Source organism: Trachurus japonicus, chromosome 4 (genome assembly GCF_045865225.1).
Source record: "Trachurus japonicus isolate A0001 chromosome 4, Traja_1.0".
NCBI classification, from domain to species: Eukaryota; Metazoa; Chordata; class Actinopteri; order Carangiformes; family Carangidae; genus Trachurus; species Trachurus japonicus.
Window position 1 is genome coordinate 28,259,192 of NC_140910.1, and position 60,948 is coordinate 28,320,139.

At 41.9% G+C, this 60,948-nt stretch overlaps 1 protein-coding gene across 1 annotated transcript; it reads left to right on the plus strand.

Moving 5' to 3' along the window:
* Positions 1–9,288: 9,288 nt before the first annotated feature.
* Positions 9,289–58,220, plus strand: exoc2 (exocyst complex component 2). Its single transcript, XM_085775084.1, has 28 exons — positions 9,289–9,336; positions 19,378–19,544; positions 21,617–21,793; positions 22,874–23,000; positions 25,533–25,646; positions 26,944–27,068; positions 33,202–33,282; positions 34,946–35,091; positions 36,747–36,828; positions 36,937–37,039; positions 40,434–40,552; positions 45,390–45,503; positions 45,894–46,018; positions 47,029–47,097; positions 47,238–47,395; positions 47,512–47,633; positions 48,852–48,913; positions 49,223–49,303; positions 49,905–49,964; positions 50,909–50,970; positions 51,096–51,165; positions 52,008–52,124; positions 54,377–54,518; positions 56,523–56,578; positions 56,682–56,804; positions 57,069–57,130; positions 57,490–57,549; positions 57,663–58,220. The coding sequence occupies exons 2-28, from the start codon at positions 19,427–19,429 to the stop codon at positions 57,754–57,756; spliced, it is 2,769 nt and encodes a 922-aa protein (XP_085631210.1). The 5' UTR covers positions 9,289–9,336; positions 19,378–19,426; the 3' UTR covers positions 57,757–58,220.
* Positions 58,221–60,948: the final 2,728 nt, after the last annotated feature.

Here is a 60,948-nt window from a genome sequence, read left to right on the forward strand (position 1 = left end):
GATCTGTTGGCTGCCTCTCCGATCATCCGATGATCATAGGAGCTGAAGGGAATTTAAACAACGTCATCTGTTTCTTCGCTTCCACTTTGCAGCTTTCACCTCGGCACCACCCACTGTCCTAAATGTGACTATTCTGTCTTACATTTGTAGGGTTATATATATATACCATATTTAATAATGGCAGAGTCAAGATTAAAACTTTAAGCATGTAAAGCTTTTACTTTATTGTCTTTTTTCTGTTGCCTCCCCTGGTCGATCTGCAGTACGTAGGGTGGGTCTGATCTGAACCAGCACATGATAGATGTTTAAAAATTGAGCATTTGTGGGGATTTTTTTTTCTTTTTGCCTTTGTTGTCTTCTCCAAATAAGTTTGGCTGACCTGGTGTTAACCTGTTTAATCACGCTGCTGCTCCTTTTGCCCTATCGCACCTTCCCAGAAATCACTATGGTGAACAAAACTGTTGTCGAAACAGAAATAAAGATGAAGAGATGAAAACATAACACTGACAAGTTGTAGTAACTTTAACTTTTCCTGTAATTGACATATCAATCAACCTGAATCTTTCCCCTTACACTGAAAAAATCCACTCATATTTCCCGTCAGTGTGTTAGTTACAATATGAAGACACACTGGTGTGGTGACGCAGTGAGTCAAGCCCAAACATAATCCCATTAATTATTATTTGATCACGGGCACGCTGATTGACATGAACTTGTAACCTTTTGCACCAGGTTGCACATGTACAATACACAAGGAGGCCACACACACACACACACACACACACACACATGCACACTGTACCAGCTCTACCAGATCGCTCCAGGCTTCTGGTCCCGGTGTGTGTGACAGGTCGTGGGAGGATCAAAGTTCAGATTTTGAATGCACCGTAACGGAAAACAACAGGATAGAGGGAGTCAGGGAAGAGCAGATAGAGAGACAAAGCATTGATAAAGCTCATCAGGATTTATATTAGCAGGAAAGAAAAGGAGGGGGGGGTGAGAGAGGGAGGGAGGGAGAGGGTGACGGTTTAGAGAGCGGCGTGGGCGAGGTTGTGGCCAGAGGAGAAGCGAGACAGATGAAAATCAGAGATTATCGGTGTAATAGAGGAAACAGTTTGTGCCGTATCAAACCATATTTGTCAGGTAGAACCCTGAACCCCCCCTCACAATAACCCCCCCCTCCTCCCATCCTCCCACCTCCTCCTCCCACCTCCTCAGTGAGGGAAGCAGGATGTCTTTCATCCAGTTCAGCTGAGGGATCAAAGCTAAAAGGCTACTCGGCTGAAACTGACCTCAATTTGCACCGCTGCGCTCTCCGCACCTCTCCAACATACACAATCCTATAGTTTTCCTTACAATCCCCCCCCCCCCACCATAACCCCCCAACACCACCACCTCCACCACCACCCACTGAACCCACACACATGCTATTCCCCTTCCTGTATGCCACGCTACCTCATCCCACTTAACACGGGAAATCTCTCAGCGCCTTCACCCCATTAATGGCACAATTTATATATTACCCCCACCCCACCCCCCCCCCCCCACCCCCTCTCAAAAAACACACAACCCCCAGCCCCACATTACCTTTGCTCTGCTTTATTTATGCAGTACTTTAGCATAGATCACACACTATCAGACGTGATTATCAGATATGTGCTGTGCTAACACGGGACCGGTGTTTGTGCTGGTTAAGTAACCTGTTCACAATAGCTTCACCCTGCTCTGCACTTCAAAGAGCAGCCTGTGTTTAGCTTCCTCTCTGTGTCTTCTTTCTTACTGTTTTCACTACAAACAGCCTCTCTGCTTCAACTCCCCACCCACACACACACACACACACACTGTAATGTATACACACATGTTGTATTTGTGTACACATATACACACACACACACACACGCTCTTAACAGTATATTTGTGTGGCTCCTAAATTAAGTCAGCTGTCTCTTCTTTTTTAATCTAAAGCAAAGTGGTCGGTTGTGAAACCAAATATGAAATCAAAACAACTATTTCTGACAAATTACATTTTAAATTATTAATGCTAAGGATGGACAAAGAAGTTTTGTCGTAAATACGACCTCTTTAAAGCTTAAGATTAAATCTGAATCAGGTGTTTACTTTAGTTTTTTTAAATATATTTTATTGAAGTGATCTCATTCATCATTTTTATGTCTCTGTGTCTAATTTTATTGTTTTGTCTGTTTTCTTTTTCAATTTCAGACTTTAAGTTTTTCTATAGTGTATTATAGATATCTATTATCCACTGTATTATATCTTTGTAACTGGCCATTATTGGACTTTTATGGGACATTATTTTCCCTTCTGTTGGAGTTTATTCTCCTGTAGCTAAAGTCCTTCACAAATAAAACTGTGATGATCTGTATCATTACTGTGGCTCAATATATTTACATTCGGTGTACATTACAGTAACTCATGCGACAGTAGATATTATATACAGTATCTATTAAATAAGTGCATCTATCAAAACTGTGCCTGGATTCCCAAAGCTGTTGTTGTACGTATGTCTTGTCGTAATTTTCCCAATTTTAATCTTTTTTTCTCCTCAATTTCCAATAATTTTATTTAGTTTTTGGACAGGTTCTTGTATTACGAAAATATATAACACACATAATTAGATCTATGGTGTAGTGTCATAATCACATATCTGTAAGAATTTTTGAATATTTATAACAATGTATTTTCTCTTTTTTTTAAATTAATTTATACATACTTATTGATAATTTTCTGATCCAGTTGTTATGCCTTGCATTATTAATCCAGTCATCTAACATGGAAAAGAGGATATTCTGGGATAGCAGTATACGTCGACCCTGCAGTCACTGAACCTCTCACTACTATTTTCCCACCTTTAAACTTCTGTACAAAGGTTTCACCTCTGAACATCTCTTCCTCTCCTCCTCCTCCTCTGCAAACCAGCCCTCAGTGGAGAGGCCAAGTTCAGAAATGACATTCTTGGGCGCCCCCTTCTGGGCTGCAGCCACATCTGACTTTTCTGGAGGTCTTTGGACTGCAGCAGAGAGAGAGGAGAGAGAAATCCTGCTGAGGACAGAGTGAGGGCCGCCTGCCAGCCAAGGCCTGGACCCTCACTGTCATTGATTTAACAAAGGAAATGAAGACATATTATGAAATCATACTTGAGAGCGACTCTGCTGCACATTAAGTCCAGTTAATATTCACTGAGGCCGATTGAGTGTGTCAAATCCTTACAGGCAAATCCATGGGATAGAAATCCCATGTCTTGCATTGGAGGGCTCGTACAAGTTAAGACTCTCTTCCTTTCACACAGTGGAAAGTAACATTTTGATTTGATTTTCTGTTTGCGTGATTTGGTATTTTTTTAATCCTTTAATCCCTTAATTTCTTTAATACCTTTAAATAGGCCCCCTGTTGTTCCAATTACTGTGTGGCATTACGTCTCCTGCCTTTAAAAAAAAAAAAGTTATTAAAATATAAACCACTTACATTCAGTTCAAATAAAACAAGTTTTTTTTAAGTATTTGCAGAAAATTTTAGCAAAAAAACAAACATTTGTTTTGTTTATTTGTTGGTTTTGTATAATAAGCTATTACTTTGCAGTTAAATTAAATTAAGTGATGTATCTACAGTAGGAATGTCTCAGAGAAGGATATAATCTTCCCAATAAAAATATGGCAGCATTATGCCAATGAAAAAACTGAAAACATCTGATCAATGACGACAGACAACAGAGCCTGAGTGGAGTGTATAACATCAGCCGGCCGAGTGTATGATTTTATTATGCTCTCCTCACTGATTGCAATTGGCCCAGGCCCACTGCAGAGTACAAATAACCCCCAGCTGTAACCAAGTCCACCTGTTTATAAACACAAACAGTTATGAACACAGTTATGAACACACTCCGACCTGTCACATCTCATCAAAGACAGAACACACACCGCAGCACGCATCGATGGCTTCAGCTGGCCCCTGTGGATGAAAGCTGTTTCCTCTCAAAAGTCGTGTTACTCATTCAAGGAGGGATGAAGGTATCACAGTAAAAAAAAAAAAAAAAAAAAAATGTCAGGAGGTATTATTACACAACAAAGCTTTTTGGAAGACAATGTGTGTCATGAGGAACTTGTCCCGGCTCTATTTTAACCTCCTCAGCACCATCTTTTTTTTTCTTTCTTTTTTTTCCTTATTATTTCACTTTCTAGACTTTTTCCCAGAGTGTGTTTCAGTCTCCACAGTGCTCAGGGTCGATCCTGATCCTGACTGTGCCTCCTGAGACACAGTAGCCTGTTGTCTAGCCTGGGGGGTCGAGGGGTGGGGGGCCGGAGGAATGGTGTTATGAGAAGGCAAAAGAACATGTTATGTTAACCTGGGTGGTAAAAGCCTGAACATATTTGGGAAAATGCTCCTTTATACCCTCTCACACCCACTCCTTTTCTCCAGATTCTTCCTGCTAACTGCTGTAATTCTCCCATCTTCTCTATGGTTTCATACTTAAAGGGCTGTTTCACTCAAATTACCTTGAGTGGAAGCTATACCCACCCCCACAGAAAGTCTTTTGTTTAACTGGTCCAGCTGGGAGGATGTAATGTAATTTCTCTCATGGAGCTAAAAGCATTTCAAAATGTTTAGTGTCTGAGTTACTCTACATGCAGCAGGTCTGTAGATAGCCTACAATTTTAGAAACTCTGTGTCATGCTTCCTTCATTACAACCTCACTGCATATAATTTTCCTAATATCTCCTTATATTCTATATATTAATTTAACTCATAGATTATCCTGTCCTCTAAATTCATCCCTGATGCACAACAGTGTAATGCTGGTTTCAAGGCCTGCAACATATTGGTATAATTTAACTGGGTGGAGAAAAACAAAATATCTTTCATCTTTATTAATTTTGTTGTCAAAGTTGATTACGCTGATTTGGCAAATATGTGAACAATTAATGACTTAACACAGTGAGCAGAGCAGTGTTTTATTATTTGTCTGTCTGCTGTTTGATGCTGGGCAGATTTTGCACACATTGTTTTTGGAGGAGCTAAAACTTTGGCCTTTGAGTCATGTTACTTCTGCAGGTCATATTGGAGGCTAAAGTAAGTTGCTATCAGAAAGTAACAGGGCTTTGTGGTTAGCATGCTAACTTCCATAGAAGAGAAGACTGCAGGTGAGTAAGGGAATGAAATCTGATGCTCAACTTGTCGCATTTTGTCTCAACTGGTAGCTTAAGTAAACAGCTGTTAATGCTAACACTGGCTGGAGCAATAGCAAAGCTTGTAAAGTCATGGAAACCAGCCACCTGCCTACATTTAATGAGAGTGGTAAGATGTTCACAGACCATGAAACCAAAACAACAAATTAAAAGTTGTAAAAAAAAAAATAAAAAAAAAACATTAAAAAAATAAAGCAGTCCACAGAACTGACGGTAACTGCCTGGTGGTAATTCTCTGAGGGACTTTTCACAGTGTACATAGTAAGTTTGATCCATTGTTAATATAGCAGTTTAAACAATGGGTAGTTTATGTGTAAAGGGAGAATATAAACTTCTCTGCACGTCATGAAAGCCCTCAAAGCCCTAGTGACAATACAGAGCGTGTGTCCGTGGTGACGAATAGAGGTGGCAGTAGCTGAGGTGGTAGCAGATCATCCATTAACCAGAGGATCTGCAGCCTGGTACTCAGCTCCTGGCTTTGTTTGGAGGTGTCAGTGGGGAACATAGATAATGAATAATAATAATAAATTAAATTGCCTCTTCTGTGTGTGGCAGTGTAAGTAAGAAATAAAAAGACTCAAATGTAGTTGATAAGACCAGAAAAATGTAAGTGCAGTTGTTTTACTGCCTTTATCAACCGATCTTGTTCCTGTGAAGTCTATCTGTGTGACTTTCCTATGGAAAAAGAATCTGCTGTTAATATTTCAGTGTCTTACGTCAACGCTGTGTGCAGCACATGAAATTTTATTAATCTCTGTTGTATTGCCATGTCAGCAGTTATCTTGAAACCTGAGCCTGTTAAAACCTAAACTATACCTGTAAAGCCAGATATGTCCGGGTGTAACGAAACAAGATCATAAAGGAGATATTATTATTACAGGTGCATTTCTTTTTCTTTTTCTTGCCACCTTGTTGTAAAATCATTCCTGTGCCTTTCATCTGTTACAGTATGTTATCCAGCCACTGTGTCGAGTAATGTGTCAGCACTCAGACTGAAAGGCTCACTGTTCCCCTTAACTCTCCCGCTTCCATTGTGTTCATCTGGATGCTTTTCCAAGCTAAGCCTGGCACAGGCCTGGATTTCCGGAGCCCAAAATGTGAGCCCAGGGAACCGGACTCCTCCGGGAAAGTGGGAGCAGCGGGAGACGGAGCGCCACTCAGAAGCAAAACAAACCCAAATATCAGGGGGTTTATTTAAAATCTCCTTGTCTTATATTAACAGCAGCGCTACAGGCTAGTGATTAGCCACTCATGGGTCAGGGGTTCCTAAGCCTCACTTAATTTCCCCTGGAATCCATATTTTGTGTGTTTTATGAGACACAAAATAAAGGCAGGGTCTGAAATTCATGCCGAGTCATTAAAAACACATCATTGCTTATGGAAACTGACCAATCATGTGTGAGATAGGTAAAGTAACTGAAGCAAAAAGCAGCGTGTGAAGATAAATTGCAACTTTTTATTGACACATGAAGCCACATATATAGATATTACACTATCTGATGTTGCTTCACAAAGAGCAGAGACCTGCCCAGGTTATCGTAATGTCAACACTGTCCACATGATCTCACTGCAGCGATCTTTTGACATTGAGGGATTCATACTTGTTTGATGTCTTACAGTTGAAATGCCCTGTGCAGGAAGGAAGTGCTCACCCACTGGTCGCCTGTTCCATCTTCAGGAGCTCTATGGGAGGGAGGGAGGATTTCAGTGCAATATTTACAGTGACCTTTTCCTCTCACTGGCCAGGGGCCCATGGGAAAAAACTGGAGAAGACAAACAATGAACAATAGGGTTCAGGGGATGAGCAATGGTGCCAGCGCAGCATGTGCCATTACGGGATGTGGATTACATAGGCCTAGGGGTTGTGGGGGGTCACAGTAAGGATCAAGGCACCAGCACTGTCGCTCAGGAGCACACCTGGGACACCTGCTCAGAAATCCTGTTCTATTTAAAAACACAACTTCTTTGAGAAATGAAAATACCGTCTGTAGACAATGCGGTGGTGGAAAAGCGGGGTGCAACAATTTGGTTAATGTGCATTTTTTTTGAGCCGAGCTAGATGAGGAGATTGATACCATCCCCACGTTTAGGCTACCTCCAGAAAACAGTTATCTCAGCTTGGCCAAAAAAAACTGGAAACAGCAACAGCCACAACTGCACTCCACTCTGCTGCCAAGGAAATTGTGCAGAACAAGATCCCACATAAAGCCACAGCTTTTTTTTTTATGTATCAGTTTTTGGTAGAGATTAAGCAAATGAGACATAATGCATTAATTAGTGAGCTTTAGTGTGGGTTACCCCTGGACAAAACCAGGCTGAGTGTTTCCCCCCCTCCATTTCCGGTCTTTAAGCTAAGCTAAGCTAAACAGCTCCTGGCATCACCTTCACACTCAATAGCCAAATATGAGAGTGGTATTGATCTTCTCATGTAAATCTTTGGCAACAAAGCATAAAAGTGTTTCCAAAGTGTTGAAATAGCCCATTAACAAAAGGCTCCCATATGTGGCTCTTGTTGTTCTGCACTGTAAAATGTCAAAAAGCCAAATAAATGTCATATGAATGTGCACAAATAAATAAATAACAAATGATTCCCATAAATTACATCATATTATCTCAAAACATGACACGTATAATGAACCAAATTGCTTGCTGATTTGCAGATTCCACAGTTGGTGTGATATGCCACTGATGTTCTCATTCATTGGCAGAAAGGCTGGACCGAAGAGACCAAGACCCAGATTGAAATCTTCCAGCGTCATTGCTTTAAGTTGATGTTTACATAGACAAACAGCCCCTGTGTTGCATCAGCATCTGTGCAAACTCCCAAGTCACAGTTTGATCCCTCAATTATCAGATTACCCTCATCTAATTGGACAATATGGTGTCCCCGGGGATTGGGCCTTGCCTTATCACAGAAATTCTTTCTGCCCTGCACAATTTGGTGAGATAAATGTAATGGTATCGGCGTTCTAGTGTGTGCCTGGGTGGTCTCTGTTGCATTTCTAATGATGCTGCGCCTTTCCCAGAACAAGTGGAAATACCTCAGTGATGCACCGTGAAAAGAGAAACGAAGAAAGAAGCGGAGCTCCCACTGGGCATCACAATTCTCACATAAGGACATCCAATACTTCAGAGGGCCATGCATGCATTCTGATCATGCTGCTCTGCTGCATTTAGTCTTAAGATCTAAGCACGATTATGACAAATGCATAGAAGAAACTGCTCTTTTGATGAATCTCAGAAGTGATCCTCATGTGCAGAAATTCAACAACCTGCAAAATCAAAAAAGTGAAATTCGAATATAGGGAAAATCAGATAAATCTGTCCAGATCACAGGTCTCTCTGTTCAGGCAGATACTGTTATGTAAGAGCAGGATGTTAGCAGTGCTGCAGTAGAAATATTCAGATCCTGTAAATAAGCAAAACTAGAAGTAAAAATACTTGTTGTGCATATAATGTGACACTCAAGTATAAATTGGAACAAAGAAATGAGTTTACTAAACTACTGTAGACTTTGATGCATTAACATGTAATGCATTATTGCTGATCTGTAGTGGAGTAAATGTGCTTTGCAGTGACAATGAAAATATTCAAATATACTGTTCCACGAAACTGTAATTAAGTACATAGAAGTAAATACTGTATATTTGGTTACCTCTACTGACCCACCACCAGCTGTATCCTCAACAAAGTAAAAGCAGAAAAAAGTGGAAAAAAAAGTACCACTCTGGGAGTTTAAAATTCAATATGACACTCTTTTATAAACAAATATTGCTATGATAACAAGTAGCCTTATTCATTAGGAAAAATGTGACACACACCACATGCAAAAATTGTATTAGCCTACTGTCTAAATTAAATTGCATAATAATAAACTGTCAATTTAATGAATATTGTTAAAAGATACTCACTTTATAAGTGTAGGTGTTTTTTTATTATTATTAATATTATTATTATTATTCAAATTTTCAATCAAATTTTATTCTATTTTATTTTTATATAGGATAATTTTTTTTTACAGTCTATGAGGATAACATGCATACATGTCGTTTTATTTTGAAGGGGCGGCTGCGGGCGGAGAACCGGAAGTCAGAGGATACAGGAAACGGTCGCTGCAGACAAGCTGCTACAAACAGTAAGTGACCCCCTTTTTATTAGATATCTTGCTCTTAAGACACTCCGTTTAGAGTCGAAGTGATAATAGCACATTTGCTTGATATTTAAGCCACTTGTATGTTGACAGTAAACGCAGCGTTAGTGACCGTTAGCCCTTCCGGCATACGACGAATGAGCTTGCTAGCGAGCGGAGGCTAACCGAAGCTAATGTCAAATTTTGTCAACAAAGCAGATATCGCTTCCTCTATGATCACTTATAGATGGATCGATAGGTTCAACCGGGTGTCTTTGACGTATCTGTGGTAGTTAATGTCAGCAGAAACGACTGTCAGCCCCGCCTAATCACTGTCTAACCGACTGAATCAGCAGACGAAGCAACATTTTAGTGTAGTTTTTAACTAACCATCATCGTCTCTTAGTAACGCGTTTGCACATTAGTAACGTACTTACCTACTTACCAACCTACTGTTTTATACAGCTGCCACTGTTTTATTTACTGATGCATTGTAGGAGGTGTCCCTCAGTCTCTCAATCTTTTTTCTACTTCCCTCTTTCTTTTGCTTTTGTCCAAATTGAATCATATGGATGCAAGAAAGTAATGTCATAAAGATCCATTGCATCATTGTTTATTGTTTATTTTGGATCCCCATTAGTCTTCATTGAGATGAAGACTGTTCTTCCTGGGGTGCACATTAAATCCAACAGAGACAATGAAAAGCATTACAGCATATTCACCAAAAGAAAATCCATAAATTCATTCATTTTCAAAGTCCCAGAATGAATAAAAAAAAGAAGAAAATACGCACCTAACTAACTTAGCAACGGTATTTTTTCTACTACAACTAGATCTGCATCCTTTTAAGATATAAACAAAAACAAATTGCAGATCATTGTTTAGTTATAGATTAAAATTACTTCTCACTCACCATCAAATTGTATTTCTCAAAGTCTCATTAATCAGGAGGATAATCCACTGATAGTTTTTGTATTGGCATGTGGTATGTAAACAATAACATCTCTTTTTTTTCCACCCTCACAAACCCTCTTTTACCCCTCCAACTCATTCTGCAGCTTGTGCGCTTAAATCTTCTTTTGTGTGAGAGATCTAAGTAATGATTAACCACAACGCAGGTAGAGTAGAGTGTGTTTTGTTAATGTTAAAGTTACTCAGGTGGTGACATGGTTTCTCTCCTGACCTCTTTGAACACGGTGCATTGCATGTTTGCGTGACTGTAACAATATTACGAAACCTCAGTTTAACATAGAAATAATGAAGTATCGAGCGCCTTGTTTATACTTGAACAACCCGTAATGTGTTCGTAATGGGGCCGAGCTAAACAAAAATAAAACGATCACGCTACATCACAACTCTGCTGTTTGTCGATCACAATTGTATGAATTTAAAATCCTACCACCCATTAGGCAGCTCTATTGTAAATAAAACAGTTTCCAGCATCTTGGTATGACATTATTAGATTACAGCAGCAGAGCAGCAGCTTGGAAAATAACTGAGAAGTCAACATGTTGTCTGAATTGACTGTGGCTCAGTCATCATTACAGATTTGTTCCATTGTTTGGGAACAGAAACAGAAAAATATCTCAACAAGAACAAGTTATTTGGGAACATGGCTCTGCTAAAACACCATATATATAATCCAAGAGAGGAGCAAGGAGAGGAGCAAACAGATTAAATTCCGACGCTATAGGCAGAGCTCAAATGTGAAGTGATAACGTTGTAAACATGCTAATTAGCCTCATCTTGTTATTTTTTCCAACACTTTTACGCCCTCAATTCTGCACATTTCACCATCCGGTTCTGCCATATTCAGGGTTTTGACCTGTTTTTTTTGTGTGTGAAATTCTCACAACTTGGACCTGAGTGTTTTTGCTTTAACTCACTTAGAAATTGCAACAACATGATCTCTGACTAGAGAGCGCATCATGTTGTCATTAAGTTTAATAACTTGAGTTATGAAAACTGCACATAAGGTTCAGATAGAATAACTGTATGTTTCTATTTCCTTCTGATATGAAATATGCTTGTGAGTGTTTGTGATGTGTGAGCGCCAGGTGTATATATGCACATGTGTGTGAATGTTTGGTCTGTTATGTAAGTTGACAATTTTTATCTCTTTATTGTTCTTACGGATGGAAAGTAGCTAGTAAGATAAAACCGGTACAAAGCATCTTCTCTCATCTCAAGACTAAAATTTGGTGCACTGTCCCTGATACAAATAAACTTATTATACTAAACTATGAATTAAATGAAAGAGCTCTTGTTGTGGTGTAAACGCCTCCTAAAAGCCTGCTTTTATCAAATGTTTCAACAAACTTTATTTAAATAGGCCTCTTCCAGGGAAACTAGACCTTTATTATGTGTGTAATGTATGTCCAGGTAATGAAGCACTGAATGAGACCAATAGATTGACAGGTAGATATAGCGGCCGGGCGGCCGGGCATGCAGGCGCCACATCCCAGGGATCAGTTGTCATGGAGCTCCTCCATCATTTGACTTGACAACCGTGTTAACAAGTCCTCGGCCTCTCAGTCAGAGTCTCCACAGCTCCGTGTCTCACCTCTCCTTCCTTCTGCTCCCCAAAGTCAGCACAGCTTGGCCGAGGGGAAAGTGGTGGTGGGGGTGGTGGGGGGGGGGCAAGGCTACACTGATCCATTTCCTGCCCCCTCCCTCTCTCCTCCCTCCCTCCCAGGGCTCTAATTGAAAAATTTGGGTGGCCTTGCTTGTTTGTTTTGGTGGAATGTGGTGGGTAGTGTTTTTTTGAGGCTTTTCCTCGACTGCCGTTGCAGCGCGGACCTTTGGGGTGAATCGAGCAACGGGGGTCAGGCCGAGCCTTGTTTACGAAGCGCCGCGTTTCTCTCACCCCTGTCTGCTCTCCACAGTCGGCCCCACCTGGTAGCCCCCACCCCTTTACCCCTTTACCCCCCCACCTCCTCCCGCTGACAGGCTCGCTGGGGCCACTGGTTTTCACAGTATGGTTTCTGTGACCCAGTCAGACCTGGACTAGACAGACAAGAGGAGCTGTGGGTTGGGAAACAGACCACAAGAGTCAGACTCAGTACTAGTGGAGTCAGCTTATGTAATGTAGACCATAACAAGATTCTGATTTATTGTCATTTATTGATAATTCATTTAATTTTTTTAAAGGTATTTCTTTAAATTGCATATTTTGAGATTTTTGTAATGTTTGACTTATTTATTTATTAGTTAATGTCAGTTTTGGTGAATGTTGAGTTGAGATGAAATTACTTTATTTATCCCATTACATTAGGCCAATTCTGTTTCTACAGTTGACCATTGCACCACATTCATTTACACGAGCATACAAGTGAGGAGGAAAGTGCAAGACAGTGCAAATTAAGATCGGGTAAGATAAAAAGTACAATAAGTAGGACAATAAATACATAAATAGCGCAATATACATATATGTCTCCTGAGTCAGGTCACCATTTGTGGCATTTTGCTGCGGTAACGTTGTAATTTCCTGCAAAAGTATCTTTAACTTAACTTTAACTTGTAGCTTAAACGATTAATCAGAAAATAATCAACGGGTAGATCGACAAATTTGATAGTTTTTCAGTTCCCAATCAACAATCGCTGTAATAAATAGTTTGAAACAGTTTGAAAATGTCACTTTGGTCCCTGGGAACTCACGGTTTGTTATTTTTTCTTATTTTTATATTTCAGAGAGAATGGAGACGTGATTATTAAAAAATAATTGATGTAATACTCTTAAGTTGTGACCCCTGAATGGAAGCTGGGATGTTTTTATAATTTATATTTGTATGTCACCGTGGAAGGTTCTCACGCTGGTGAAGTGTTTTTCCTTTATGTAAAGCAGCCGGGGCAGCAGAGTTACAGCCTCCCTCCCTCATGAAGGTTCAAATCTCTCCATTTTCACCATGTCATCGGGCAGAGCTGCCTGTCTCCAGCCTCTTAATCCTCTGAAAACATCTTCCTGCATTTGCAGACCCATACTTTATATTTCTGTTTATTGTTGCAGGGTTTTTATATGGGAAATTGGGGACTCCACTTGGTTATAGGCCTGACTCTGAAAAAGCACTGGAGAGTCTGACAAACAAACAAACAGAAAAGCCCTAAAGATAACAAACCTCCGTGGGCAGAGCGTCGCGATGGCAGGATAGCGAGCCAGAGGCGTACATCTGATCACTCGCTCCGTCTCTTCTCTCTGTCACGAAAAGACTCTCCGTCTCCGTGAGCCCTGCATGGGACTAAACTGTTTGCAGAGGAGGAGAGATGCTGACTCATTGTGGAAGAACTCAGCGACTGGCCAAGTGGCCGCAGCATCTGTTTCCAAACACACAACCTGCACAGTGCATGTTGATATGATTCGCTGCTTATTTCGAAATATGATACGACTGACACACATTATTATACGGTCAGTTTTTGGCTATCGGCGGCATCTTAGAGGCATGTGGTGCCCAGGGTGTGTGTGTGTGTGTGTGTGTGTGTGTGTGAACACTGAGGAGGATTGTTTCAGGCTCCACCCAGCCTGTGTGATCAGGCCAGTCATCTCAGGCTGGGTCATGTTTGGCCGGCTCTGTGCATTCAGCGGAGATCTTTGATGGAATTTGGTGTTTGTGTAATGTTGGGGAGCACGGACTGAAATGGTGTTAGTGGTGGTGTCGGTAGGGGAGGGGGGGGGGGGGGTTATAGCCTCTCTGATGGGCGACGGAGGGGGGTTGTGGGTGATGAGCTGTCTAAATGGGTCCCTTTGTGCCCCCCTAAACCCATCATCTCTTCTACACACACACACACACACACACACACACTTGCCAATCACTGCCATATGTGAGTCACCTTTGAGCTCAGAGCAGCGGTATATGAACGCCTTATTCATGAGATAGTGTGTGCGTGTGTTGATGTGGCGGGCAGGTTAAATAGATTACCATGTCTTGTCTGTTGTGATGCAGAGAGTTTTCATGTTTTGAAGTTGTTGGAGTAAAAAAAGCTGGAGGTGTGTTGAATCCTCACTTTAACCCGGAGAGAGACAGACAGGGATGACGACGTGACACAAATGAGACTTGCATCTTGTATGACGTACAATTAACAATGATTTTTTTTTTTTTAATTTATCTTTTTAAGTTATACATTTTATTTACAAAATGTTACAAAGTTTTTCAGAACTGAAAGTGATGAGCTCAGATTTTTGTCTGAAACCCCCCCAAATCCTCAATTTACAACGGTAATGGCTTTTTTTTTTTGTAATTTTGCCCCATTTTTTATTGATTTTATTTTCTATTTAACCTTTATTTAACCATGTAAGTCAATGAGGAACCAGTTCTCATTTGCAATGAGAGGCAATAATAATAACATACAATAATACATGGACACATAAAAAGCATGAGCAAAATTAATGAATGTATCTGGCAAATAATAACAATAATAGATTTATTTAGTAAGTTGTTCCAGCTCTGGGTAAATCAATATTAGTCTAAATAGACTTGTAGTGTAATCATGTCTTGCTGATAAGATTGTTGTTTTTGCAATGAAAGATTCCAAGCAAATTATAATTAAACCCTGAAAAATTATTTTAGAGCTTTATTTTGTTGACAACCGTGAGACACAATAGGTTGCTATAAAGTAATAATTATTATTGTTATTATTCTAAATGTGTCATTATATATTGATGTGCAGCACAGCTCCGTTAGAGTTGAATATATCGTTGCATTGAAAAAGCAGACATTCTTGCTGTCTAAATAATGGTTATCCAGTATTGTGTGTGTGTACGTGTGCGTGTGCGTTGTGATTTGTTTTAAAAGCGTCTTTTATCCAAAGTCAGTCAGTCTTCTGTTTTGCATGAAAAAAACAAATCTATCGCTTCCATCTTAGTCCCAAAACCCCGTGTAATGCAGCAGTTCTTGGAGCGTGGTATGTGAAAATGAAACGGTTTCGTGTGGCAAAAAAGATTTGTTTGGAGCTTTTAATGAAAAGTCTTTTTTTTTTTTTTGCTTTTCTGTCTGGATCCTGGAGGAAGAGAGCTGAGGAAGAGGGCTGTCCCGTCGCGTTAGCAGCGCTGCAAGAGGATCCCAAGCCTCAGACCTCCACAGCTACCACACCGATTAGAGCCAGCCCTGCTGTTTGTTAGTCAGCCTCCAAGGAAAACAAACGTGCCTTTTTAGCCCTGTTACTAGAGGGAGAGAGAGAGAGAGAGAGAGGGAGAGGTTGGGGTTGGGGGGGCTCTAGCAGCATCATAGAGCGAAGAGAAAAGGAGGCTCAGTCTGCTTCTGTGTTGTCAGTGATTTAATTTAACCTGCGCGCTACAACACGGCTTAACACATGATGGAGGAGAATCTGGGAATCCTCTGATGCCCCCTAGAGGTTAATACCTTTATCCCACCACCCCCCACCCACCCTATTTGTGGAAAACGCTACCTACCTCATAAGTTTCCAGCTTTTTTTTTTTTTTTTAGTGTGTTTTCCTCTTCATGCTACTTTAAGGAAAAACCCATTCACAGTGTAAAGCTGTAGTTTCTATTACCTAGTTTGCAGGGTATTTGTGATTGTGCGTGACATGAGACTTGTGTCTCCGTCGTTTTTCTGTGTGACTTTCTGTGAGTTTCCGTGCGCTTTTGTGTGTGTGTATATGTGTGTGTTTGTGCACGTGCGTGTGCGTGCACGCTGGTGTTATAGAGAGGGGTCTGGGCAGTGTTCCCGTGTCCATGCACAGCCCCCAGAGTAAAGTAAACACAGCGGCTCTTTTCTCATCCCAGCCGTCAGCAGGCTCTCCCCAGGCCCGCGCCAGAGACCACACACCCAGACCACACACGCACATATACACACACTAACACACACACACACACATATACACACATACACACTGCCCAGACCTCTCCGCAGATCCTTCCACATACTCGCATACACACAGACCACACAACACCAGCTCGGGCCCCTCGCACGCAACGTAGCTGAGCTGTCATTCTGCCCAGCGTGTATGTGTGTGTGTGTATGAGTGTGTGTATGTGTGTGCGGGATATCTGTGTGTTTGTGCACGTGTATTTCCAAGATGAGGAAAGGGGGGCAGGGGGCGGCGGAGGGGAGGGGGGGTTAGGATAGAAACACTCCTGGAAGCAGAATCAGAATTATACAAAATAAAGAGGCCAGTCCTCTTGGCCCTCCGCGCTCCCACTCTAAACATGTGGGATTGATGAAGGGATACACCGAGCTCTTGTTTTAGGCCTGTTAACCTCTTATCTTCTTCATGTCAGATCCATAGCCCCCTCCATTTCCTCTGACAAGCACAGGGGCAGCAGCAACAACACGGGGGTAAATCCCGCCGGAGTTTTCTTGTTAACTCTGGGATGTCTGGGCAGTGGAGGTTTGGGTATGGGTGGGGTGGGGTATGGAGAATGGGGTAGAAAGGTTTCCGAGAAAGGTTGGCGGTGGAGCTTTTATAGGTGGGTTGATGCGTGAGCCGTAGTCCCATTGCTGCTAATTTGTTGTGCCATGCGTCAAAGTTTTCCCTCCATAAAATTCCCACATTTTCAAAACTGTTAATGGGCACTGGAGTGAAAATCCCAATCCTGTCATGTTGATTTAGTGCCACAGGCCAAATCCTGCAGCAGCTGATGAGTTGTGGACTGGTTTAGGTCTGAAATGATTCATCTGTCATTCAGTCAAATATATTGACAGATTAATTGATTTTTTTTATAGCTTTGGAGACTTAATCTCCAACCGAGATGTGTTTTGATATGTTTTTTTGATTTTGGAGGGAAACACTTGACATTATGCTGCTCCAGTGTCCTGAAGCAACGAGATGTTGACACCGCTGTTTATTTGAACTCAGCGTGTCTAACCAATGTCTAATGAGATGGGACAGAGCCGGGCTTCACAAAATGTAGACAACTGTGCTGAGTGACAGGTTGCACTGTTGTCCTGGGAACGTTTTAGATTGATTAATCTGCTGATTGTTTTCTCAGATTAAATTTGATTGTTTTAAACCATAAAATATAAGATCGTATAATAGACGATAAAAGATTTCTGACACGTTTTCAAAACTTAAATATAATGTACCAAGACAGGAAATGACTTACTTAAAGAATTATTCAATTAACCGACTGTCAGAATAGTTTCTGATAAATTTTGTGGAGGCCAGTCATTTCAGGATAAAGGGCCATGCAACATTTTTAAAAAACTGATAATAAAAAAAGACTTGACACTTTTCAAAAACACTTTTTTCATTGGGATCTTTTCTCAGACAAACCCATTGCATCCTGACAGGATTGGAAACGGTTTGCTCCATTTATTGAACTTGTTTGTTGTTCTGCATTTTTATGTTGATTTGAAATCTCTTGGCTTCGGACAGTTGGCTGAACTCAGACACATCCCCCTTGGCCTCTTGGAAATTCTAATTGGCATTTTTTTTCCACCAGTGCCTTTGCATATGCCATAGACTAAACAATTCATTGATTAATCAAAATGAGATTCTCAGATTCATCAATGATGGACAATAATCTGAAGTTTCCTCCCTGATCATGGTTTTTTTTTTTTTATATTCAGCACTTGACCGACGTGTTGCCTCTCTTCAATCTCGTGACTTCCTCATCACAGGAAAGTCTCTTTAACAAGTAGACAAATCCGTGTTGCGCTCTGTCAGTTTAGATTTCCTTTGATAATGGAGCTCCCGTTGACTCTTGGAAGTGTTATTACACCCCAGTCGTGCACCTACACCTAATTAGTGAGCATATAACTGTGTAAAGGGTTACCGCCGCGAGCTTCGGCGCAGGTCCGGTCCGTGTGAACTCCGCTGCATTGTTTGTGGAGAACGTGTTTTGGCTGCAGAGCAAAAGGGCGGAAGCCTCCTTCAAGCTGCGTTCAGAGAGTCCAGATCGGTCAGCCAGCCTCCTTGAGACCTGGCAGTAATTTATTAGCAAACATCTGTGCTGCTGAAATACATCCTTTCAATTTCTCCTCATTTTGGACTCTTTCCCTCTCTTCCTTTTTACACATGCAGCCTGAACATGAACTGATTTCCATGGGTGCTCCTTTTTGCTCTGGTACCATAATCTGTACTGTATTGTGTGGGCTTATGTGGAATGATTGGGGAGGCCAGGTTTATTTATCCTTCGCTGTGAGGTTTACATTCTTCCTTTCCTCCCTGCTCTCTGTCTGCTCCTTCATTCTTGGCTCCCCTCTCTATTTTTCCTATTATCTGAGAGATAACTGCTGCAATGCATACGTTGTTTGGAGACCTACAGGGTGGGAAATTAACACGGACTGCCATCCAAATTCTGATCGTACTTTTGCTGTCCCCGGTCCGTTCAAAAAAACAAAACAAAAAAAAACAGAAAAACAACAGAAAAGCATGTGGCTGCCTGGTGATTCAGTAAAAGCGGCTGGCGGAAAGAAGAAGAAAAAGAAGAAGGAATTCACTGCATTTATGATTATTTATATATAGAGGGATGTACTGTAGGATCACCAGCTTTGGTTCCATGTTCACTCAACGTTGTTTTTTTTTATTATTACTATTACAACAAACAGGTATTGTTTATCGCATGCACTTTTGTTAGGCGGCTTGTAGTTACAGATAGGAGGAGCGTTTTTGTGTCTGACGTGCAGGAAATTATAGCTTTATGAGTTATGTCAGCTTATAGAGCTGAAATGATTATTTTACAATTTTTTTTGTTAAACAATTAGTAAATATTTTTCTTTAAAAGGCCCAAATTATTATGTAATTGGGCCGATAAACACATAATTAAAGGTAGTAGTTTTGCAATGATAAAGCAAAGTCATGCAGGCAAATATACAAATCTGACAATCTGTGTGATTTTACTTTACTTTATTAACTCTACTTTTATTATTTGCACAATTATAACCAAAACTCTCATTTTATTTTTTTCCTCAGTAGACCAATATATTGATTACCTGATCACTTTGTCTCTGGTGGCTTCATGTCTGGAGGTTTCATGTCTGTGTTAATTGAACTGTCAGTGCTCGGGAGGTTTGTTGAGTTCTGTTACCCACCATGTCCTCATCTTCTTCCTCTGCCTCCCTCTCTCTCTCTCTCCGCCTGCTCTCCTCCAGGTGCTGATCGATTCCTCGCGTTCCCGTCCGCCCGCCTCAGGCCACCGCCATGTCTCGCGCCCGACAGCCCCCGCTCGTCACGGGCATCTCACCCAAAGAGGGTGCGGCCTGGACCAAAGTCACCATCCGTGGAGAGAACCTGGGCACGGGCCCAGCTGACCTCATAGGTAATGCATTTTTAAAAAACCACATAGTTAACGACACACGCGGCGCAGGGCCAAGTGTTGTAGTTTCTATGTTTGTTTAATTTTTGAAAATAAATTTCCCCTCAGAAATATTTGGGGAATAAAAGGCATTCATATCATTCTGGTAGTGTTTTACATACTTTGCATTAATATTTTTCTTCCTTGTTAAAATATGTATATATTCACGTGCATGAATATGTGAAGATAAATATACAGTGTTTGGATTATTACACAGATGTGTTGAAAAATGTCAACACATTATGTAATAAACATTTATTTGTTTTACCATAAATAATAATTCCTAGGTGATGATTTTGATGGTTTATTTCTCTGTTGGTTTTGCTGAAGGAGGGAGACACTGATGCTCACTAAATGTAGCTGATTTATTTTTTTGTCATTTAATTTCTGCTCCGATATGTCGAGTATTTTGTAACTGAAGTTGTATTAACTTGATTTTATTAACCTATACATCAACAAACCACAGCGGCCTCTTTTTTAAACAGGCGGGTTTAAAGTTTGGTTTTGTTTATATGATCTGTAAGTGGACAGGACAATTTGTTCTTTGTTCCCCTGTGAATAAGGATTTCATCACTTTTTCATTATTTAGGTTTTATTTTTCCAGGCAAGTTAAATAAGGTAATAAGTCATAATGAGCAGGTTAAGTTCTAATCATACATTAATATGTTGAAAATACGTTTTTAATTGTTTTGTTTTAGACAATTCAGCAGAGATGAACTATTAATTTTAACAGGTTTAATGCATGAATTTTAAATTGGTGTTGAATTGAAACAGATGTTTTCAGATGAAGGAAATTTGGTTTCACAAAGCAAAATGAAATATTATTAAGTTACCATTTAATTCTATTATTATAAATTCACACATATTCTTTGTATGTATAAAATATTTAACGTTGGAAGTGGTCTTGAAAGTTCTCACACCAGCTTATGAGTTTAAGAAAAAAAAAAACATCAACAAAAAGAAAAATGGCAGCCCAGACTTACCAAACCAAATACTCTGATATTTTTGTTTTTGTATAATTCAACCTCATCTGCAACACACGAAAAGCATTTTTTTTGTTTTGTGTAAATATTTAGATTACCGTATGCCTTGTTGGAGAAACTCTAGAGCTTATCAACATGAATTAATGTGCAAATATTTTTTTTTTTTCCATTTACCACACAGATGGACTAGCCTCCTCCATCTTGTTCCCATTATGAGTTGGTCACACTTTTTCTATGCTGATATTTTTTCCCTCTTGTTCTCCAATTCCCCGTCTAACCCGGCTTCTTTCAGGTTTTATTGGAGGTGGGACACAGGACTCACACACAACCACACAACCACACACACACACACACACACACACACTGCTCCATTTGCTTGGCAAGCTGTGCTTTGGCCAGTGATACAGGTCTATTTCTGACCATGAATGTCCCTGGGGCCTGGAATTAGATAATTAGATATGCACAAATGTGTGTGAGTGCTTGTGTATTCAAACAAAGTGGCCAGCGAAAGAACAGAGGCAGGAAATTTGACTCTAATGGGCATATTATTCACGGTTTTATGGGCTATTTGTTGATCAGCTTTTATAATGTTTGATTATACACATGTGAAGCTTTTCGGACTCCCCTCAGCTGTAATCCCTGCGTCTGTCTTCTAGTGTCCAAATAGTTTTCAAGAGGGTCTTAAAAAAGAGGGCGACAGATGCAGCGGCCAAGTGCACACACATATACACACATTGTGCCAGTAATGAGCCACTTAGCACTGAAGTGACACACGTTAGTTTAAAGGAGCTGAGTGAGAGGAAGGAAGGTCACGGCCACCCACGCCCACCGCGACCCCAACTTCAACTTTGACCCCTGGTGACAGTTTTCACTAAACTCGCTGAGAGATGCCAATTTCTGCCTGAGTGCTGCACCTCTCGTTGTAGATCATCCATGTGTGTGTGTGTGTGTCGGTGCTTCAGTTTGTTTATTTTTGCTGTCACTGTGTGTCTGTATCTCTCACCCTTCTCACCCTCTTTCTTTCTCTCTCTCTCCCTTTCTCTTCCGCCTCAGGTCTGTCGATCTGCGGCCATAACTGCCTGCTGACAGCCGAGTGGATGTCGGCCAGTAAGATAGTGTGCCGCGTGGGTCCCGCCAAAGACGACAAGGGAGAGATCATCGTCACCACCAAGTCTGGAGGCCTCGGCACCTCCACCGTCTCCTTCAAGCTGCTCAGACCCGAGAGGATCGGTGAGACTCAGAGGGCAGAATAAGAGACATTACATTAGCAGTTCATTTCTTTATTGAAGAATCGGTTTATTATTGAGCTGATGAAATGTCGGAAAATAGTAAAAAAAGTGGCCGTCACATCTTCAAAGTAAAAACATCACTTCATCTTCTCCCTTTAATTTGTATAATATAGTTAATTCCCCCCTCATTCACAAGTTTGTCTCAAAAGACTCTTTGACTCTGTGCCGACCTTCGTATGCATCATTTTTTTCAGAAAAGCCAATTTTATCAGGATAAAAACATGGGAGGACCCTCTCCTCTCCCCTCCACCCATCCCCGCGGTCGGCGAGGGAGCTCCACGCTCTGCAACTTTTAAATACACAAAACATAAACAAAAAAAATGTGTTTATCACTTTGACAAATTGCAAACTGCAAATAAATAAAACACGAGAAGGAAAAAAAAAAAAAAATCACAATAACTAGAGCACATGGACTGTAGATGTCTGGAAGCTTGACCACACGGACAATCAGCCGACAGTGTTTATTTTTGTTTTAACAATACACTGTATGATTCAAGTATCACTAGAGATATTGACTACCGGCGTGTTTATAAAGAAACGTCTGCCGCTATATACAACTTCATGCTGCATGTATGTTTTCAGCGTTTTATTTGCATTGCATAATTAAATGCAACATCAGGATAATGAATGACGATGTTTTCTGCATTAGTTTATGTCTTGTTCACTCACATCTTTAAAGTCCAGTTGTGTCCAGTTGTGAGACAAACTGTTTGTAAAAACGGGCTATACAAATAAAATTGCCTTGCCTTGCCTTGCCTTACAGACAAACATAATTACAATATCAAGGATTTAAAAAAATGAATAAAATAAAATAGGTACAGATAATGTAATGTTAAAATGTAACAAGTTAAAGCGTGTAAGGCCACAACTGCTTCCTACATTTTATTGCGTATATTGAACGTTCATGTTTGCATGTGGGTAGTTAGAGAGAAACTGTGTGTGTGTGTGTGCAAGCGAACATCTGGGTTGTGTTGCAGAGCTGCAGTGACGTGTGTCTCCTCTGTCCTGCCCTGTCCTGCAGGTATCCTGGACCAGTCTGCCGTGTGGGTGGATGAGATGAACTACTACGACATGAGGACCGACCGCAACAAAGGCATCTCCCCCCTCTCGCTGCGCCCCAGCAATCCACTGGGCATCGACATAGACAAGTACAGAACCTACCAACACACACACACACACACACAAAACAGAAAATCGCGCAGCACAATCACGCCGCCATAAACACACACGCTCTAGTCATTGAGTCATGGTTTACATCCCTAAGCAGAAACAAACTCTCCCCATATGCAGGCGTTTGAAATATTATGCCAACGCAGCAATGGCTGAACAGCCTCTAACCACTGCACGGAGGGATTGGAAACAGAATCATTGTGCACAAAAAAAAAAAGCAGAGCGGACAACGACAGAAAGGGATTTGGAAAGAGCTAAAGCAGTGACCCATTACAAGATGTACGTAGACCGCCTCGGAGGCAGCGTGGCGCGGTGCTCGCCTCCCACGCGCCTGGCAGGGAGCGCAGGAGTTGTAATGTATAGTTTGTGTTGTCAGATTCTGGCATTTCTGGGTTAGTGTTTGTTTGGTTTAGAGGGGCCGGGGGCAAGTGACCGCTCGTGACCAGAGACGAGACCCCCTCATAAACAGGCTGTACCATTCACTCACCTCCCGAAAAGAAGGGGTTGCGTAAAACATCCCAGCAGCAGCAGCAGCAGCAGAGTCTGCACGATTCCCCTCTGACAGCAACACATGGAATCAGCAGCAGTCGATCCGTTACATGAGGACGTTCAACAACAGAAGAGGAGTGTTGTTTGTTTGTCTGCTCTATCTACGTGGTTGTGTACATCTTTGTGTAGTGATGTCACTGGAGGGTTATTTAGCTGTAGCTGTTTGCGCCAGCTGTCCGGTCCGTAGCGTCATACTTGGCCCAGTTCTAAAACAAGTGTGTAACAAGTGGAGACCGATCAATTACTAGATTAAAATGGGGGTGAACTACACAAAGTAGCGTTTAGTTGACACCAACTTGTAACAGAAAACACAATATGTATATAATAGGAGTCCCAGTAAGTCACACAATATATTTGACCAGTCACTCAGATGGAAATAATGTTTTTAATGGTGTAAACTAGAGATAAAATTAACAGGCTCCTCTCAACAAACGAGTGTCAGTGAGAAAACTATTAGTTATCATCCATGTGCACATAATATAAACAGTATAACCAGGTAATAATAATAATCTCTGCAGGTAGGTCACATGTTACTTGTTATAAACTAAGCTGCGGTGTCTTTTGAATTTACTTTACTGTTTGCTGCACTACAGATGTTTCCTGCAACCGATTTCCACATGACGAAGCGCTTCTCTTCTTAAGACTTTCTCTCTGTTTGAACAGTCCAATATACTTAAGTGAAACAACAGTTTGAAACGCATTTGAAGGTCTTAGTTCAGGACTTTGACAAAGTAAAAGAAATATACTTATAGATATACGATAGACAGGACGTCAAGCACAAGAAGTAGTTAGCCCCATCAGCAGCTCGTTGTCGGGCTTTGCTATAATTAGTGTCAGAGGTGTAATGCTGAAACTATAATATAGCACAATAACTAACATCTACTGAACATGCAGAACCTGTAGTGATGAACCTGTTTGTGCACTGTGCACTTTCTGCAAGCAGACTATAGATGATTGATAGAGATTGACTGATGGTGTGTCAGTTATTGAAACTTAATTATTTAGAAGAACATGCTGCTAAGAACCCCAGTTGTTATTATTGAATGTAAAATTATCGAGTGGGGTTTGTTAAAATATCCTGTTGTTTTGTTTGGTGTCTTTTGGGTTAAACTGAAAACAACAAGCGCCACAGAGGGAATTAGACAGGCTACATTTTGTGTTTACTTCAAATACATACACACTTGTAAGACTTGTAAAAATTTTTCTTGAACATAAATTTCACCACACTGAAAAAAAAGTTTAAAAATAAAGTTAATTTCAGTGTAAATTTATACATCCCAAAATATAACATATTGTGATGGTTAAGATATTTGAAACTTGCACTTTCATGTCTTTAACATTGCAATTGTTTCTACCTTTTTAAATAATATTTCATGTTCCAAATATTTGTAGATGTAATATCTTTATTTTTGTCTATATGCATCAGTCAATGTGTGTGTGTATGTGTGTGTGCGTGTGTGTTTGACCTCACATCTACAACATGTGCTCTGTGTGCAGTGTGTGTATTCCTATGTATGGATATTCAGTTTGACCGACTTGAACACTGTACAGTTGGGGTGTGTTGGTTTTTCTACATGTGTGTGTGTGTGTGTGTGTGTGTGTGTGTAGCTGCAGAGTGGGTGGTGATGGTGGTGGTGGGGGTTTGGTTTGTGTAGACCACGGGTCATTAGTAGAGATCAAGACTCCCTAATGAGCACTGGGTCCTCCAGGGGCACCCAGGCGTCACACACTGCACTTCCCACGCCAAGCTCTCCCAGCCTGGGTAGTTCCTGGCTGCACACTGCCCCCTGCTGGAAACGCATTCACCAGCATCACATGAAATAAATAATCTCACTATTGACACAGTTCTTTTGCCATATTCAGTCACAGCTTGTCATTAATGTATAAATCATATCAATCATACTTTCCTACATGTAACTAACTGTGCATCTTTTCATCTTTGTTTATTTGTCTTCTGCCAGAGGCAAAATCCCCCAGAGTGACATGGAGATGACGTTTCCAGGAATGAGTGGAGACTTCACTAGTGAGAACTTCTCTGCCACCTGGTACCTCATAGAAAACCATGCAGGATCCAGGTACGCACTTTGTAAACCACTTATTTTCTTAAGTCACCATCCTTCATAAATAATAACAAACTAAGGCAAAGGGGAAAGGACAACATCTGTTTCTGACTGAAGCTGCCTGGAAAGAAGTATGCACCATACTTTCCTGGAAGTGTCAGCTTTTTTTTGTTCTCAACTGAGATCAACTAAGCAAGAGATAGAAGAGTCGGGAAAATACCAATGGATGTAAAGGCAAAACCTGAGGTTCAATTCCCTCTGGCCTGATCAGTTAATCAACAAAAAATGAATAAATTGCTGATTTTTCAAGCCTCCAGTTTCTTATATTTGAATAGGTTCATTTTTCTTCCATGATACTAAAGCAAATATGTTTTGGTTCTGTACTGTTGTTCAAGCAAAACAAGTAAATTGATTCAAGGTTTGATCAAAGGATTAACGGGTTAACTAATTAATCTAACAAAAGATTGATAGAATAATTGCTGTTTTCATCAATCAATCAATCAATCAATGAAATTTTATTTATGTAGCACCTTTCAAAGCAAATAAATGCCGTTCAAAGTGCTTTACATTTTGATTGAAAAAGTATATATATATATAAGAAGTGAAACAAGAAGAATGACATGGAGACTAATGCGTGGAGGTGACTGAATTGAAAAGAAAATGAGAGAACTCTCTGACTTTAATTTTGATTTATCCACACACTTGTCAGCTGGTCACTGTCAGAGCAGCGAGGTATGTAGACGAGGCCGCCTGCTGACCCAGGAGCCCTGACTCCAGTCGACTGTCATGTCAGGGCAGAGGAGAGTTATTTTGGACTCTCCTGGCTTCCTCTCCCCCTGCTTAGCCTCCCAGTAACCCAGACCCCAGGATCCAGCATGACCAGGGGCCTCTGTTTGGACCTCGCTGGGTGACTGTTTCTTCCTGCGGAGGAAACCTCACTCAAGACTCTTGACACAGACACACACACACACACACACACACATGCACTTACACTTGGCTACAGATGTGTGTGTCCAGCAATCATGTGTCTCCGCACAGACACACAGCGCACACAAGAGTTGTGTAGTTAATCATTCTCAGACAACAAAATTGTAGAATAATATTAGGGTGTCATACAGCTGAGATTTGTAGTTCTCTGGTTTTTGAATCATTTGTACGATCCAGTGTATTTGGGTTTTGGACCGTGCACAAAATAAGCTCTCTGAAATACTCACCTCGGCTCTTGGGGAAAAAAAAAACAAAAACGGAGTGTGCTGAAAAAGCAAAACTAATCATTAACGACTTGGAAATATTGTTTTTGTTGTTTCCTCAGTTTCGAGAATCTGAAGGCTGCAGCCATGAACCTGAAGAAACAGGCCACGAAGAAGAACGAGGGGAGTCTGGCCTACGTGAAAGGAGGCCTCAGCACGTTCTTTGAGGCCCAGGACGCTCTAGCAGGTGAGAGGGATTAACACATTTTTGTCTGCTGTGGAACCGCACCAAATGGTCTGCAATGAATACACAAACTTGCAAATCATCACTCTTCATCTCTGCTCAGAAAGGAACTCTTGATTTTCTTTTTTTTTTTTTGGAGAAAAGTAGGCATGTGTCTCGGGAATTTTTTTTTTTCTCTCTCTCCCCTCACTTGCGGTTTAGCAGCGGTTGATTAAAGAGGCTCATTTGGACGCCGTGTGAACACCCTCCACTTTGTACAACTGTTACACCAGCCAACCACAACACGGCTAATTCACCTTCATCAAAATGAGATCAGCTCTCACCTGTCACACACAGTTTCGCTTGAGTCTCCCTAGAGCCAGGAAGTGGACACACATATATACACACACACATACTCACACACTAAGCCTCTACTGCCAGAAAGATTTCAAGGTAGCAGAGACTGACTGCTGTCGCTCTGCCAGGTACCTCAAATCAATTGTTCGCCTCATCATTCATACTTTTGTCTGTTTACTCTCTGCTCCCGCCGTAGCCGCTCAGTTACTTCCGCTTACTATTTATACGTACACTTTTTCTGCCTCCATCATTATTATTATTGCTTTCCGTATGTTTGTGCCCCGATTGGGACAGAGGCAATGTTTTCATTGTTAGTGGCTGAATCTAAATAAACGGAGCAGCCCAACACAATGCAGGCCAGAGTATTAGGACTGATAGTGCTGATAACAGACCCAATATGACCAATGGGAACAATGCACAGTCATTCTCACGTTCAGACTGAGCGTGCCTACTGTGTGCCCACTGCCCCAATGGGAAATGTACAGTCTCCACACACGGAGGAAGCAGCGCACACCATGGGTGGACTCGAGTGACCTGTGAACCGAGGGCTGGTGGTGATGCTTTATGACCTGTGTGACAGGATGTAAGTAACTGCATGGGTCTGAATGTGAGACACAACCCTGATGATGAGACTCTCTGCTTTATGTATTAGACTTTGGGGAAGATTTTGAACATTTTAGATAGATGTGGCAATAAATATTTTTTAATTAAAGGAACAGTTCAACATTTTGGCAAGTTCGCCTATTGCCATAATCCCTATAGTCATAGCAGTAGGTTCATTACCTTTAATTATTGGTGCATGTTGTTTTGAGATCCGCGGGGCAGAGACGCAGAGAGCTGCTCAGCGAAAACAATGGAGGTGAACGGTACAGGTCCCCTGTCCCTCATCAAACTTGCGTCTCTGCCCCGCAGATCTCAAAACTCCTTTGACTATAGGGAATATGGCAATAGGAATAGGAATAGGAATGGAACTATCCCTTTAAATAACCAACGGACATAGTATTTTTAATTTCTGTTGTATCATTTCAACTTTAACCAGTGAATGAAGACTCTAGTGCAGTGTTTTTCAACCTTGGGGGCGAGACCCCATGTGAGGTCACTTGGAATTCAAATGGGGTCGCCTGAAATGGCTAGTAATTGATATTAAAAAATTACTGATAAAAATATTTTTTCAACTAATTATTATTCTTTTCATAATTATGATTAAAAACACCACACACAATCTTAAACAACTGTATTCTATACTTTCACTTTGTGAAATATAAATTGAGCATCTTGATTGACGGGGTCGCCAGAAATTTGTGATGTCAAAATGAGGTCACGAGCCAAAAAAGGTTAGGAACCACTGCTCTAGTGATTCTCAAAGATTTTCCTTTAGTCATAGCGATGATGTTTTTCAGTGTTGGTTAAAGTGGCCAGAGACATTAATGTCAACAGTGCTGTGTGTCTGTCTGCTCGATGTGTAAACAGGCAAATATTTGCCGCAACAACTTTATGAAAGCTACAAACGGTCACAAAATGTGACACTGCTTTATATAAATTGAATGACATCAGAGCAACAACTCACTTTGCCAGAGTTACTGTATGAATACATAAATGTCTATTCCCCAGATATCGTACACCTCCAGCTCATCAAATGCCAGTCCCCCCCCCGCCACCCAAAAAAAACACAGTCTTCTCATTACGGCACTGCTACATCCTCTCTTCACCAATTCTTGGCTCTTTGTCATAAAAAAAATGAAGTGGTGGCCCCAGGGTGGATAGCTCAAGTGGAGAGATATTCTGTATACTAGGTACGCTCAGCCAAACCGACATACCAGCTGGCACGCTGCTAACAGCCAGCCAGCTCCACGGCTCTGCTGTAGCTCACTCTGCCAGGTCCAGTAAGCACAGCTGTTTGAGCAACTGTGAATCCTTTCTTTGTCTCCTGGCAGTGTTTGGCATCTCGCTGTTGTTCCGAGTCAGTCCAAATGAACCACACCTGAGATGGAGCTGTGAAAATTTAAAAAGAAATTAACAGTGAGAGAGAAGAGAGAGAAAAAAGAGAAGACGAAGAAATTAACAGGGAGTGCTGTGTGTTTTCCTTGCTCTCAGTGTGCTGTGTTTGAGGTTGCTGTAGTGCTGCTCACAGACCTCTCAGTTCACCGGCAAGACGTTTTCGCCTCCTCTCTTGTTTATTTTCAGTTCTGCTCGCATGTGAGATTTTTACTGATGACTTTAATAGAAGTCTGGAGTTATTTTTTAATACAAGTGCACTGCTGCTGGCAAGGTGGAAACAAGGAGGAGAAGCCAAATCTGGAAAGAGAAATGAGGCGGATAGAAAATATTTAGAGCAAACAGCCGGACTCTGACTTTAATATCCGCAGGGTTTCTCTCCCTCCCTCTCTTTTTTCTTCTCCCCACTAATTGCCTCTTAATTGCTCTGTAGTAAAACTAACCATCCTCTTACAGAAATAGCAAAACAAAATCCCATGTCTTTCTTTTTAATGAACTATGAACTCTATGCTTAAGCACACAGTTTGGACTTTTACTTCCACAAATCACAAATCTTGTTAATTACAAGGCTGTTTGGGTTAGTTAGCTAATGTAGGCTTATGACAAATGGAGAAATGAGAGTGGAAGCTGCAGCTGGCAGCAGCATCCATACGTTTACATTTGTAATTTCAGTTTTCCCAACACGTTTATCAAAATAACACTGTAAATGTGTTTAGAAAATAGAGTCAAAGGAGCTGATCCTGACGCCTGGATCGGGTGATAATGACCTTTTTTAGCAGACATGTTATCGAACACATTGGCCAAACCACATGTAGTACAATTTCCATCAAATTAAGTTTTTTAATTTATAATACTTAAAGGGGAACTATGCAAGTCCGGTTGCTTTTCCTCTGTGTTGCTAACCCTCCACTTGGCCATGTGCATTTGTTTACAACGAAGCCAGCGAAAAATCAGTACATGGAGCGGTGGATAACTTTATATAAAACATACGATGTTACCACGTGTGTATTTGTGTAGTCTTAACTGTCATAAGCAAGAGATTACTGGTTTTCCGAGCGCGTTTGTGTCGAGGTGCACAGAGATGAGAGCTGGGACACCAGGGCGGCGGCCAAGTACTACACTGATGTTGCAAGGTTGGTTTTCTGCTGTGAGACGCCAGGTTGACGGCAGAGAGCCTCCGTTCTCACTTGTAACAAGTCACAAGTCATGTAGTTAACGATCACAATTACTCCTGAGCTTTTTAATTAAGGTAAAAATGTAGCATAGCCACTGGAAAATCCTGCTTACTGTAGTTCCTGTTGAAGTATCACAGTTATATCTGGACACATGTTAGGATGATGCTGGGAAAACAGACCTTTCCTATTGGAAAGATAAATTGTGTTGACTAATATCTATAGCCTGGGTGCTGGGATTAATAGCAGGAGCTTTGCTACATGTGCAGACTTAGTGACAAGAAAAAAAAGTCTATATATGCAAAAAAAAGAGAGAAAACTTGCACTTATAGAGGAGAGAGGACAGCCTGAGACATGAATAACAACTCTGACCGACACAGAAGTTTGTCAGTGTCACTCACACACGGTCTCGGGGTCAAAACAAGTCACAGGTTAGATCCTGCAGGTGTTCAATGTTTTTTGGTTTTTTTTTTACCTTTGTCAGTTGGCCTAGTTTCTGGGTGGGAGCAATAATGTGAAGCTAAATGTGCATTTAATCAGATAATATAGTAAGCACCCCCGTGTGTTCTGGAGTATTTTTGTTTTTTTTGCTGGTTTAAAAAAATGTCTTCATCATCTTCCGCCTCCCTCATGGGCAGAGGCATTTTGTTTGATACAGTGTTTTATGTTTGAATGTTTTTTTTTCCTCAGTGGTTGTGTAAACACTCTGTGTGAACCACCACAGACTGGTGAAAGATATGGAAGGTTTCTGGGCCATGGCGACTGTTTTAGTTGTGCAGCCCCTTCTCTCAGTGACATATTTGAGGAGACGGGAGACACTCCAGCTGATTGACGGACTGACAGTCTGTCTGTCTGTCTGTCTGTCTGTCGGTGGAGTCCAGTCCAGGGTTGTTTGCTGCTAAAATGTTGAAAATTCAGAGGTTTTTTCATTGTTGTGTGAAAAGGAAGTCTCCCAGTGACGCAGGAAACGGAACGGCTACCGTGGTCCAAAAATGCCAGATTCCCAGGGCCTATTCCCCGAGCCCCCCAGCCCCCAGCAGGAGTCAAAACATCTCCAGCTTTAGAATCCAGGGACACTGTATTTTTATTCTTATTCATTTTTTTTTCTCTCCTCCTCAATGGTTCCAGGAAGTGAAGCGGGAGCTGCGGCTCTTCCTCAGGTCCCGTCTGCGTGTGTTATCCGGACCCTGACCTGATGTTTAGGTTAGCTGTGACGTCATCGGCCCTTCACTGTGTGACAGACGCAGAGGACATACAGCTGGTTACAGGGCAATAGGGGGGAGGAGGGGTGGAGATGTGAAGCAGACCTGTAGTGTGTGTGTGTGTGTGTGTGTGTACTCTCTTGTATACACTCCCACGTCTACGTGCTTTTGTCCCAACCTGCATCTGGCTCTATTTTCTGCCGGCGGAGCGAGAGGTCCGCGAAAGGGCGAGCGACGTCTGCACTGATTAGGCAATGGCATGTTTGAACAGCGTGTTTTAGGAATACCTCGGTCTCTGCCTTGAGGCTTCTGTCTGTCAGAATGGACCCACATATTTATTTACAGAACACCCCCCCCCGCTTCACTTTTGCCTCCCGCTCCCTCTGCTGTGTCCAAAAGCTCTGCTAACAGCCTGTATTTGTAGTGGAGCAACCGTGGAAGAAGAAGAAGAAGAATAAAGGAAGGAAGGCAAGTGGAGAGAGGAGGAATGAGAGGAGGGGATCGCTATCCCTTCTTTTTTTTCATATTTCTGTCTCTTTGCTTCATTCTTGAGATGTCTGCCTGTTGCATATTTGAATCTGCCCACAAGTATGTACGAGAAGGTCTCCTAAACCTTCTCCACCTCTCCTCCACTTTGTCAATAAACCCACACTGCAGCTCTCACCACCCAGCTGCCCGCTGCTGCACACCATTTATTTATTCACCAGGGTAGCCGCTGCACCGCTCTCTCTCTCTCTCTCTCTCTCTCTGTTTTCTCCCCCCGTCGCTTTCCCCTCTTTTTTTGAAAATTCCCTCTCCCGCGTAAAAGCTCTTCATGCTAAGTGATGGATACAAGCCATAGGAGAGTCCCCCTCCTCCTCCTCCTCCTCCTCTGCAGGAGTCGTTTTTGGCGTACAGACCTCCAGCTCTGCGCTCCCAAATGTTATTTTTCAGATGGTTGAAACATTTTAGATTCACATTACCTCCAAGGTCAAAGGGTTCCAAATGTCCCAAGACCACAAAACTGTGCTATTAACTGCTCTGGTTAGGTGAATTGATCCGGTACAGTCACCGCTGAGACGCGGACAGGTCCCACTCCCTTCTGTTGCGTGGGAACAGGCACGAAGCAGGAGCGGGTTCAACAGCAGCATCTGTGGGCGGAGGGCCGGCCGGCCGGGGTTATCTCCCGTCTATCACCGGGGCTGGAGCCTGTTTATTGTTTTACCTTCGGTTCCTGAAATTGAAAATGTTCCTGTCTCCAGAGAGTTACATGTTGGTTACACTGCAGGACAGGGAACCTACAATTATTTTCAGTTTTTTTTGTTTGTTTTTCTTGTTCCCACATTTCTTACCAAGCGCTTCATTCATGCAAACACTTACTGTCCCTCTGATTTCATTTCATTGTTTTTTGTTTCTTTATCATATGAATTAATTACTGACTCTGTGTTGCAGCGATCCACCAGAGACTGGAGTCTGATGGGACAGAGAGAGTGGAGGGATCAATGACCCAGCGACTAGAGAAGATCCTCAACAGTAAGCACCCTGTTTTTAATCCAACTTCAGAAGACACGGCGATCAAATTCAGTTCAAATTTCCCCCACATTTATGTTTAACATATAAATGTTCATTTAAATGTGTCATTTCACACATGGTCTGTGAATTCTGTCTCACGCTGGTTGGAGAAGTCAAATAGTTTTTCAGTCTTTTCCAGCAGAGACAATCAACATCATTCAATATAGAAAAGATAATATTTATCTAAACTAATGGTATAATTAGCAAAGTAAGTATTTGTATAGCACATCAAAGCACGTCAAACACAGAGGCCGTTCAGTGGGCTTCACGGAAATAAAAGAAGAATAAAATAGACGTAAAAAGCACAAGAGGAAAACATGTATACTAACTAATTAGAGTTTAAAGGCAGAGTTTATCACAAGTAAATTGGTTTGGTGCTGAAATACAGAATGGGCTGATATGTTTTCATGAAGGTTTACATTGATTTTATTCATTTTTACATCTCTGAATCTTTCAGTTCATAAATTCAAACCTCACAGATCCATTCACTTCACATCATCTGATCTGTATTTTCTTAATTATCTTCTTGGCATATGTCAATTTTCCACAAGATTTTTTCTCATTAATCTTTGTTACATATCTTTTAAAAATATATTCTAATGTGTATTTTTCCACATTGGGGATATTGCTTTGTGTAATTTAGATGTGATGACTCATTCCTTTTTGTGCTTTTTCTACCCCCTGTATTTCACTGTATATTGTTATTTGTATGTACCCTGTTTTTGATTTGAAGCAGGTTTAGATAAAAGTCGAACTCTGAGAGCAAAAGAAGTCAAAGGGAAGAATACAGGGGAAAATATAACTTCATTGCATTCAGCACTCGTCACACGCTGATATTTTCCATGCAGACCAAACACATGTAACTGTGTGTACACTGAGTCACCTTTGTGGGTCTTGGTCTCTGCAGCGAGCAGATCCCTCAGCAGATCCCACGTTCCCACCCTCTCATCTCCTACTTGATAATGTGACTGCGCTAATGGAGGGTCAATAAGCAGGTCCTTTTCCCGGGGTCTAGAGTAAATATGCCTCCCAGCCGGACGTAGCTTTCATCCTCACAACCTCAAACTCAAGGTCCCACAGCCTCAACGGGGCCGGGGCCACTGTTCACTCCCCTACTACACCCCACCCCCCAAAAAAAAGAAAAAACCCAACGCGTCAAACACACCGCACCAATCACCAAATCACAAAACAGGAATGTCAGCTTCATGGCAACTCAGATTGGTGAGTGAAGAATGTGAAATATTCCTCTGCTGTTTCCCCTTCAGGGATTTTGTTTTTTAGCAGGGGGGGGGGGGGTTGTTTTGATTAGACAAACTTGGGCTTTTCTATGTGACGGCACATCCGAGGCCACCCACGAAGCCGGCTAGTTGTGCAAAGGTTCCACTGAGCCGTCTGATGAAGAGATAGCTGTCACTTTCTCCTTAGCCTCCTCGGCCTCCGCTCCGGGCTCGCCTCTCCGTCGGATCATACTCGGAGCAGGAGGAAAACCAGAGGTCGACAAAAGGAGGGAAATGTGGTGTCTGCATTTATTTTTGTAGTATCCCAGTTTCTCGTTTTTTTGTGCCCCGGTTCTTTCTTTCGCTCTCACTCACTCTTCCTCTCTCCGTCTCTCTCTCTCTCGTAGGAGCGAGCGATACCGCAGACACTCTTTTCCAGGAGGTCTTGGGGCGGAAAGACAAAGCCGACTCCACACGCAACGCGCTCAACGTGCTGCAGCGCTTCAAGTTCCTCTTCAACCTGCCACTCAACATTGAGCGCAATATCCAAAAGGTAGAATAACACAAACCAAGTCCGTATAAAAAAAAACTGACACAAAGCTCATTTAATATGTAAATATCAACCACCTGCTTCACACAGAATGAATTCAACTCCATGTTTTCATTCAGAGCAGCTTCAGTCCAACTGTGTGTAACGAGATATTAGATCTTTCATCCAGAGAGGAAAGCTCCCATCGCTCTGAGTGATGGAGGTTGTAAAAATCTTTTCTACAGTCCGCACTCGAGGGACTTCCCTGATCACACAGTGTTTAGATCAGATTATTTGCGATGCCATTGTGTTCACCCTGGTGTTAATGAGACAACTCCTGAGTTAATTTACTTGTCATAACAGGACATTGTTGTCTAAAAAATATGACAACAGAGAAATAATGCGTTCACTGTACAGACCACCAAGTCCTTGGCCTTAATATTCCTTGGTTATTGTAAAAACAAGCAATCATGAAACCTAATGGCTCCCAGGAGAAACTTCCCATGCAATTACAAACCCAGCCCCCATGCGTAACCTCACCTCACTCCACTTAACTTAATTTTATTGTCATTTTGTGGTAAACTGCTCTTTTAGCAGCCATTAAAAACACAACAGAAGATACACGGTGCATAAATACATGAACACATACAGTATACATGTAAACACAACCCAAACCATTAAAAAATAAATAAACCAATGACCTGGCTACCACCGCTCAACAAATACAGAAACCCAATACATTGAGTTTAATAGTTTTTATATCCGATGCTGGTTACACAGACTTTAAAAGGTGGCAATGCTGCACCAGTTTTCCAAACCTCTTGTTATGTAGATGTTTTTGTTTAAACAGAGGTGTTGATTAAAACTGATCGTTGAGGCTGTAGATTTTCATATTACCGTATGTCCATATCTGTCAATGGAAGTAAACTTAAACTTATAAATATTTTCCTGACCAGTTTTTACATGTTGACAGTTATTGTCATGATTTTAAGGCAATGCACATTCAATATTTTCATTCACACATTCATATATTTTTTGGAACATGTAGTTTCCTAATGGTCCTGTATTTTGCACCTGTCCTGTGTTTGATTTAATTTAAATGTTGAGCTTTAAGAGGATACATTTGTGGTTTAAAGAACCAACAACTATCTCAGTGTAGTTTTACATCTCCTCCCTCAGTCTTCTCTCTGAAGCCGTTTTCTAGGTGATTAAGTAAAATATAGCAGCGCTCAGGTAAACATCCAAAGAAAATGGGACATGGCTGAGAGCGCTGACTGCTTTGTTGTGACATCACAAAGTTACAGAAGTCCTGACGGCTTGTTTTAATGCTCAGTTTCTGAATACAGGCTGTGTGCTTCTCTCTGTGGGCTGAGACTTTGATACTTTCTCAATATTAATATAGAACCTAGAGCTGCTTTATAATAAACTATATACACATCTACCTTTATACAATATGGAGCTTTAAGCTACTTTTGGCCTTTAAAGATAAAGCACAGTGAGCGCAGTCCTTTACACTCATTAATTCTTACTTAAAAGTTAACGTGCTGTTTCGTTCCTGTTTCTCCAGTGTGCACTGTGTATTTGTTTTGGCTGCGATCCAGAGGGTGGAGCCAGAGAGGCTTAAATACACAGTGCGGGTCATGATTGATAAATTCAACTGCACTGATTTGTCTTTCCAGGGGGATTATGATGTGGTGATCAATGACTATGAGAAAGCCAAATCTCTTTTTGGCACTACCGAGGTCCCCGTTTTCAAAAAAGGTAAACAGATTTTTTTTTCTTCCCTTAAGCAAATGAATGAAATGAGTTCCTTAGCCTTGTTAAATATGACTGTTGTCGTTATTCTGACATTATTCTCCTCCTGCGTAGTGTACGCTGAGGTTGAGACGAGGATCGGAGCCCTGAGGAGTCTCCTGTTGGAGAAACTACTGCAGACGCCGTCGACGCTGCACGACCAGAAGCGATACATCAGGTCTCTTTATATATTTCTCTATTCCTGTGACAGCTCTTTCAAATCATCAGCCTGTATTATTCTCTGATCTTCATACACTGATTTGTTTCTACGCAACAGTAATGACTTAATTTTCTACACTGTCTTCATCTTTGACGTGTTTTACAGACTGTATGTTGCATACAGTCTGTAAACAACAAAGAGAGAGTCATAACATATCTCTTGTACCCTATCATTTGGTTTGGTTTGGTTTCTTTGATGTCTTTCTGTCATGTCTGTGTCATCGTTTACCAGAACTTCATCCTACATCTACTTTCTTCTGTCTGCCTCTCACTTTTCCTCGAACGCTCTTAACCTTCTCGTCTTTCTGTTGTCCCCCCCCCTCTCTCTCTCTCGTTTCTGTTTCTCTTTTTCTCTCTCCCTCGCCTTTATTCCCTTCTTTTTTCTACCCCCTCCTTCATCCGTGTGTCCATTCATACTTGTGGTCTCTCCCGATTTATTATTGTTAAGACCGACCTGTCAGGATCACAGAGACCAGTTCTCAACCACACGGCAACATCTTTCATCCTGCTGCATTAGGCACAGCTCTGAACGCCCACTCAGCTCCTGTTTACTCTTGCTGTGGATGGTGGGAGCCCTGTGTGTGTGTGTGTGTGTGTGTGTGTGTGTCTGTGTGTGTGTGTCTGTGTGTGTGTGTCTGTGTGTGTGTGTGTGTGTGTGTGTGTGTGTGTGTGTGTGTGTGTGTGTGTGTGTGTGTGTGTGTCATGTTCAAACTTTTGAAAGATGCCACCTAATGAGAAACAAACGAGTGGCTGGCTCAGAGGTTGACAGTGGAGGCAGCCAGGCCACAGCCCAGAGTGACTCATCTGAGAACCCACAGGTCACTGAGTGATGTCCAGGACATAAACATCTGGGAGACGGATCATGACGGATGGGGGGGGGCGTGAGAGGACGAAGTGTTAATAGATTTCACGGGCATTGAAAATTCATTTCTTTTACTTCCTACTCTACAATACCAAATATTTTAGTTTTTTGCAGATGAATTTGTATATTTTCATGTTATTTTCACAACCATTTTGTTCTCTCTCAATTTTTTTTCGTTCCTAATTACACATTAACTTAAAGCCACTATGTGCAGATTTTTCATGTGATGTGATGTGATGTGAACATCTTCCAAATTATCCTGATTGAAGCCCTGGCAGCACTGTATATTTAAAGCCAGTGCCAAAAACAGCAGATACTGACATATTAACCAGCATCTTACAGTAGCTTCCACTGGAGGGTGCCAAATTTGGACATTTTCAAACTCTACACAGTGACTTGAGAGTGTATTTATGAGTAATATTTGCTCAATAATATGAAATAATGTATGATAATATCTTTTCTATAGTTTTATTGTTTCATTTAATAGTAAGCATCCTCATGTTTTTATACTGTACTTCCCTATTCTGTCTTTCATTGTACGTAGAATGTGGCCATATGGATTCTGGCTTGATTCACTTTTTCTTCTATTAACTTTTCATAGGGGAGTAGCTGAGTGTATCAGAAAATCGTCCATAAAAAAGCAGAGAAACATGAATAATATGTTGTAGCCTCATCACTAGATCTTAACTCAGTTGGACACCTATGGGAGATTTTGCTCTCTTCACGTAACTTATCCGTATCAACCAACCAGATGTGTTGTGTTCAGAGTGTGTAGCGCCCTCCTCCATCTTGCAAGAGCCGGCAGCACGTCACGAGAACAGATGTGTAGTTTGCTTTTCCTTGGACGGGCAATTTTTCACACATGTATGTTTAAAAAAAAAAAATAATAATCAGATTTTATTTTATCAAGTTCAAGTTCAAGTTTAAATGTATTATCCTCACTGAGGAAATTCATGTGGTCATTGCACAGCCCATGTCAGGTAGATAAAAAAGAAATAGGGATAAATACATACATACATACATACATACATACATACATACATACATACATACAAGCATTAAAAAGGTAGGATACATACAAACAGGCATACATAAGGATATCAGCAGGTCAATTCAATATTATCTGCTGTTGAGTTCTGAATTTACATATCAACAATGCTAAAAATGCTCAACTAAGCATACATCATTAAAGCAGAAGTAAGTGATATATTTGTGTTAATATAAGTCTTAAATAGTTATATCTTCCGACAGCAATCACTTCCAGTTTTTCCCATTAATTAAAGAGACTGTGGCGGGCCGCCACAGTCTCGTTAGGGCCCGCCACAGTCTCTCACAAATTTTTTTTTTTCTCACGTGTGTCTACGTGCGGTGCGCCCGCACGCGAGCGAGGCGACAGTTTGAGAGGCTGACTGGCAGAGATGAGAGCTGGTGAAACGCTAGCATGGTTATTTAAAACACCATCTCTGATCTCTGCCTGCACATAGATACACAGACACGGGCGCACGCTAAATGCGCTATATCGCGCTAATTGCTCAGCTGCGGCGCTATATCGCCCCCCCCCCCCACCGTCGGACCAACGACTCATCATCACCCCCCCCCCCCGTCGGACCAACGACTCATCAAACCCCCCCCCCCCCCCCCCCGTCGCGCCATGGTCTCCTGAAATCCTGTGGGAAACACTGACTTCTATAGAGTGTTTGGACTGAAACACGGGTCTCTCAGTCACTCTGCTCTGCTCTGAGCCGAGGAGAAAACATTTATCGTATCCTACAGTTTTTATCCAATGAGGAGAGAGAACGGCATGCAGGGCTGTGTGTGCAGCCAAGGAACGCCGTGAATGTGGTGACGTAGGGATGAGGACTGTTATGGTGCGTTCAAGGAAACTCGTAACTCGTGTTTTTCCGACCTGTGAAGTCATACCAGTTCGATCTGGTACGAGTTCACGGGTCGGAAGTTACGAGTGGCAGTTATAGTGACTTTCACAGGTAAAACAGGTCGGAAAAACACGAGTGGGTTGCCTGGAACGCTACAAAATCGTAAGTTGTGACTTGAAGCTGTAATTTACGGTTTCAAAAGCCTGCCTGGAACGCAGCATTAGCCAAAACGACCGGATCGCTTACTTCTGCTTTAAGTAGTGGTCTGAGCTAGGGGAGAAAATGAATAAGCAAAATTCAAATAAAGTAGAATATGAAAGAAAAGAATAAAACAAGATTTAAAAAAAAAAGAACAACAACAAAACAAGAAAAATATGTGTCCTTGTATCCATTAGGAAATATTTCTTATCACCGGTCGGTCAGCTCAGTTTCACTTAGATCCTTAGGCAGGTAATCCATTAGGGGCCACCATACAGTATGTCCGTAAAGGTGTCATCATTTCCTTTTAATTTGGCACTTTCACACAAATGTCTTTGTACCACTGAGTTACAGTGGGCGGTTTCTCACTAATCCAACACACCTGTATGTTTATGTCTAATGTGCACGTTGTCCTGTAGGTACCTGTCGGACCTGCACGCTCCAGGAGACCCGGCGTGGCAGTGCATCTACGCTCAGCACAAGTGGATCCTGCAGCTGATGCAGAACTGCAGAGATGAGTTCATCAGTGGCCAGAGAGGTGACTAACACACACACACTCGTGTCTGAGCTGACACACAAGGTGAAAAGCCCCTATTTAGCATTTCCAATAGAGAGGGGAGTGGGGTGGGGTGGGAGTGGGAAATGAATGTGAAGGTAGCTGAGGAAAGAGAAAGCCAGCTGCCTCTCTGTAGTATCAGCTCTCTGCCTGTATCCCCCCCCTCTCCGTCATCACCCCCCACCTCCCCACTCCACCTCCCCCCGCCTCCCGCCTATCGGACTCGAGGCCCGCGTGTTTATTTTTTCATGAATATATGAATAAGATGAAAGCGAGGGTGCGCTGGCTCTGGATTTGGGTTTCAGGGCTTTGACATGTTACTGTGCACACAAACTCACACACAGCGTCACAGATGGATTGGAACAATTAACCCCAATTAAGCTGTTCCTCTGTTAAATCAGCCGGCAGAAAAATGTGGATGTGAAACCGTCCGCTCAGGAAAGAACAGCGATTCGCCAACCACACTCAGACACACACACACACACACACACACACACACACACACACACACACACACACACACACACACACACACACACACACACACACACACTCCACCCACTACACCCATACTTACACAAAAACACCCACACAAATACATTGCAAGTGGGTGGCTGCCTCACATAGCACAGCTGGAAGATAAACATGTCTAATGCTAAGTGTAACAGTGGTTTCCGGGGCTCAGGCTTGATGGATCTGGGGGTTGGTTTGCTCCCTGCCTCCCCACAGTTAAATATCAAGTTGATTATCATGTCAGGGATGGCCCCTTTTCACTCCACACATACATTCCTTCAGCAGAGAGAAGCATGTGGCGGGAGTGAATCTGAAATCACATGCAAATCACAGGCAGCCCAGCCACTCAAATTGCTGGTTTTGCCAAAAAAAGAGAAAAAAACACTTTTACTCATCAGAGCAAAACCTTCATATCTAAAACACACACCAAAAAGGAAATTTGTCAAAAGCATTTCAAAGTTAATGTTACAAGCCTTATTGACCAGCTTTGTAGTAGCGGTCCAGTTGAAATGACTTGTTTAAAGATATAGACAATAATTTGAATGCAGACTGGACTGGTTCCAGAAGGCGGGACCTGAGCTACAGTTTCCATTGATGCTGCGATGAATAATGTCTCCACCTACCTCCACCATCGTCATCGAGACAGGACAGCCATTATTCACAACAACCACATGAGACGTTGTTTTAAAGGAGTCGTCTCATAAATAAACACGACTCTGTTTACACTCAGCGTCTCTAAAAGCTGAATTTTTGAATAATGTCAAACCTGGTGCTGGTGATGTCCGTGCCAGTCGTACTCTTCACTCTTCCCACTTTTGCCTGTTGTTGGTATCTTGTTGAGTTTTGTGGTTTATTGCTGCCAAACTGCCACATGAAACATTTTTGTGTGTGCTCATAAACATCTTCTTTTTCAGACAAGTAACGCACTTGCTTTGCTTTAATTTCTATTACTCTCTTCTTCTGCAAAGGGTTAGCATGGTTAGCCTGTTAGTACCAGCCTGATCGGCTTGTCCCGTCACTTTCTGATGTAGCGTTGAGTCTGCCAAGGAGCTGCTTTAAAGGGATAGTTCAGCATTTTTGCAAATTGGCCCATTGCCATAATCCCTATAGTTTTAGGAGTAGGTTTGTTACCTTTAATTGTCGGTGCAAGCTATTTTTAGAATGGCGGAGCAGAGCCGCGAGCTGCTCAGAGCTACGCTACGGAGGTTCATGGGATTTCTTGGTTTCCCTCATCAAACTCATCAAATACACAATCCAACAACTCCAAAATGCTCTCGTGGACAAGTTGTGACCTGCACATTCACCACACTATGAGATAATAACAGAACGTTACCAGACAAAGTTGTTTTAGAGGTAAATTCATGCAAAACCGCAGATGCGCGTTCCTTTTGGGGGCAGTTTTTCAGCAAGTAGTCTCTGCATTTGCCTCGAAAACAACTCTGTCTCGTAACGTTCTGTTATTATCTCATAGCGTGGTGAATGTGCAGGTCAAACCAAGAAATCCCATGAGCCTCCGTAGTGTAGCTCTGAGCAGCTCACGGTTCTGCTCCGCCGTTCTAAAAATAGCTTGCACAGACAATTAAAGGTAACAAACCTACTCCTAAAACTATAGGGATTATGACAATGGGCCAATTTTCCAAAAATGTTGAACTATCCCTTTAAGTCAGTGGTTTGTTACTGGATGTTTGGCTCAGGTGCTACTACAGTAGTCAAGGACAGAATACAATAAAACACCACCACACTACACTGAGTGTTGAGTAGCACTATAATTTTTTATCTAGACACTTACAGACGGGTGCACACAGTCCCTCTGTCATCTGCTGTAATAGTTGGTTACAGACAGCTGTCTCCTGTACCCTCTGCTGCCGTCACACCCTGCACATCTTCCCCTCACACTCACACACACACACACACCTGGTAGCTATTTACCATGCCCAGTCTTCGCCGCTCACCTCTCGCGAAACCCGCGAAAAGTACGAAACCCGTGCCTCCTGAAACATCCCTCCACCCGGGCAGCCTTCATACAGCCATGATCACAAAACCACATCCACTCCATTGCCCCAACCCCGCTCTTCCTCCCCCTTTCCCCTTCCCTCCCTCCCACTCTCACCCCTCCTCTCATATAACCAGGATCCCCCCCTTACTGGTACCTCACAGCCAGCTCCTCCACCGGCGGCCTCTTCTTCCTCCTCGTATCACATATACCAGCTCTGTGTATTCATACACCGCCTATTATGCCATTGTCAGCATCACACGTTGCAGGAATTACTCCTCTCTGTGATGGATCGGCCGTGTCTGCGGTAACTGATGTCATTTTCTCTGTCTCCTGTGTTTCCCGGCCAGGAATATGAGGCCAAAGGCCGTTCTGGTGTCGATATGATTCTATTAATTACCCTATAAATTGCCTCAAACCTGAAATAAACCCATCCATCTTTGTTGGAACAAAAGGCCCCGAAAAACCAGAGTTTTCTTGTGAAGGAAGCGTAGCGGCGCAAGTTGCTTCCGTATGTCTAAACATACTCATCGTGCCTCGGTGCCGCAATTTGACTCTGCTCATTTCAATTATAAACTGCAGTCCTCTTACTTCCTGAACAGCGCTTCTTCTGCCAACGTCAATACAATTAGCAGGAAATTTTGTTCGTAGGAAAATAGATTTGTCAGTGAATAATTGGAGGGATTCTGGTGTTCACGCGTTGGACTGGGAAAACATGCGGTTGTGATTTGAGTCCGGCAGAAATGTGTTAATTATTACACTTCAATTAGCACGTTAATCAAATAGCTGTTTACATGTGTGTCGTTGCCGGGCTGCGTAGTCTTAAGAGTCGTTGGTGAAATCCCCCTGACATGATCTGTTTATTTGTATCGTTGTCGTTTGTTTATTCCGGAGAAAGCGTTGAAAATTCAGATTTACTGTTACAGTACGTGCTTTAATGACTCAGCTGAAAATCCAACTTTAAAGATGAGTTTGTAGGTCAAATGCATGTGTGTTTACGCGGAGAGCAGGCGTGTGTGTGGTCAGGGTCAGGACCTCTTGGGGGGAACAGGAACTCATCGGAGCTGCAGAGACGCCTCAGACCTGATGAGGAAGTGATCGGCGGTGACACGCCTCGTCTCAGTGTCCTCAACCAGGCAAACACACACACACACACACACACACCAGGTTCCCACATTTTCAACCTTCAAACTCTCTGCAAGTCGCAGAATGAATAAGTTCGAACACGCAACACAGCCTGGCTGCACACACCTCAACTGTCAGACACACACACACACACACAGACTTGTGCATTCTGAGGACTCCGGGGGTTCAGCCGACACCTGGATCAACAGCAGCTCTCATCCCTGTAAAAAGAGAGGAAAACATCACAGGGAAAGACCGCACAGCTCCATATGGGCTGTTTGTGTGTGTGTGTGTGTGCGTGCATGAGACAGAGATGTGACTGCTTACAGATAATCTGACTCAATTGAGAATTTCCTTACATTTTCTAGACTGGATGGCTGCTCTCTTGCTCCTCTGCTTGGGGATTTCTCAATACTTGCTTACACTCCACATTCAGCCTGTGACTCACCAGAACACTTTTCTCTGTGTGTGTCAGACACATGTTTTGGAAATGTGACCATCCGTCTCTCTTTCTTTCTTTCTCTCCGTTCAGACATATACTACATGTAGGCGTACTGCAGCGTTGCACAAGCCTGTTTCATTTTCATTGTAGTAAGTTCGATCCCCTCTCAGCACTTGCGGTGTTTCACTTTCGTTCTTGTTTGTTAACTTTCACCCCCTTTCTTCTCTTATCCTTAAGTAAATCTCACAGATTCATTGCACTAAAAACTTATCTCACGGGGCCCGAGATAGCAGAGCCGAGATAGTGTAGGTGGTTGCAGGGAGGGAGGGAGGGACCTTCTCACTCACTCGTCGCTGCAGCGCGGCTCCCTGCTGCCATCTAGGGGGAGCTCGGCCCCCAAACCGAGCCCAGTGTGGCCCGACGACGTAAACCCACTTCACCCCGGCGCTCACAAAGCCCACAGCTCTGTTTCCTCATCCTGGAAACAACAGGACATTCTCTCAGCTGTGGGCCGGGGCAGAGATGGATCAGAACACAAATAAAGAAAGGCCGAGAGGGCCCGGGGAGGATTGTTTGGTGTGAAAGCCTGCTGAGCTTATTGAGGAATGTGGAATTATGAAAATGGCTTATTTGATTATTTGATATGGTATGTGTTTCTTTTTCCCCCCTGAGTTCAGTTCTCATCTCTTGCCCCCCCTCCTCTCTCCTCTCTCCTTCTCCTTTCTCCGTTTCGTTGTGTCTGCCAGTGGGTGTCGGAGCTCTGGAGCCGGAGGGGGAAACGCGCCCATTAGCCCTGGGCAGACTCGGCCACACCGCGTCTCTGAAGAGAGGGGGCAGCCTGCGAACACCCCGACCCAGCAGTGAGTGCTTCACAAAATCACCCACTCACTCACTCCCTCCCTGGGTGCTCAGGAGGGGCTTCCCTCAAAGAGTTCATGAGTGTACATTTGTTTGTTTGTGTGTATGTGTACGTATGCACACAATGCTTTAGGGGAATCACAGTATAAGAGTGAAAGGAAATTGCTGTGACTCTACGGACATCGGGCCGTACAGTAACCGCACAAACAGAAAACTAACCGCTTGGAGCCCACTGTGCCAGGAAGTTACATGGGTTGCTGTGTGTTTCTTTGAATTACAGAAGCTGGCTGACATTTTTTTAAAGCAGCACAGTCTGGCCAATGAAGCGCCAGCTAAACCCCTGCCAGTGGGGTTTTGTGTACAGTAATGCATGTGTGTCTTTTTTATTCCAGCCTGGCGCTTTGAAACTCCACAGCAGGTGCAGTTTGTGGAGAAGCTGTCAGACGTGGTCATCGGTCAGCTGCCCAACTTCTGGAAGCTGTGGATATCTTATGTTAATGGAAGTCTTTTTAGCGAGGTAAACACCTAAGAAGTCAAGAAAAACAAAAAACACTTGAAGAAAAACACTGCATACAAAATGATTAAATGATTTGTTAAAAAGAAAAGTCCTGCTCTGCCTCACCATGTCAAGTGTGTACCTTGTAGGCTTCTTAGTCCTACAGTAACTGCAGAACGCCAGGTTTGAATCATACTGATCTTTTGTCTCTCTCATACTTTCTATATCGCAACATGAAAAGCTCTAAAAATATCTTTTCAAAATAAAGAATAACCCTCTCCCACGTTCCTCAAACAGTATAGAAAAGGTGCTTTTTTTTTTGGCCCAACTTTTGAGAAACCTGTCTGAGGTTTCTTCCTCTGTTCCAAAACAGTGGAAGTAAATGGAGTTTCATTTGTGGTTCTCAGAGTGTTTAAAAGTAGCAGTTCTTTAAAAGATCAGCAACAACAACACATCCTTCCAGAAACAATTAATACCTGTGTCTGTGACCCACAAAACAAACAGTGGGCAGTTTTCACAGAAAGAAATCAAACAGGTGGTGACAGAAAATATGTTTAATGGTAAATTTCGCTAACCCTTTTAAGTTTGAATTAAAGAAAAAAAACTATATTGACTTCATTACAATGAGATGCTTACATTACATAATTTCTTCAAGTGTTTTTTAGTTGAATTAACTTTTTATATCCTTGTAGTTGAAGTCAATACAAATGTTTTGCTCTATATATATATTTCTCAATTGTGTATTCTAGTTTCTAGGAATTGATTTCTTAATTGTAACAAAGACACTATAATATTAAGGACACTATGGTTCAATGTGACATTTGTTTGTTATTGTATTTTTGTATGTAAAGCTATGAAAATAATGTTGCACCACACAATGCTCTCATGTTAAAAAAACACTCACTGATCTAATTAAAAACAAAAACCTTGCAAAGATGATGCACCTACACATACCTGTGTATGTGAAGGATGAGTCATATTTCTGCTCTTCACTTGATATCAAACTCTGTTTCTTGTTTTTCTCTCCACAGACTGGAGAGAAATCTGGGCAGGTGGAAAAATCCAAGAAGAACGCCAGACAGAGGCAGAACGACTTTAAAGTAAGTGGCTTTGTGGCTCTTATTGACACTAAACCTGTTATTCTTAGACTCTGATTCACTCATTCATTGTTTTTTTTTGTGCTTTTTATATAGATGTTACCTAACCCCAGCTGTTTGTATTTTTGCTGCATGTTTTATAGAAAATGATTGAGGAGCTTACCAATCGGCTGGTGAAGCTGATTCGAGGGGCTCTGCTCCCCACCACGCTGCCGAAGGGGGAGCTGAATCTTTACGGAGGCTGGGAGAACAAGACGGAGCTCACCGGAGCCTGGCTCACACAAATCATACACACTGTCAGGTGTCTGAACTCTTGTTGTGTGACATTGATCGTGTGCACGTCTGACCTGGTTATCTATCTCCATAGCTGCAGTACAGCTTCATGACCTGCTACCGCTCTTGTCTCCCATTCACCAGGGGTTGTCACGACGCTCTCTCTGCTATGGAGATCCCAAATGATTTGCTGCAGGTGATCCAGGATCTGCTGCTGGAGATGAGAGTTCACTGCCTCATGGTGACTTTGCTGCACACTTCAGAAGGTGAGGGAGGAGGCTGTGAGCAGGAGTCAGTAATGGTCACATTATATTTTTGAAAATATCACTTTAAGCAGAGATTTCATTTCCAAAGATGTGTAGTGTTGCAACAAAAATGGAAATACTCTTAAGAGTAACTCCACAGCAGCGATCTTTATGTTAGAAACTCTGCGTTTCATTGGAGTCAAATTTTGATTGCAATGGTGCATATATGGCATGATACCACTTTACCATGGGAAACTAATAGGTGTGTGTAATTTTTTTCTTTGTTTTCACACCTATGTTTTTCTAAATGAGCAAGGACTTTTGCTTCAGTTTCCTAACACATACCAGGTCTAAGCAGGTTATGAAGAAGAATTTATGCTCAAATAAAAGTATGCACACAAGTTGTGATTGACATTGTAAAACTAGTTGTATGATAATGTCGAGCTCTGCAGCAAATTAACATCTGCACAAAGCTGCACAGAATGTATATGTGGATGGAGGTGAAACAACACCAGGAATATTTTTGCAGCACATTACTACAGGTATCAAAGCACTGTCATTCTGAAATCACAGTTTGATTGGCGTCCGTTGGTGCATCAGTTTTATCATTTCCTGTGAGTTAAAAATGGTAAAGTCCAATTTTTTTTATTCAAACTGTAAAAAAAAACATATGAATGTTTATAGCAAAATATTACATGCACTTAGTATCTACCATGAAAATGCACCAAAGCAAATGATAGACTTGTTTTGTAAATAACTGAATAACAGGATGCTGGAAAACACCTAAGGACACTGGAGTATTAAATATGTCATAACCTTGTGCACACCCAGGGCACACACAGTAAATACACATATCGGTTCTCTCATTGAATATTTGGTGGTCAATGTCCTCAACTGTCACCTTAACCTCATATAACTTCTAAGGTAGTAATGGAGAAAGTGTTATGAGAGTAAAACCAGACAGGCTCGGTTTCGTTTGTGGTTATTCATGGTCATTTTGAGAAGAGTGACTGGTTTTCACTGAACTTTCTCCCACACACAATAAATTGTGGTCTGGGCCGAAAAAGGGTTAGATTTTATTTCATGTTGTGGTTTTTTAAAATTTCTTCTGTAATCACCCTGTATGAAAGTGATAACACTCCATATATAGAAAGTTTTTCTTTGTCTTTGGGTTTGATAGAAAGGTTTCAAGGAATCGCCCTTTCATTTCATATTTGTGCGTTATTCTTAACCCTTTAGATGTGAAGAGGCTTGCTGAGAAGGAGGACTGGGTTGTTGATAATGAGGGCATCACCAGCCTGGTAAGGATGTTAATGCATAAAGCACAACGTCATCATGAAAAATGACACATGAGAAAAACTTACACTGAGATCAGTTTTGCATGTTTCACCTTGTAGCTGTGCTGGCCTTTCTCCTTCTCATTGAAATGTTTATAGCTTTGTATGTATTTTGTGCAGAATGGCCTGTAAATATAGCATGTAGCATTTACTTTGGTATTAAGTATGTCACTGTGAGGTGAACATTATAGGAGGATATTTTGTGCAACCTTTGTTTGGAATCTGTGTCAGTGTTTCTGACGTTGGTCTTTTTTTTTTTTTTTTTTTTTGCAGCCGTCACAGTTTGAACAGTGCATGTTGCAGATGCTGCATTCGCTCAAAGAGCCTCTGGAAATCAAAGCTGGAGAGATCAATGTAAGAGAATCAACTGCACATACAGTGAATGGAGTTAATTAAGAGTTCTTAGACAATATTTTGTTTAGTTTAGTTAACTTAATTGGGTGTCTTATTGAGAATTTAAGTTTTGAGTGCCATCTGTACAACAAGTGCTTCATATTTATTGGTTTATACAGTTTTCCTACAATATAATATGCAAATTATAGGTATTTGTTGTAAATATCTTATTCTTAAACTGCAGGAAAAACGAATTAAGAAAGCTAATGCGGATAATGGCATCTGCTTCCCAAACAGTTGTAATTAAGAAGTTTTTTGTTTTTTTTCTGAGGTGCTGTTAACTCATTGTAAAGTTACAGTAATAGTATCAAAGAGGACTGTACAACATACAGGTCTCCTCCTATTAGGATGAATATAACATTATGTTTCAGTCAAATTAATACCTATTAAAACCTTGTTCTTCCTAAACTGAAGCTGGGTATAATGGAGCACTGATTACACACATCATGGCAATAAAAACAAAGATGACAGCCTCTGACTTTAAATAACTTTATTACAATAAATATTTAGGGGAACATTTCTTTCTGATGCATGTCATTGTGTCCCTCTGTCTTGTCTTCAGGTGCTGCAGTTGGACCAGGTCCAGGATCAGGCAGCAGAGCTCAGTGTGAGCATCATGAAGGTACGATCTCCCACACCCACAGACTCGACACATAGTTTAAACTTTTATTCCTCTGCTCGTTCACACCGATCCACATTTATCTCTGACTGTCACGTTCAGTGTCGACCACTGACTGCGTAATTAAGACCACTGGAGGCTGCCTGACTCTGTGGGGTCGCCTCAAGTACAAACATATCAATCAAAAAGTGACATGAACTGAAACAGAATACAGTGCACAGTGCACAGCTAGCGTAATGCTACTGCTAAAAATACCAATCAATTTACTGAGTCTGCAACCTGGGTTCAAATCAGGTTGAGGAGTTGAGAACGAGTCTCTGCTGCATTAGGTTTCCCTCCAGACTTTATATTGTATATTTCATATTAAATCATACAGTCTCTTTGCACCACTATGGCACCTTATGGCCCTTTCCCGTTAGCACTACCTGGCTCGGCGCTGCTCAGTTGTTTTTGATTTTCCATTGGTATCAGCTCTGGCCAGGTTCCAGGAGAGCTGAGCTGATACTAAAATGTGACGTCAACCGACTGCCGGCCACCGAAGAGCCATGATCGCGACAAGAATCAAACCTATCATTTTTAAAAACACACCGGCAGCGACAACAGCGATTCTCTTCTCTTGATTTGTGTGTGACAAGAAGCCACAGGCCGAGCAGCGAGTACGCCATCGCCCAGATGTCCTCCATTGTCTTCGCGTAGCTGTGTAACGACGACTCCACCCACATTGAGGAGGGACTATGACGTAGGGTCCAACTGTAATAGAAAAATGACCAAAACCTACTGTAGTAGTGCCATAACTGTGTGATGGAAAAGCGCCATTACAGTGAAGCACAGACTCGTCCCGTGTCACGGTGCCTAAGATCTGAATCTGTTGTGAGCTGATTGTGAGTGTGAGTGTGTTTTTGAAAACAACATGTCTGATAATAACTGTGTCCACGTGTTCATCACAGGTTTTCATCAACTGCCTGGAGCAGCTGAGCACAAAAACAGATGGAGAACTTGAAACATCTCAGTGAGTTTTTGTTTGACTTTTCACGCACTCGTGTCTTTGATTGAGGAGCGTTTGATCTCACATGTTTGTCACGTTGTCACCCCCCCCCCCCCACCACCACCACCACCACCCCTGTGTGTGTACAGCAACATTGCAGTGGACTTGTCATCTCCTGATCGGTTTGCCGCTGTTCAAGAGGGCTTCAACCCAACATCTGTAAGCAAGCATGATTTATTATTTCCTCGAAACTGTTAGGGGTTAATACACCTGAAATCCCACATGTGGCGACTGGCAGCGTCAACAAAGCATGGTCTCTCTGTCTCTCTGTCACACACAACAAGACAAACGCGTCTCACTCACTCAAACCACAAAATGTTATCAGGCTGTTTCCTGGTTGTGGACAAGAAGCAGATACGTCCTCATTTCCTGTAACATGTTTGACATGATGTTGGTGAAGGGGGTTAAGTGGAGCGGAGGGGTGGTGGTGGTGGTGGAGGAGGAGGAGGAGGAGGAGGACGTCGACGACGACGAAGAGGAGGAGGAAGAGCAGGGCGTAGAGTGCTTCTGGTAAAGGGAAATGGAGCAAGGTGCAGATGGGGGTTTCCCCAGCCCCGTATATGTGAAGCAGGGGCGCGGCAAGCAAACCCAACTGAGTCTATAGCTGACCAGAGTTAGAACTGGTGTCACTCATGTTATGAAGTTGTATTTTGTGAGTTCATTAACTATAAACCACCACTGACTTGAGTTTCCATCAGCCCAATGGAGCCTCGCTGGTCTGCAGTCTTTGTGAAAAACTAATTGATGCCAACAGTGACATAATATGTTGATGAGAAGTTTGGAAAGAAGATACACAAACATTTTGGGAGTTCAGGAAATATCGTGAAGCACAGTTTAAAAAAGGGAAAGGAATGTGGGGTGATAAGAAGAGACACGACTTCATCTCTTCATCTAACACTTGGTCTTTGAGTGAAATTAGATATAAGGTCATTGAATATCTGAGAGATCTCACATATATAACACTCTAAATGTGTGTGTGTGTGTGTGTGTGTGTGTTGTAGGAGCAGCGCCTGCTGATCATCCTTAGTAATTGCCAGTACCTGGAGAGACGCACCTTCCTGAACCTGGCCGATCACTTTGAGAAACACGGCCTCACGGGGACAGAGAAGATCACACGGGTCAGTGTCACTCAGCTTTTTTCTTTGTTTGTTTGTTTTAAATCATTTCATATCCTCAGATGAGCATCTGTAAAAAGAAGTTTATCTGAAGGAGACCATCACCAGCTCTGTATCACACTTCTGATGAAAAACATCTTGTCATTAACAACAAAGCCTGATCAGAGATGCTGACTGTCCCTCACTCTCTTCTGAGCAGAGATATGAGTGTTTTGTGACCGTATGTCTTAAAAAAAAAAAAAAAAGTTCCACATTTCAGCTCTTTTCTTCACGCACACACACTGACACTCAGACAACATCACACAATGACTAATGGCTGAATCACAAAGCAGAGAAGTGTTCAGTTGGTTTCCCAGTAAAAATGGGCTGTATTCTTTGAAAGATGGTTTTGTGAAATTAATATTTCGGCAAACAGATACAGGCGACAGTTTGTCTAGACTTTAATACTCAAATATTAAGAAAATGTAAAAATAGATTAAGAATTCCCCCATCATACACCTGCAATACAACCATCCCACTGCAGGGTGCAGCTTCTCTGTTACACATCAGCGCCGCAGAGGTTAAACAATACTAAAAAATTGAACTGTTAAATAATAATATCAACAATTTAACTCATGAAGAAGCACTTTAGAAGATCCAGTGAAAGGTTAAAACATCTGAAATGGAATGAGTGCACCTTAAGTTGGGCAATAGTTTGATATTATCATTTAATTATGCATAGTGGAGTCATATTGTGATGCAACAGTCATATGTTGGTATTAAACAGATACAGGTTAAGTGTGTATAAACAATGAAAACAACACATAGTGGGGTTTTTTCTCCTCATTTGTGATTTTGCAGGTAAATGGTCAATCAGCAAGTTATCAAAAACTGAACTTCTAGTTTCCGCCATTTGCATTTGATGCCTTTTATATGCCTGCACTGACAGCTGTGGCCAGAGGCATCTTGTTTTCAATCTGCGTGTATTCAATGCTGAACTGATTAGATTCTTGGTGGTTAAAGCTGAAGGTCACTGTGACTTGACAAAACCTATTTTGGCCCAAATTAACCTGCTGGTTAACTGTAACTGAAGTGATTGTCAGATGAATGAAAAACGCCTTAATTTGGGCTTTTGTTTTGTTTTTGATTTCTTCGCTGTTAATTAAATACAGCAGGGAAAATGAGTAATAAGTATTGAACACGTCAACAGTCTTGCATGGTGAGCGTGCATAGAGGCCATGGTGACTGAGTGTATTACTCGTTGTTTTGCTTTTTTAAACAGCTGTACCTGCTAATCCCAGGTCTTTTTAAAGCTCTCGTAGACAACTCTTCTCCTCAATTTTCTTTTGCCTCTTTCAGGAGCACCTGGTCATGCCTGTTTGTGGAGAAATTATTTTCTTTTCACTTCACGGTGTATTCAGAAGTTTAAAAACACGTCTGTAACCAACGACGTCAGTTTGTTTTCCATCATAAGGTTGTGAAGGTCTTGAGAGAGCTCTTTGCTTTTACCCATCCTGAGCTGCTTGTTGTGTGACACCTTGGTGATGTGAAACCTTTTTAATTAGGACTGAAGCAGCTGAGCAACAGATTTCAGCTGCTTCTTGTCTTTCCATTCCTTTCTGCACCTCCTCCTTTTCGTCATGTGTGCAATACTTATTCCCTGTGTCATTACACTTCAGTACACACTTAATTTATGCACATATAGTGGCATGCAAAAGTTTAGGCACCCCTCGTCAAAATTTCTGTTAATGTGATCAGTTCAGCAGTCTTTTGCAGCTACTGCTTTGTTTCCCTTTTTCACTCTAAACTTGTAGAAAACAAAAATAATACACTGATATTGCTTAAAATAGTGTGTTTCATGTCTAACCTTATGTGTTTTGGACATCATTTCATCTTCCACTGTTTTAACTTTTCACATTAACAGAAATTCTGACCGGGGGTGCCCAAACTTTTACATGCCACTGTATATGTTTTGATTTCTTTGTATGTGTGGTTTACCTGCATTGTTACTGACATCTGGTGAAAATGTCATGTCATCAGCCCGATTAGAAATATATTTCCTGAGAAAAACATTAAGCGTTCAATACTGTACTTATTTTCCCTGTTGAACTTAAGGATTTTTGCAAACAAGAAACTTGCAAACATCGTCCAGGGAAGTTGTCTCTAAGACCGTAACAGTGTCAACAATGCTACATAAATGTTGTCTGTTTTTTGAACAAATGATAACAAGAACACGTTTGATATTTATTAACATGGTTTTGCCTTCGACGTGGCAGGTCAGTGTGGATGCTGTGCGGCAGCTGGACAGGAACCTGTTTGAAGCCTACATCGAGAGACGAGCCGACCCGATCGCCGGCTCCCTGGAGCCCGGCATCTACGCCGGATACTTCGACTGGAGAGACTGCCAAACACCCACAGGTAGTGAACAGCACAGTGTACAAAGTGCTGCGTGAGAAAAGAGAGAAAAAAGAGAAAAAAGGTCTGCACTGTCTCTTCAGTGATAAAGGTCCGGGATGTCAGTTCTGAGGGAAATCACCCATGGTAACCACCAACTGACCCCGATATCATCACAAAATGAGCCCCTACCAGTCCTGTGGGACGACAGCTTGACGTGGCTGGTCTGATCTGGGTTGTCGCGTTTCGCATGTGTCATGTGTAAAAGTACGTCTTTTTGATGGTTTACTGTAAACAGAGCTGAGATCATTGTTTTGGTCTCATGGCCTTTGTGTGTAGCTGTGGGTGTGCAGCTCTAAATTGTGCGTGTTTTAAAGTTTAGTCTGACATATTGCTCACCAGATGCAGCCCAGACCCCAGGTGAAACTTAAATTCATGTGTGTGGTTTACCTTAGCACAGGATGTGAAGCAACGTGCCACAGTGCGAGAGCCCTGAGTGACGTTTCAGATGGGCAGCAGGTTATTACCAAAGGGGCTGCCTTGATCGAAAGTTAGCCCGAGCTCTGGTTTGTTCCTGCCGGTGTGAGTATGTGTGTGAAAGAGGAACGTTTTGGACACCAAACCACAGTTCTAGGATATGATACTTTCACTTGTTGCACTTGTTGTGTGGGACCCATGTCAGTGTGTGGGTGCTGCAGAGCATTACAAATCCAGTTTCAGAACTTTCAACTTGTGTTGTTGACTAAATGTTAGATTTTTAACCTCAAGAACACAGAGCACTGATTGTTGTTCCACGACCCGTTGCCTCCTCGCCTTGTGATGTATTGTTTACAATGGAAAAACAATTCCACCTAAGACTTTCACCCTTTATTATTTGCCATTAAGATAAGAGACTTTTATTTATCCCACTTATGGGAAATCCACTTGTTACAGCAGCAGTAGACAACAAGCAAGATTAAAGAATAAAACATAATAAGAGACACACTATACAGTTATGTACAAAATATATATAGAAAAGTAATGTACTCTTAATTATTTAGAAGAAAAAAAACATATACAATGTTAAAAAGAAAGAAAGAAATACGCACCAGCTGTATAGATACAACCAGATGAAGTGGTGTGGAGTGAGCAGGAAAATAGCGAAAAAGTGGCAGATCAGTAGTGCAGTATCAGTACCACTCTTGGAGTCAAATGTCAGATTCGATGGTGATTAAACAACATGAAAAGATGAAAGAACCACTGGATGTTTCATTTTGGACATTGTGTGCCTCAGTGTAGCTACAGAAAGCTCTGATACCCACAACAGAAATGTTTCTGCACAAGCTCTGAAATCTGTACCAAAATGTTATGTTCTGCATATGTTGCTGTCATTTAAAGAGGAATTAAGCAGGATTTCTCCCGTGGCTATGCTACATTTTTACCTTAATTAAAAAGCAGCCTTCACCTGGCGTCTCACGGCTGAAAACCAACCTTGCAACATCAGTGTAGTTACTCGGTCGCCGCCCCAGTGTCCCAGCTCTCGTCTCTGCACACCGCAACACAAATGCACTCTGTAACCGTAATCTTTTGTTTATGATGGTTAAGACTACACAAACACACGCATCGTAACATGGTATATGTTATGTAACGTTATCCACCGCTCCATTTATTGATTTTTCGCCGGCTTCGTTGTAAACAAATGCACATGGCTGAGAGGAGCGTAACCGAAACAGCGGAAAAGCCACCGGACTTACATAGTTCCCCTTTAATGCTTGTGAAGAAGTCTACAGAATATTTTTTCATGTACGGTAACTAAAGAAGCAAAACTCGAAGTGAAGCACAATGACAGCTTCAAAACAACAATTGTTTTCCATGAAATCTCACAAACCAGTGGCTCAGGATTTATACCTGTCCTGTTTTATTACATTCACGCTGTAGATTTGCACATCCAGGCTGTTTGGCTCTTTATTCTGCTCTTATTAAGCTTCTAGTTTGTGATGCAACTTCCCCAGAGTTTTGATCAGTGTTTGTGGGTTTTTCTTCTCTTAGGTGTGAGGAACTACCTGAAGGAAGCTCTGGTCAGCATCATCACAGTGCACGCTGAGGTACACACACCCACACACACACGCACACCCTGTCTGTCTGTCTGTGTGCCTTTCTCCTCCTTCACCTCTCTCTTTATGACCAATCCTGACTTGTCTGCCTCAGGTCTTCACCGTCTCCAAAGATCTGGTTCCTCGGGTTTTATCTAAGATTGTTGAGTCAGTTGCGGACGAGATGTGTCGTCTCATGCAATGTGTGTCCTCCTTCAGCAAAAATGGAGCCCTGCAGGTACTGACACACTGACATTCACACACATACACACACATGATTGGAGAGCATTGTACCACTCATAGTAAGACCCTGACTCATAAGTCGACCCTCCACACTCGTTAGGGGGATTTACCAACCATTTCTGATAATGCCATATTTCATTTCAAGTTACCAACTGCCGACAGTTGACAGAGTTCATTTGAGCTAATCAACTTTGTTGTTGTTGTTTTTTAATAATCCTCTCTGTCTGCACCCCTCACCCCCACCCTGTATCATCCTCAGGCCCGTCTTGAACTCTGTGCCCTGAGAGACGCCATAGCCACATATCTAAACTCCGAAAGCAAGTAAGTGCACAACAGACACACGCACACACACACATTTGCACGCTGGCACAGACGGGAACTCACATATGTGCCCAGTGATTTATGGTAGTGAATGTCACAGACATAAATCTTAGCAGTCGCACATCCCTCACTACAATCCCTATTTGTGTTACTTGGTGGGTTATGGAAAGGAAGTGAAAGTAATCTGGTTCTGCTGTGTGCACGCACCACTGTGTGTGTGTCTATGTATGTACAGTATGTGTGTGTGTGGGTAGGTCAGTGTGCATGCCTTGACACACACACAAAACCATATTTCCCGGGTTTTTTTATTGTCAATAAATGTGTTTGAACAAAGTTGTAACTGAGCATCTTTCATGTAGCGCCAGCTTCAAACTGGCTTTGGACCACCTGCCTCAGTTACACAGCGGCGCTGAAAAGAAGTAAGTCTCATGTTGCTCTGCGTTACTGATAAAAGACTTTTTGGTATTTGCTTCATGATTTAAAGATTAGTTTCTAAATACTTGTATGTGTGTGTGTTTTTTTTAATCTCCAGGTTACTGGAAGAGCTGCTCAACAAGTTTAAGAGCAGCATGCTGCTGCAGCTGACCTGCTTCCAGCCCTCCTCCGTCCAGCCTGTGAAGAGATAAACTTCAGTCCATTCAGTCTAATACAGTACTGCTCCGTCTTTGTTTCCTATCTATGTGGAATCATCTAATGAACTTTAACGGTATCTCTTTGTTTATTCATCACTTTTCAGTGTCGCTTTCAATTTCTGCTTCACCAGATAAGATATAAATGTCTGTTCATCTAATCTCGAAGACACTAAATGACTTGATTTCATTGTTACTGTGCAGGACAGTCCCTGTTATGTTGGTTATGCTAATGATGTATGGACACTCACGGAACCTAACAGGCACCATGTAATTGACTAACCTGCTTGTTTCAGCAGTGGGATCTGTGTGGTATTTAAAGTGGGGTCTTCACTGCTCTGAGCTCTGAGTGAAACACCTGTCACCTGGAGAATGTGCCTGAAGATTTAAAGTTGCTGTTGGTGCTTTGTACCGTGCCATTTCAGTTGCCCAATAAAGTGATGCAACCAGTTGAAAAATGATACCTGGGTTGTTTTTGTCCACTCAGATTTGGCCTCTTGTTTCTGAGTCATTCTGTCAACAGACAAGGATTATTATTAAAAGTTTTTTTGTATATTTTTCATCTGCATTTTTGCCTTTTATTCAGACAGGACAGTGAGGGATAGACAGGGAAGTCAGGGAAAGAGAGGCGATAAAACGCAGCGAGTTGGATTCGCACCCATGGGCTCTGCAGTTAGGACAACGCCCACATGGTACAGGTGACCAGGTGAGCCTCCAGGGCACTGTGAGTATTTACACTTAACATTATTTTGAGGTGTTTTGATGTGTCCTCCTGTCTATGTTGGCTTAGATATAGACAAGATACAATATAGACAGAGTTCATTTGTTCTAAATTTTGCAAAATGGAGTTTGAGGTTTCTCCAGATGGCTGCTTCCCTCACAGCAGCACCTCCGATACAATAATTCAACTGTTTCTTTTAGTCAAATATCATAGCAGATCTTCTTTTAATCAATAAACAAAACATCTCCTATGATATTTCTCTTGATAAAAAAAAAGAAAACCTAAATGAACCTACTGTTCTTCAGCTGCACAACAGTGAGCTCCAGGTGTACCTTCCCTCTGCCAAGGCCACACATCTGTTTCCACATCTTGACTGAATCTGATGCTGGACTCCATGACTGAAGTGTTTGCTACACCAAGAAGTGATCGCTGCCCTTATGTTCTACCAAATTTCACTGAAATTCTTTTTTTTTTTTTTCCCAAGTTCCTGTGAACTACCAAAAAGAGGTCATGGTTCCGCTTGGTTCAGGAGTACAGGCATGCAAGTTTATCACTGAATGACTGGATGTGATCAAAATAGCTGATCATTATCAGTGTATCTTGTCTCACCTTGGTGTCTTTTTTTAACCTAAAATTCAGCAAATCCAACAAGTTGCTAGTACTTAAATGTGTAGTGTTTCCACATGTGACTGTATTCACCGATCAGCCAAAACATTACAACAGGAGACAGGTTGGATGTTGTGGCTGATTGAGCTGAATTTAATTGAATATTGATAGATCATTTTCTTACAAGGTCCTAAAAAGAAAACTACACAATGGTGCGGTTTAAATTTATTGTCGTTCATTCATATAATAACAGATTTAGGTAAAAAAAAATTGGTGGTAAAAGAAGGCTAAACCTGAGAACTGCATGCTATTTAGGCTGCATCCATACAGTTGCTTTGACATTACAAAGACACAGATATTCTTTAAAAAAAAAAAAAATGAACATGAAATCTCTGTGCAGAGCTGCTGGACTGGACTGTTAGGTTTTAGTTTAAATATGTCCCAGTCCCACCCTGTGAGGCATCTGCATATGTTCCTATCTAGTCTTTAAACTTCTCTGCAGATCCCTACTATGTCTCACCCAAGTCAACCACTTTGCATCGGTGCACATTTGCATACAGTTGGTTTGGTTTGCACTATGGTTTTCAACCAGCGGGTTTACCCATTCATCTCTGGAGCTCCAGCTCACCGGCTGACTCGCTCTGTCTGGCATGTCAGCGTCTAGCTCTCTGGGAGGAGAGCGCAGGGCGTGTGCAGGGTGTGGACGCTCAAGGCCGTTAGTCGGGGCAGCTAACAGAAGGTTTAATCCAAGATGACAACGTGACAAGAAGAAAAAACGTGTCATTTTGGTTGTGGGTGTAGGGACTTGCACAGTGAGCAGTTTGGTTATGGTAGATCTAGTCAGTCAGGGAGAAGACACAGACAGCGACACGCCCACAAGCTCACATGAGAAAGTTTAACAAGACCTGAGGGGTTATCTGAGGACAGCGTGGACGTGCTCTTGTATTGTAGCGGGAGTTAACTGCACAGCCTTCATTGAATCATCATTGAACTTCTAGCTACAACTTTCTGTTTTTGTCTAATCTCATGCACATTTTCTTCATCTTGGTTTCCCATCTACACGTAGGGGAAAGCCATACAGGGCTTGCAGGAGTTGTTTTGATTCTGTGTTTCTAAACTTAGCCCTCAGCCCTCCCACGGATTCATTCACAAAATGAGCCCCAAACCTTATCCGTTCTCCGCTAGCTCTCTGTTTACAGTAACAGAGGTGAGAAGGGGGGGTTTTTTATTTTTATTTTTATTCACCCGTACTCTGTTCCATTCAGGAGACGAGATGACGACACACAAACATAACAACTTTTGATCTTTTGATTTCTTCTTCTCGTGAGTGGAGACATCCAACGCATCAGAGAAACTTCTGTGTGATTGTAGAGCAGAATGAGCTCTGCTTTTTTTCAGACAGTTGTTGTGCAGCTGGATTTTGTAAAACGCAAAGATTAGTCAGAAATGTACACAGATTTCACATGGGAAATATGTGGCATTTGGCCAGGCTGCCCTACTTATGAGTCACTTTTTGATGGCAGGTTAGCCCAAAATATTTAGCATTTGTAAGCACAATTAGTTGTGAAATCAACTCACCTATAACTCACTATTATGAAGTAGTAAGCAGTATTCTCATTTGTAATGATCTATTGTGATACAGTTCTAGTTTATACTTGTCAGTGGGTTCATATCTGATCTGCTACTGAGGAAGAGTCCTACCTGACCTTCTGCAGCAATGACTCATGGGATGCAGTTTCCCTCCTTTTGAAACGGACATAATGTTTCAAGGTGTTTGATAATGTGCTGATACATATTGTGACATGTTTCGCACATTTGAGTTCACATAACTTGGTGTTGAGCACAAGCTCAATGTAGTGTTC

Bases quoted from the DNA above. Each gene is read 5' to 3' on its own strand.
- exoc2 (XM_085775084.1), top strand. From the start codon at position 19,427: ATGTCTCGCGCCCGACAGCCCCCGCTCGTCACGGGCATCTCACCCAAA. The intron at 45,504-45,893 runs GTGAGTGCTTCA...TTTTTATTCCAG, and splicing joins GCGAACACCCCGACCCAGCA to CCTGGCGCTTTGAAACTCCA. The intron at 57,131-57,489 runs GTAAGTGCACAA...TCTTTCATGTAG, and splicing joins TATCTAAACTCCGAAAGCAA to CGCCAGCTTCAAACTGGCTT.